The sequence below is a fragment of the Cyprinus carpio genome, unplaced genomic scaffold (genome assembly GCF_018340385.1).
Source record: "Cyprinus carpio isolate SPL01 unplaced genomic scaffold, ASM1834038v1 S000006624, whole genome shotgun sequence".
In the NCBI taxonomy this organism is placed as follows: domain Eukaryota; kingdom Metazoa; phylum Chordata; class Actinopteri; order Cypriniformes; family Cyprinidae; genus Cyprinus; species Cyprinus carpio.
Genome location: NW_024879256.1, coordinates 353602 through 425690, shown reverse-complemented (window position 1 = coordinate 425690; position 72089 = coordinate 353602). Strand labels below are relative to the sequence as shown.

The following is a 72089-nucleotide window of genomic DNA, read 5'->3' as shown; positions in this document are numbered from 1 at the left end:
TCTTTCTTTTAGAAATATGATAAAACTAAAGACACCCTAAAAATATGCATGGATATTCGTTTTACAAGTGTTTAGGGACAATAATGTCCATTGTCAGTGAAATCATATTGCATCACGTCTGTTTAGGACACTGTGTTCATATCAACAAGTGATCTTTGTGGAATGTGCCATAACAGGGTTTTTCCTACATTGAAAATTTTTTGGCGGCCGCGCCAAAAACGATTTTTTTTGTCCCGCCAAAGCCTTATTTGATCTGTAATTGGGTTTTTGTGAGTGAAGCAGGCTACAGACGGAGTGACGGAGAGAACGAGCACAGCGCCCCACCCCCGCGCGCGCACTCTCCGTCTTCAGTTCTGTCTTTGCTCTCTCCCTCGCGTCAAAATCAACTGATCCTAAAGGTCGGAAGACCGAATCCATGTTTCACGTGGTGCATTCGGAGAATATTTTTGCTAAAATTACCGCTGGGTGTGAATTGCAGTCAAAAAAAGTCGCCTTATCTTCTCTTACAACTTGTGACAAGCATTCCGCACATGCAGCTGACATAACTTTAAATAAACGCAAAAAAATCTATCCAGTTAAGAAGTGTTGTGTGTGTGTGTGTGTGTGTGTGTGTGTGTGTGTGTGTGTGTGTGTGTGTGTGTGTGTGTGTGTTGACCAAATCTTTCGCGATGTCCTAACCAGGATCCCCACACAACACGTCCGCTAAAGTCCGATTCGCGACCAAATGACTCCTTTGAGCCGATTCATTATAATGAATGGTTAAAGCAGTCGGTCTGCCCGTCAGTGTCGATGTATAACAAATCATTACTTCTTAGAAGAACATACACATCTGAAATGAGAAAGTAAGTGTGCTTACCCCCATTTAGCAAGAGTGGTTAGTAAAATTTAGCCTTAATAATCCACAGTATGTATAGGCCTATGACAATGTGTAGTAAATTACCTATAAAATCATTTAATTTAAAGTTAGACTGGAGTGAGATGAAACTAGATCAAAGCACAAAGCAAGCTGTTGCTAGCTAGCTGCTAATTGTATTAAATTTTATATGGTAAAAAATTACACTATTACACCTTTTAACGCTATGTTTTAATGCTACTTTTTAATTGATATGATTATACTAAAATAATTATCAGGTCTATCAAAAAAGGGTTTTATCTTTCAAAACTATGGAAAAAAATCACAGCTTTTTTTGCAAAGAGGGCAAGAAAGGATGACAGCGAGAGTGACAGGTAATATCTGTGTCTGATAATTGCATAATTTGTAAATAGATAAATTGTGATACCTTTGACATTTCAAATATACTTTGGTATCGATGATGTTTACATGTAAAATAAGTTGTAATCGCTTTATTTTACTATCTAGCATGAAAGTGATAGTTTTATTCATGAATAAATAGGATAAGAAAAAAAATCACAAACTGTTTCTTTGTATTTATTTTAAATTTAACATTTATTGTCAATATTGGGCTTGCGGATCATGTGGGTATAGGGTACTCTTTGCTGTGTGTGGATGACCATCTAAGTAAACCAACACCTATCACGATATTTCACCAAAGAAATAAAAACCATAAGTATTGAGTTCTGAAAGTTACAGAATGTTTTCATAGTACAATGAGCTCTATTAATCTAGGAAAGATCAAGGAAAGTTTTATTCATCATGATATGACCCCTTTTAAAAACCACCTCTGTTCTTTCTATAAAAATCAAAACCTCCCAAACATTCTGTACAGAAAAACAGTTTGACAAACATAAGCTTTTTTTATTTAATATTAATGTACCGCAGTGAGTTTTACCTCCAGTCCAGATGGCAGTCTGACAGAATATTTTAATTAAACTACATCTGTACACAGCTATGAAGTTTAGGTCTTGAAAAAAATATATGTTACTGGCATTTCCTAACAAATTATTACTTTCATAAACGCCATCAAGACTAAAGTTAAAAATCAGAGCCTGTGCAAATGTGCACTAACTTACCCCAGGGTTCCTTTGCCCGGGCCGGGAGGGCTGGGTGGTTTCTGGGTAGGGGCGGCTGTGCGTGGAGTTGTACCCGCTTTCATATTCTGGGCGTTGACCTGAAGGGCAAGTGTCAAATATCATTATTCTGAGTCAGAACAAATGTAAAGTCACTGACATTGGACCGCATAAAAAAACACGCATCAACAAAAAACCCGACTGAATCCTTACCTTAAACCTTAGTAACCACTACACTCAGAAATGAAGGCAATAAGAAAGGTGAGGAGAGAAAAGATGCAAACCGTTAGTGTGCAAACACACAAAGAGCAGCTAGTTAGGTAGGCAGAGTCTATATGATCCAAAGCAAAATACATTCATATAAATTAGTAATGCACAGTATTTGGCAATATTACCATTATTAAAAGATGCAAAGTATTTTGTGTTTATGTTGTGCAGACTGATATAGCAGCAATGTTAAATCAAACTTTTTAAGTCATTTAAAACAGGACAAAAGTTATTCACAGGCAGCCATGATTAATTTAACAAGGCAACGTGTACAATAAATGAAATAAAGTGAGTAGCATTGAGCTGGACATGTGATCTTAACATGGCTGCCCCCAAATCAGAAAGAAAAAAAAATTACTTATTTTATATGAATTTACTTAATTTTGCATTTTACAAAAACATATATTTTTAATAAATACTAACTCCTTTATGTAACACATAAAATTATAGCTCTTGAAGATATTTGAAGCAAATAATATCAGGACTTTGTTTGTTATTTATTTAAGTTTTTTTGTACACCAAACTATTTTAGTATACCTCTCCCCAACAATTTTTTTTTTTTTTTTTTTTTTTTTTTTTTTTTACAGCAAATCAGTATTGAAATACGCAAGCCTCTAAAGGTGTGGTCAAACCTACTGTTTTCTGCTAAATTTTCATGGTCAAAACAGTCATTTGGGAATTTCATGTGATGGAGAAAAACTTTCCCATGCAGGTTTAGTATTGGTTGGTCACACAAATTTGTTGACCATCAGAAAACTGCTTGGTTTGAACGTGACTTCTGTGTGAGCTCTACATCATACATCATTACACTATTGACAATGGACCTTTTTTGTCCACGAAATGTTGCTAACGTGATCACACCTTAAGTAATACTATTTTAATACCAATTTATAATTACACCCTATTCAGTGCTCTTACAAATGTAAGAAGTAAACTACACAAACACAAACACACAGACTGGCTTCAACCCTACCTTTACGCCATGGCCCAAGTCATCCAGCATACTGTAGTCAATGGGCTTGCGGATGTAGCGTACAGGCCTCTCAGGATTGGCTGGTGCAATGATCTTATGTGTGCGGGAAGTGTTCTTATTGGTGGTGAGGATGCCAATTTCTCGCCTGGCCACCTTCTCTTTATGGATGTCCACCGTCTGTGGAGGAATGATGACATGTGATCCGATGTAGGCAGAAATGTACACAGAAACACATCAAAATACAGGTCTGAAAGTCAAGACGAGCCTAAAGTAGGACATGAATCGTGCAAGCAGTCTGTAGAAGAGAATTCAACCATAAAATATAAAATCTAATTTCATTAATATAAAAGTAGCGCTATGTGTCAAAGTAAAGTACTCAAGGTTATTGATTTGAGTTAACGTTTTACTTTAAGTATGAACAATATTAATAGTGATGCTTGCCTTAGAAATTTAAGTGAAAGAAGCAAAATTGCAATGTACAACGTATCCACATTATTAGATATTTGTTATAGCAGTAAAAAGCACCTGTGAGATGTGATTGATGGACGACTCCATGCGGCGTAGCTGAGACGCTTGTATATCCAGCATCTGAAGCACATTGTTGGCGAGAGTGTTGATCAGATACGCTACGCTGGCCAAAGACTGAGTAGTGTAGCTTTTGGTTTCTTCTAGAGCTCTGTGCTTATCTGGAGACTAGACGGAGGGAGAAGGAAAAGGAGAGAGAGTGTGTGTTAATCTCAGCACAGAAGGATGAATAGAGGTGAAAGAGAACATGATATTAACTCGTGGCCTAATTTCTGTTCCCTCATTTACACTCCCCTTTAGGAGTGTGCGATACGCATCATCTACTATAATATTATTGTTTTAACAGTGTGTGAGCTGACATTTTTGAGTATGCCTTGAGAATGCATGCTTGCATTTGGTTATGTAACCTATTAGAACGCCCCCAAAATTCAAACTATGTAGACGAAAAAGCCCAGCTTCTGTCTTTATCTATATAATATGATATAGTTAAGCAATATCACATGCAAGAGTGCTGTTTTCCCAATATCAGCTTCATTGCAAACGTGACTGATTTTATCCAACAGCTGAATATTGAATAAACTTAAAGGAATAGTTCACCCAAATTTGATCTGATGTTGATCCAAACCTATATGAGTTTTTCTCTTATGTTGAACACAAAAGAAGATATTCTGAAGAATGCTGGTAATTAAACAGTTGATGGTCCCCATTGACTTCCATAGTTTTTCCTTCCTTACTATGGAATTCAATGGGGACCAACAAAAAATCTTTAAAACATCTTTTGTCTTCAACATAAGAAAGAGACTTATACAGGTTTGAAAGGACATGAGAGTGAGTAAATGACATTTTTTTATAAACTTTTGGGTAGGGCTGGACAATAATTCAATATCAATATGTATCGCAATATGATTTTGTTCAATAACGGTCATATGATTTTTAAACATTTCCGATATTTTGATATACATTACCAGTGTTTCGCATACATTGATTTATTTGTAGTATTTGACTTCGTTGAATAAGCATGAGCACTGCAGGTTTCAAAATCAAAACGTGGCGCGGGTGTTTTATATGAATGTATCTCTGAAGGGAACAGAAATTTGTCTTCAGAAAAGTTTCGAATCCATTTTTATTTTATCTGATAAAGTAGCGTTCACTAGCGGAGCTGCTTTGATTACAGCCATTACTGGGGAAACTGCTGTTTCTGCCGCTCTTAAAGCGCCTCCTGCAAAAATAAAACCATCTCCAACAACCATTTTTTTTTTCTTTGTCCTGGCTGAAGCACATTTGTTTCAATCTATAAGAATAATCAGCCTACACTACCAGTCAAAAGTCTTTTAACAGTAAGATTTTTTTTTTTTTAAAGAAATCTCTTCTGCTCACCAAGCCTGTATTTATTTGATCCAAAGTACAGAAAAAAAACAGTAAAATTTTGAAATATTTTTACTATTTAAAATAACTGCTTTCTATTTGAATAGATTTTAAAATGTAATTTATTCCTGTGATATCAAAGCTGAATTTTCAGCATCATTACTCCAGTCTTCAGTGTCACATGATCCTTCAGAAATCATTCTAATATTCTGATTTGCGGATTATCAATATTTAAAACAGTTGAGTACATTTTTCCTGGGATTCTTTGATGAAAGATACACTATTATACACTATACACATTATACACTATACATTCAAAAGCTTGGAGTCAGTATCATTTTTGTTTGGGGGGAAGGTTATAGAAATTAATACTTTTATTTAGCAAGGATGCTTTAAATTGATCAAAAGTTATGATAAAGACATTTATAAATGTTACAAAAGATTTCTATTTCAGATAAATGTTGTTCTTTTGAACTTTCTATTTATCAAAGAAACCTGAAAAAAGTCTGCGCTATTTTCAACTTAATAATAAATGTTTCTTGAGCAGCAAATCAGAATATCAGAAGGATTTCAGAAGGATCATGTGACTGGTGTAATGATGCTAAAAATTGAGCTTTGAAATCACAGGAATAAATTACATTTTAAAATATTTCCAAATAGAAAAGTTATTTTGCATAGTAAAAATATTTCAAAATGTTACTGTTTTTGATGTATTTTGGATCAAATAAATGCAGGCTAAAAAACAATAAAAAAATTACTTAAAAAACAACAAAAAACTTACATACAAAAAATTTTTTGACTGGTCTGTTAGCCTATTGTTTGAGTTAAAGATATTAATAATTAATAAGGTGAGTCTGAGTCTGAGATGTTTATTTGACAGTGATTTCACATTTCTTGTTTGTATGAAGGCTAAATACAAATAAAAGGTGAACATTACTTTATTTGTCCTGTTTTTTGTTTTTTTCAAAAAAATTAAATCGTTTTATAGGAAGAGGTTTCATAGACTTGGCAAACTGATTTCTCATAGGTTTGCAGGTACAGAGTACAGACTTATGTTGTGGGTGCTCTTGGCAGTTTTTATGAGGGATTTTTTTTTTTTTTTTAATAATGTTCATATTGAAATAAGAATTATATCATATCGAACGAAATTAAGAAATATTTTGTGATATAAATTTTGGCCATATCGCCCAGCCCTATTTTTGGGTGAAATATTGTTTAATATTAGGTGATATAGATTTTACACACAATATTGTCTTTCATCAATGAAAACAGTTTCAAAATAAGCCAGAGAAGAACTGTTGCATGTCTCCGAAGTCCGAACGAATCTGTTTTTTTTTTTAATTAAACTAGTGAGTCAATGATTCAATGACCAATTCATAAATGCTTAATTTTGTTCCTGAATGAATGAATCAGTCATTTGAACAAATCTGTTAAATAAACGACTAAATGACTCGCTTAAGACAGTGACTTGCCATCACTTACTTCAGGTTTTAGTTACATGCTTAAAGAACTAGGCCTATTTCATTCAAAAAATAAATAAAAAAATAAACAATTCAATATTCACTGAAAAAACTGCCAAGGCACCAACACAAAAATACACTCAAAAAAAAAAATTATTATATATATATGTGTGTATGTATATATATATATATATATATATATATATATATATATATATATATATATATATATATATAATATATATATATATACACACACACACACACACATTCCAGAAAATTTTGATATTTCTTTTTTTTGTCAATATCACACAACCATACTCCCCTTCATGATTAATTTCCAATACATGTACAAGCAAAACAGACACTGCAGCAACCAATCAGAGCAAAGCACTGGAACGGGAAAAACGCCTCGAGTCACTGGCTGCCTACAACCATCATTCATTCCCTTCCGGTGTATCCATGGTGATGCTGTCAAATATATGGGAAGGCCCAGTGATGAACGGAACAGTGAGTGAGGATAGTGGGGGAGGAGGGTAGTGTGTGAGAGAAACACACCTGATAGCATTCAAAACACATGAAAAGCCAAAGAAAATTCATATCAAAACCAACTAAAACAGTAATTCCCCAAAACATCAGCTGGCTGAGTTAACATACTGACCATTAATTATTAGTTCACCCATAGGTCAACCTCATGTTGCTCCAATTATTTTGTTTCTTCAGTGAAATACAAAAGGAGACATCTGAATGTCTGAGCTGCTCTTTTCCATTTAACAACAGTATATGATGATTTATTCGGCCAGAGCCAAGTTTCAAAAAAACATCTTAAATGTGTTCCACTTGGTTTGTACGCTATATTTCAAGTCTTCAACTGCCATACTACAGCTTCATGTAAGCACTGGCCTCAAAATGGCTGTTGCTTATGTAAGGGATAATGTACACCCAGCTGGTTGTTCTCGCAGAATAAACCCCAACAGGGGGGTCTTGATCAGCCTGAAGGGGTTTATTCTGCGAGAACAACCGGCTGGATGTACATTATCCTGCTTATTACACGGCTACTTGCCACATAAGTAAATAATTCGACGTGAAATATTGATTTGAGTTTAAATATTTGAACGCAAAGCTTCCATGAACTAAACAGACATTTAAGGGAAACGGTGCAGTCAAACCACGTATTACACAACATTTCACCACAAAATAATTAAGGCAATAAAATAATTAAGACGAAAATGTTTTAAAACCTTACCAGTATGTTAGTTCTCTTAAAATCCATTGCAGCGTACAAAACAATCGAAGCAAAATGGCAGCAGCTGGGTTTGTATGAAACGAGAGCGAGTCCGCGATACCAGGATGACATAATTAAACAATTGTACACCATTTTGAATTGAGTTTTAATATTTTATTAGCTTAACAAACGGAAAGCTTCCACCAAGAACAAAAATAGTTCAAGCAAGAGTACAGCGCAGACTGCTGTTACCCGGATGAGCCTGTGTTATCCAGGGATAACATACCTCGGAATGACCAATCAGAATCAAGTATTCCACAGAGCAGTGTAATAAATACTGATAATAAATAATGACACACACTTACACACTAATAATAAATATGCAGTACCTCTTCAATCTAATTTACAGTCATGATTTTAGATGTAATGTGACTGATTACAATGCAAAACATGCAAGAACCAAGGGTGCTTTGGAGTCAATAATAATAGTATGTACCTTTCATCACAGATATGACATTATAATTGACTCCAAAGCACCCTTGGTTCTTCTTGGTTAAATCTAATTCCAAGAAGAACCAAGCAAAAGAGATTTGTGAGCTCCAGCTCAGATTTTCAGGGAATAACAGTTTACTTTTTTTTTCTTTGTGCAAAACTGCCATACAGCTTTCGAAGACTTGGAATTCTCACAAGCCCTAGTTCTACTTTCATGATAGTTTTATCTACTCCATTTTCAAAATATGGATATTATTTAGCCATTTGGTGTGTTACTGAAGAAAGACAATCATGCAGGGTTTGAATGTCAAGATGAGGTGATAAACTATAGGAGAACAGTCATTGCACTGTCAGCTCGAGATAAAAACCTTCTTTTGTCATTGACACTTTGAGGAAAACATCAGACCCCATTTTATTCAAAACACCAGAAATCCAAAACACTTCTATCTATGACACGTGCAAAATAATGCGACAATAAGGCTATCTATTAACATGGCCTTCCCAAAACAAACAACAAATGTGTTCAGGCTTATTTAATCAAAAAAACATCATGACATTCACTAACATATCTGTATGCAATATGCATGAACTGAGGAAGAGGAAAATATTGGGTTACATGCTAAACTAAAACCAGACCACATGCTAGCAAAGACTCATATCAACCCGAGCTACAAGCTGCCATGGAAAGAAATCCAAGCCCGGTCACATGAAGCTATTACGGTATTTCTGAACCTGCTATAACAAAGCCATAAAGTGAGGAAAATACTATGATCGCTCACAACCAGCAGACTTTATTTACAGATAACATAACAAAACTCTCTGTGTGCTCTGCATGATTCATGAGGGCCTGAATCAGGTACAATATGAACTGAGACCCCCGAGTCAAATCACAAAGCAAACCCTTTATCATCATCTACAAAACTGAGATCTCACACTCAAAAACTAAAACCCCGATTATTGTTGCATCAACAACAGGCCGCAAAACCCAACAAAAACACAAAATATATCATCAACGCATCACCACGACTCAAAAGTACTGGAATCAGCATCCACAGAGAACAAACTCATATCCAGTGACATCCAGTCACTGATCTGCCGGGGCCCATGTGACACACTCTACATTCTCTGAACAATAAAAGCAAAAAATTTCAATATCTTTAATCACTAAACATGATGCATGACAAACACTAAACAGAAGTGCAGATCCTTACACACCCACTTCTGTGGATCCCCCAGGAATGCTGAAAATAACATGAATTTAGTCATTCATTTTTTTCGTTCCAGAAGCACTTCACAGATTCCAGAGTGAATCATCAAACTCATGTTAGCAGGGGGAAAAACTGCATTTATCATAGCTCTTGAATAGTAGCTGTGGTATTTGTGTAATACCATAGTAAGCAAGCACTGCTTTACATGGCCAAAACAAAACATAACCAAAAAAAAAAACAAATTTACTACAACAAAAATACCATACATAAAATAAAATAAAATCAAACACAAAATAAAATAAATCAAACAAAAATAAAATCTCGCGATTTCGAAAACGCAAATGATTAAACGCGATGGCACCAAAAATACTAAAACAGAAAACTATCACTTATACACGTATTCCCTCTAGACCATAAACTAATACAAACAACACCCTAATAATATCAAACTAGTAGAAACACTAACATTAATAGATAACTACACTACAAAGCAGATTTATCAAATAATAACAGTCCCCATAAGCCCCCAGCATTTAGCAGCGGAGCTAACTTCAAAAACACTGCGCTGCTTTGATTAAAAGATCTTCACAAACACTATTACTCATTAACACACCACTTTAAATCATAGCACTCTGTTTTAATTAAGCATATAAAACGAATAAATTCTTACTTGATTTAAAAAAAACAAAAATAAACAGTCTTTTGATGTGATAATATTGAGGTTTACATTGGTTTCGCTTCGGCTAGCGCGTTAGCCTAACGTTACTAGCTCAGCGTTTGAGGCTCCATTTATGTACAAAACCACTGAAAATATGCAACAGACCAATTATAAAGTGTGTTAAGTGTTGAATTAGTGCAATAGAAACTAGTATGAATTACAAGCAATAATAATATGCCGTGAATTAAATCCGCTCGACGGCATTGTCACTCGACAACACAAGCAGTCGGATCATTTATCTCCCGTGTCATTTCTCATCTTGTATCTGGCCGTGTCTCGGAATTTTTTGGGTTTTGTAATGTCACCTGAATGTAGTTGCTCTCGCAGTACTCGGCGACTCTCTCTAGGTTGGCGTAGCTGTCCAGCAGAGCTCCTCGACCAGCAGGAATCTCCTCTTCCAACAGCATCTGCAGCTCCGCCATCTTCACATCTTACTGATGCATGCGGGAGGAAAACACCACCATCACACTCCCCTCTGCCTCACTGATGCACGCAAGAGGAAAACACCACCACATTACCCCCCTCTCTCTCTGTTTCACATTCACAATTCTCTTTCCTCCTCCCCAATATGTTTCTACTTGTCACTCTTTCTGTATCTCTGTAATGCTCTATTCAACAGAATGGTTTCATTATTTGGCCAAGATGGAAGGAGGATGAATGCATAGATAGATAGATAGATAGATAGATAGATAGATAGATAGATAGATAGATAGATAGATAGATAGATAGATAGATAGATGCACACTTCATCACATTCTTTTATTAGTATAGAAAAACTGCAGTTTAAAGATTATGATTCAACATTAATCACTGTTTATACAATGTATGTGATATTCAAAGGGAATGAAGGTGTAAAAACAATGGCATACAGTTTTAATAACCTGAACCAGTTCTAAATGACATTGCCTTGATCTTATCAATTGCTGCCCCACACATTATAGAGCCAATGGCCATGCATAATTTCCCAAGCGGCTAATTCAGGGACATGAGCTGTGAGTCCTTCAGTTCCTCTTGCTGACTGTGATCCAGGTGTCATCTTTGGGTGTGGACACCAGCTCATACCTGGCCTCAACCACCTGCCCTTCCACTCTGTGCAGTTTCAACCTGCGCACCAGCGTGCTGAGCAGCACTGCGGCCACAGTATATGCAAATCTAAAAAGAGGAAGAGAAGGACAGAGCGAGAAGATTTGTGAACTATTTGTCATTGAATGTTTCTTAAAAGAATAGTTTACCCAATAATGAACAATCTGGTCATTATTTACTATATAAAATATTTTTATTTGACAAAACAGTAATAGTAAAAAAGGTATTCCTATATGTTTATAGTAGTGGTTCTCAATCAGGGGCCAGAGCCCACTAGGGGGCAATAGCACACTTCAAAGGGGGCTGTATGATGGCTTAAAATAATTTCAATTAAAGGGATACTCCACCCCAAAATGAAAATTTTGTCATTAATCTCTTACCCCCATGTTGTTCCAAACCTGCAAAAGCTCAGTTCGTCTTCGGAACAGAATTTAAGATATTTTGGTTGAAAACCTGGAGGCCTGTGACTGTCCCATAGACTGCCAAGTAAATAACAGTCAAGGTCCATAAAAGGTACTAAAGTCATCGTCAGAATACTCCATCTGCTATCAGAAGTGCAATCTGGGTTATATGAAGCGACAGGAATTTCTTCTGTCATCCGTGCCACAAGGATGCACTGTTTCTTCGTGAATTTAGCTTTGATTTGAAATAAAACAGGTGATACAGAAGAGCATACGCAGCATACGGTGATATGGAGAGACACAGAGGAGACTGTTGACAAAGGAATTATTGAAAAAAGTCGTTATTTTTGTTTTCTTCACTTACAAAAAGTGTTCCTATCGCTTCATATAACACAGATTGCACGTCTGATGGTAGATGGAGTATTCTGACGATGACTTTCATACCTTTTATAAACCTTGACACTGTTATTTACTTGGAAGTCCATGACACAGTCACAGGCCTCCTGGTTTTCATCCAAAATATCTTAAATTGTGTTCCCAAAGACGAACTGAGCTTTTGCAGGTTTGGAACAGCATGGGGGTAAGTGATTAATGACAAAATTTTCCTTTTGGGGTGGAGTATCCAATAACAGAGATTAAAAAAATCAAGCTAATATTTCTTCTTTGAATTCCTTTAACAACTATCTTTTTTAGGTTTCCATGGTCTTGGAAAACCTGAATATATAAAGGAATTTTAAAAGTTATTGAAGTTTCTATACTGATAATAAATTTGTCAAGTCATGTTGAGATTTTTCATATTTTATCATATAGAAATTGATTAAAAATCTAATTTGTGAGTAAAACTTGTAATCATAAACGACTGAAAAAGTCTTGTAAATTAATCGGTCATTAAGAGTGTGAACTCTTAATATATAGCCAATCCTAGTTTGTGTAAATTAAGAGTTTGAAAGCAAGCAGCTTTTTCACTACACCAGAAATATCTTCACCTATACAGGGGCCTATAAATATTGTCAAAGTCCCTTACGATCAATAGAAAGATCACTCAGCAGACATATTTGCAACACCTCCAAATTTATTTTGGGCATTGAAGGCCAACTCCTATCTACTTAAATGAAGAAAAATCTGACATTACCTGTCCCATAAATGTTGCATCTTTTTTTTGTGATCTTTGTTATGGTTATTTATTAAAGATAATAACTGAATTTCTCTGCTTGTACCTTAGTTCAGGGCAGGCCTGGCTCCCGGAAAACCCAAGCAGCGAGAAGCTCTTCATTACAGACTCATCAGCAAATCTGTCAGGATTAAATCTGACAAAGAAGACAGACAAGTGAGAATACTAGCAAACCATGGACCTTACACAACCTTATATAAAATGAACGTACACAAACACACCTGTATGGAAGTGACCAAGTATCTGCATCTTGAAGGACGACGCCCAGGGCATAGATAACCAATGTCTACAAACATAAAACCAGTATTATTTTGAACATTAAAGGCAAGTCACAGCACTCTCTACACAGCACTCTACATACTGACTAGACTAGATATATTTAGAAGTATATGAAGGCATAATTTGCAAAAAACATACAAGTGGCTAAGGATATTTTAGAAGTCTGGGAATGACTGAATTTTTTCTTTTTAGGTCTTTATGTGGGCCTAGTAATGAAAAAGACTAGTTCTTACTTCTTTGGGAATGACATGTTGGTCCACCTTCCCCTCCACCTCCTGTAATCTGGCAGCCATGGGGGTCAGTTTGGCTGTGCGGACGGTTTCATTCAGCACCTGCTGGCAGTATCTGGGGAAAAAACATGAACCAGAATGATGATTTCCAGACAAAGTAATGGCCGTGTGGATTAAAGTTTAACTCAAGGTATTTTATTGAAATCACAGAATTGCCACACATATGCCCTCTGGTGGCCAGGAGCACATACATATTAAAAAACAAGAATATTGTATCTCTGGACCAAATCAGCTCTTTTTTGGAGCTTTAAAATGTTACTACTATACTACAAGTAATTTTAATTTCTTCATGTTTAAACCTTTTTCACATAGGGGTCGCTTAATTTATCATCTTGTAAATCAATAAATGTGAATACCATGTGGATAATATTACCAGAATCATATCAGAAGCTATGACAGTTGCTCACCTAAGTTGTGGAATCTTCTCCAAGGTAACAGGCTCCTCACCAAGCACTTCAACAAGTTCATGATAGAGCCGTTCCTGCACTGCTTCTGAGACTGAGAGGAAGTGAACTGCCCAGATGCACACTGGGAAATAATACAGGCATAAATTATGTATAAGAATAACAGGAATACAGACATGAAGGTAAAAAAGAAAAGCTCCACAGTGTTATTATCATTAACTAAAACTATTAAAAATTGTTTTGTTAATTGAAGCTTAAATAAAATATTGTATTAAATACGTAAATTAAATTAAATTTAGAAAAGTTTAAGTTAAAGCTCTAAAGTTAATAACTGAAAAATGTATTAATAAATAATAAATAAATTACACCTAAATACTAAAACACACACATAAATTGCTGAAAATATTAAACTATACCTAAATTATAAATTTAAAAATAAAAGCTAATGTTAAAATATCAGTAAAAACTATAATACTATACATTACTAAAATAACACTGAAGCTACAACAAACAACTAGAGAGGAGAAATTGAAACTTACAGTTAGCAGTGATCACACAGCCAGCTAGAGTAAAAACCATACCATCTTCCATCACCTGAGGACAAAACATATTTAATAATGGTTTAGAATTTTTGCATAAATATAAGTCAGTTTGAAAATGAACCACACTGTGTTGAGATGATGCTACCTGTCGCTCTGTCAGATTGGCTTGTAGTAAATAGTTAACGAAAGATGACTGACTGGATCCTTGTCCACTCCTCTGCTTTGCCACAGACTTCAGCACCGACTCCATCTCAGCCAGAGCTGAAAATAACAAAACCACATGATCAACTGACATCAAACAATGAGGCCAACACTATCAAGCGCATCTCAGCTGCCTTCTTACCGCTCTCATAATGGGTCTTTCTGCTGGAACTCTTCTCTAGGGATCCATCCAGATAACCTTTACCAATCTCTGACCAGATCTATTCAAATCCAGATATATATGCATTTACATGTAAAATACCACATTTTTTAATAATAATAATAATCATTTTCATAAGCATGACACTAAATATACCTAGTGAAGAATGCTCACCGCTTCATGGTTCTTACGGAACCGGATGACCTCAGCATCATCCTGAAAACGACTCCCCATGGCAAGCTGAGTGACAGCCTTCATAGCCAATCCAAGCAGATGAGCACAAAGAGGTGTGTGCTGTGATTTAGGATAAGATGCCCACTTATCAACTAGCTCCTCCACCAGCTAAAAAAAAACAGAGTAGTAAGAGAGGGATAACATGTTTAAAAATACGGACTGTTCAGAATATTCAGTACTGTTAATTGTATGAACAAAGACGTATCATCTATGGTTTACTATCAAAAAGAACTTTAGTTTAAGGTAGATATCACTGGGTTAGTTACATTAATGCAATGTTAGTCCTAATACTGAAATCCTGAACTAATATAATATATATATATATATATATATATACAGTAAAGACCAAAAGTTTGGAAACATTACTATTTTTAATGTTTTTGAAAGAAGTCTCTTCTGCTCATCAAGCCTGCATTTATTTGATCAAAAATACAGAAAAAACAGTAATATTGTGAAATATTATTACAACTTAAAATAATAGTTTTCTATTTGAATATACTTTAGCTTCTTTCTTTTTTTTTTACTTTTTATTCATCAAACTACCCTAAAAAAGTATCACATGTTCTGAAAAAATATTAAGCAGCAGAACTGTTTCCAACTTTGATAATGAATCATCATATTAGAATGATTTCTAAAGGATCATGTGATAATGATCCTAAAAATTCAGCTTTGCATCACAGAAATAAATGACAATTTAAAGTATAATAAATTTAAAAACAATTATTTTAAATTGTAATAATATATCACAATATTACATTTTTTTTTCTGTATTTTTGATCAAATAAATGCAGGCTTGTTGAGCAGAAGAAACTTCTTTCAAAAACATTAAAAATAGTAATATTTCCAAACTTTTGACCTTTACTGTATATATATATATATATATATATATATATATATATATATATAAACACTTGTGAACAGACCTGAAGCAATAGAGGGAAGTTGTTCTCCAGGGTTTTATCGATAGCTCCCTCATACACTTTTTTTCTTATCATTGACTCCGTCACTCCCACTCCTGATCCTGACTGGTAACTTAGCAATGACTTGAGCATTGTCTCAAAGGAATCCGCTGAGAAAAGGGTACAAACATATGTGTTAGAAAAAGCATGCATAATAATATGCATTAAAGGGAACTTGCATTTTTTCGTGATGGTTAAAATATAGCAAAACATTTGGTATGGTGATAAATAAGATACTTTATACACTACCATCCAAATGTTTGGGAAAGAAATTTTTTCTTTTTAAATTATCAAAAATAACAGAAATGACATGTATAGTGTTACATAAAAAAAGTTTTTACAACATATTCTTGAGCACCGAATCAACATATTACAATCATTTCTGAAGGGACTTGTGACAGAGAAATGACTGCTGAAAATTCAGCTTGGCCTTCACAGAAAAAAAAAAATTGAAATATATTAAAACAGAAAAGAGTTGTTTTAAATTGAAAAAAAAAATATATTTCACACTATTACTCTTTAAGTGAGCAAATAAATACAGCCTGGGTGAGAAAAGACACATCTTTCAAAAATCTTACTGACCCCACACCTTTTGAAATGTAGTAAATAACAAATGAATCATAATATCATATGTAATGTTATGATAAAATATTAATGTAATTTATTAAGAGGAGCTTTTTCAAAACACTTCTTCTCTCTCTTCACTCACTGGTCCAGTTGGGGTTGATGTGTTGTCGTAGTTGGTCCACAGCACCAAGACTGACCACTGGTCTCCGCCCGAACCAGAACGACGCCACAGACCCGAACTCATCGTGAAGACCCACCAGGAACTCATGCAGGCTTCCTTTGTTCACTATATCTGGCAGATTCCCATCTCTGGAAAAGTAAAGCAAGACGTTTGTTGGAGAAACTGACGAAAGGCCGAAAGGAAATAAAGAGAGGACAATGTCTCAAACTCTTACTTCTCTTCTGTGGGGTTTAGTCCTGGCACACCGGAGGCACTTCTAGATGACTGACATCAACATAAAAATGCATCGGGTTAATATACACATATTTGAAATATTAAAGTCCCTTGACAGCAAATTATAGCAGTTTTAATGGCTGACTTTCCTTTACATATATCCAACGTTTAATCAGGACAGAAAATGCATTCTCAAAAATAAGAAAACTCCAGAGTAGTCCAGTGATGACCTTCTAAATGCAGCAGGTCAGAATTTAAACCAAACATATTTAATAGCGATTCAAACATATACTTCATTCATATAAAACATGATCACAACACCTAACGTTACAAAACAGTCTGCAAAACAGTTAAGATCATATTTATATTTTTCACCGGATACAAATACAGGACGGCACCGATCAGGATAATGACAAATGTCACCGCAAATATAGCAAAATCCAACATATCTGCTTTTCAGAAACGTCTGAGGACCGTCATAAATGTAATTAAACTGTTCACTGAACTAGTAGCTAACAATCCACGTCTACAGTGACCATCAGAGACCTGCGCCCCTGTAGATCGGTACTCAACTACACATCCTGTAAATGAGGCTACACCAATCAATCGCAGAGAATCGTTGTTTAGGGATATTTATCTGAAGTCAGTCTGGATGTTATTTTATCCAAAACATCTTCCATGATTGATGATTTTTTTTTTTTTTTTTTTTTCACTCACATATACCTAATAAAGTTAATATAAGTATATAATTCTTTATTGTCCGTCCTTTATGTAATATTTGTTTAATTATAAATAGTCGTTTTGTAAAATTGTGTGACTAATTCGTTTTTTACCACATTACGAGTTTGTTTATAATCAAGGGGGCGGAGCTAAAGATAATTAGGCTCGTTGTGAACTCTTTAAATGTGACACACAGGAAAAAAGTAGTTACTTAGCGAAAGTAAGCCGCGAAAATGTTAGTAATTGCAGCATTAATTGCGTTTAAGCTTAGTGTATATTTGAGCAGTGCTCAGGATCCGCAGTATCAGGCCGGTGGTTTATTATTCTCTCCGGTTCTGAAAGAGTTTCCCCAGCAGCAGAGGGTTCGGTTTTTCGCCGGAGTTTGAGTCACGTGAGCTCGTCTTTTCCGGCTCTCAGCGCTGTGTGCATCACTGCAGATGGATGTGAGGTTATCAGCTGCTGTTATGATGCGCAGGGCTGTTACTATGCCAAGACAGGTGAGCGTGAAAAATAAACCATATTTAGGCTAGTACTTTTAATCTCTCCCAATATGTATGAAAGAAGTTTCATTCAGAAATCATTCTAATATGCTCTATTTGGTGCTCAATTAACATTTCTTGTTATTATCAATGTTGAAAACAGTTGCTGCTTAATATTTTGTGGGAACTGTGATACACTACCATTCAAGCTTGGAGTATAAGAAAATAATGCATAATAGTATCCACAAAAATATAAATAAAAAATAATAGTAATTAAGAAATATAAATAAAAAATAATAGTAATTATTAACACATGTATTATTAGTAGTTAGTAAGTAGTTTTTGTTGTTGTTATTTTTAAGAGATATGTATTAGTAGTAGTAAAATAATATAAATAATAAAAATTATAGTAATTATTAACAAATGTATTATTATTAGTAGTAGTAGTAGTAGTAATATTATTATTAATTATATGTATTAATACATTAGTTGTGTATAAATATTATTTTTAACAACATTATTAATATTATTATTATTATGATTATTTAAATAAACACAAATGTAATGAATTTCACATTTAATAATAAATATTTATGATGACAAGGATAATAAAAAAATAATGTTAAATTATTGTTTAATTAAAATAAATCTACATACAATATCATATCAATATCACAATCATCATTATTTATTATTATTATTATTATTATTATTATTATTATTATTATTATTAAGATTTTTTTTTTGTAATTTAGGAAGGGCCATTTCAGAAGACTTGAAGGATCCTGAGGAAAAGGTTGTAGTTTCAGGTGGGGAGGTCATACTTGAATCCCCAAAATCTAAACAACCCATTCAAACTATCCTTAAAAATGTAAATATTCATGCAGTGAACAACCCATGCAAACTAGCCTTAACCTGGAAATGTATGCTCTTCTAGTTCCACAGATATTGGATTATGGATTATGGGCGGCAGGAGCTCTCACTGTGTTTGGTGTCTGTGGGCTTTAATTCAGCGGGCCAAACCTCGCCCTCAACTCGCTCCAGTGTGACATTAATAAAATGTCAAAAGAATGTGGCCTCTTGTGAAATCACTTGTATAACGATCAGAGAAAGAATGGTTTATTTAAAATTTTTATTGCTGAGACCCTACAATAGGCAAGTGTTTGACATTTCTAATATATACAGTGACAAATCAACCATGTATCAAAACACAGTAGAAAAAAGGCCTTCAGGTGCCTTATGCAGTGATGTTTCCCTTCTCTTCTGCTTTTGGATATTCCAATTCCATCGACATTAAAAACTCTACAGAGGGGAAAAAAACAACATGCATGTAATATGTAATATTCATGCAAGTTTAAGTTCTAACTTTAACATTTCAGTTTGAACACCAAGATATGTTCAGAATGAATACTTTGTCATGTACCTACTAATGTGCAATATATTCAGTACACTACCATTTAAACCACTGGGTAAGATGTTGGTGTGGGAAAAGAACATCCTGTAGCGGTTACCTTCTGTGTGGTCGATATCTGGACTTGTTGACATCAGAACCCAGGCCAGCCCGACCAGCAAAGTGACCACCAGGTTTACTATGATCCAGGGGTGAAGGATGCTGTGCTCTGAGCCCGGCTGCCTGTGAGGAGACACCGCAACCGCTCAGCTCTTATTACTGTACAGCATTTACCCAGCATGCTCTAATGAGAGGGTCTTACCAGAGTGTCACATTATAGCTAGAGTACTGATTATAGAGATTGATGCGATCACTCGTCATCTGCTGGCTTAACGATAAAACAAGTGCAGAAAAGTACACTGAAAAAGAAAATGTTTACATTAAAACATTGCTGTTTCAGAGTACATAAATCCATTTTTGGACAGAAATGTGATAAACTCACAGAAGGAAGCAAGCGCCACAGGACTGAGGGTCAGTAAACTCCTCATGGCCGTAGCGGCTTTGGCAAGATTCAGCCTGTTTGGAGAGAGATCAGAATAGTTAAGTTTAGTTCACATCTCAAGGGCTCAGGCATCTACAAATATTTATGGCAACAGCGTACTGGATCTTTGTTCGTGTTAGTTCACGTGAAATGTCATTATGGTTTGGTGATTCACCTGTCGAAGGCAGAAACAGTGCTGAGGGCCAGCAGCAGGTAGAGCAGGGACTGTGCAGGGTAGGCCAGGGTATTGTACTGCTGGAGTAGGTTGGAAAGAGTGCTCATCTGTTCCCCAGCCAAAACATAGACCACAATGATATTCCATACAGCATAACCAGCCAGGAAACCATGAGAAAACAGGCCAATCACCCTGTGTAGTAACAACAGTCAAGGTTTAGAAAGGTCTTTCAGCATTCAAAAGTTTGGGGGTCAGTGAGATTTTTCTTCTTTTGCTCAGAAAGTATGCAATAAATTGAATAAAGGTGACAGTAAAAACATTTATATTGTTACAAAAACATTCTGTTTTAATACCATCTGAGCAGTATGCAGGCGTCGTATGTTCTTCTGTGTCAGCCGCGCCACAAGGATACATTTTCTACGTATATTTACGATTTGGTTTGAAAGAAAACAGAGCATCAGCGTATCAGCACAGTGCGGCTGACACAGAAGAGCGTACACCGTCTGCGTACTGCTCAGATTCGCCAAAATGGTGCTACGCTGATTTAGAGAGAGACAGAGGAAAGGAATTATTGAATAAAGTCGTTATTTTTGGGTTTTTTTTCGTGTACGAAAAGTATTCTCATCGCTTCATACTGTTATGGTTGAATCACTGATGGCAGATGGACTATTCTGGCGATGCTTTTTATACTTTTCTGGACCTTGACAGTGTATTTTACTTGGCAGTCTATGGGACAGTCACAGGCCTCCTGGGCCCGTATTCATAAAGAATCTTAATGCAAAGAGTAGCTCCTAGTGACAAAATTCTAAGAAAATTCTTAGAAATGTGGGCGTTTACTCTTAAAATTAAAGAAAAAATCCCAGTAAAGAAAAAAGTAATTCAGAAAGCATCTTAACCCTTAAAAGAGGTCTTAAGATCAAACTTGTTAGGAGCACACGACGAGGACTTTTAAGAGCTTAAGAGTTTCTTTAGCAGAGGAGAAAATGGCAGAAAGACGAAGAGGGAGAAGAAATGTGTTGCAGACGATGGATGACAGGGAGTTAATAAGACGCTATAGATTAGATCGTGCAGGGATCATGTTTGTGACTGATCTTATTAGAGACGTGCTAACATCTCCGACACAACGCAGAAATGCCATAGCACCAGAAATTAAAGTTATCACTACATTACAATATTTGGCAACTGGGAAAATGCAACAATGCAATAGTGATGATTTGGGTCTGTCACAGCCTTCTCTAAGCAGCGTGATCACACAAACAATTACAGCACTTTCAGAACCTCTTATTGTGTCGCAGTTCATTTCGTTTCCACTGGACATTCCCACCTTGCAGCCTCAAAAAACTGCATTTATGAATATAGCAGGCTTCCCTGGTCCGCACAAGCAGGGGGAATGAACCGTTAATAGTTTGTGCTATACGCTCCCATGTCTGCTTCTTGTCCCGTGCTGTGACACCCGGCCCGGAATTTTCCCTTTAAGAATGGCCTTGTGTTCATCCACTAACTGGGCTAACAGTAAACACTGCTCCTCTGTCCAGTTGGGCTTTCTCGCCCTTCTTGGTTTTGATTCCATGTTTGATACATTAAAACCAACATTCAAACCACCACTTAAATAGACAGCAATCAGTGTAAATTGGAATGAGTGGAACAATTTTTATCATTCTAAGCCAATCAAATACCTTATAGGAAATTAAAAGCATGGTCAATAAAAAAAGGATTTATATACACACATATAATGTATGTGTGTGTGTGAGAGAGAACGGTCAAATAGGAAAAATTACGCATGTAAATACAAAGTGAAGGATTAGAATAGACCCTATACTTAAAATCACTCTTTTTTTCCTTCTTGGACAACCAACCAATCACAGTCTTCAAAAGATTGTGTCATACATAGCAACGGGGTCAACCCCGCCTCCTCACTAAGATAAAAGTTTTTTGTCTTTTCCTTGCTCAGAGTTGTTCTCAGATTGGTCCCGAATTGATCTTAAGCTAAGACTCCTACGTAAAAGTTTTTAAGCTAAATTAAGAGTTTTCTGAGAGGATTCTTAGAATCTTTATGAATACGGGCCCTGGTTTTTATCTAAAATATCTTAAATTGTGTTCCAAAGACCAACTAAGCTTTTATGGGTTTGGAACTACATGGGGGTAAGTGATTAATGACAAAATTTTCATTTTGGGGTGGAGTATCCCTTTAAGTTGAAGTCTAAAGCAACCGCACAGATCTAAACAAATTGGAAAATAAAGTGTCATTTAAAACCAGATGTTGAAAGCAAACCTAAAGCCGCTGTGCAGTCTCAAGGAGACATCTCTAGTGGTCCACACTGAGCGGCTGTCCATAAAGCTCTGCTCCATCGGGCCACTGGCCTTCCACTGGTCCACTCGCTCGGCTGCTTGAAAACGACCTGACACCAAAGATACAAGGTCACTCGACCTTAATTTCATGATGTAAAGAGTACCTTGCATACAAACAGCTTCACCTTAGAAATACTGAAATGTTTAGATGTCAAAAGTTGCAATGTATAAACAAGCAAACTGTCTTAAGCAAACACCTGCGCACCATATCCACATTATTCTGCTTGAAACTTACGGCTCCTCTCCACAAACACCTTCCCCACAGGCTGGCTCTGTCCTTGGGGAGCGGAGAACAAGGAATGCTGGGGGACAGGCACCTGGGGGTCTGTGATGATATCATCATCCTCTATGTCCAATTCATTGTTGGACTGTGTTTCTGTGACTTTAGGTTTCACTCTGGAGAAATGACAAATTAAATCCATTAGAGCTTTCATAAAAAAAAAACTCACATCAGTGGTGCATAAAATATACCTGGAAACTTTCTATAACCTGTTTACTTGTTACTTACTTCCTCTTTTTTGGTTTGCGCATCACCTCTTCTTCGACATTCTGATCCACCATATCTCCATTTGACACCAGGTCTGTCTGATCTCCCTCCACATCTGACCAGTAAGAGCAAATCAGCATTATTTCTGGGGTGTCTATGTTAGTAAAAATCCCACCTCTACAGGTATCAGATGAGTTGTAGTGAACAGGACATGGTTTTGAACAGTGTTCCTACCAATTGCTTGTGCTTTCTTCTTCTTTTTCCTCCTTTGTGGCGGATTGTCCACAGGTTCTGTGGTCAAAGGTTCCTGGCATTCAGAAGGTCTGCGACTGGTAAGCCCTCCCATTTCCATTCCACCATCTACAAAGGTCAAGGGGACACAAACTCATCACATGCACACCATGCTTGTACAGGTGATACCAAGCAGTCAAGTTTGTCTGGTTGCAAGGTCTAGTATCCAGACTCTGCTGGAAGATGTTGTCACTATAACATCTGGTTCCAAAAAAGCATCTTTCTCCATCTTTTTCTCTCTTTTGAAAAGCCATTCAAAAGTAGCTATGTGTTCTACTATGTCAAATGTGTACACAATTCCAACACAGATTGGAAAAGCAATGGCAACACAACTTTAATCTGCTGATTTAGTGCACTGCACCACTTTAAACCACTACTTTAAGACCTAATAGCTTAGAAGCACTTTTGCACCAACATGCCAAATTGGAAACCTACCAATGAATTAGCAGTTTGGAGACAAAAAACAAAATAAAGTTAAATATTTTTAATAATTATGCACATTTCAATGAAACCGTAATAATCTAAAAGACTAAATACAAAACTATCAAACCATTTGCCATCAAATCATATACACATTTATTATCTTCAATTGTTTCCCAACAGTTTAGCACAAATTACAAAAAAAAAAAATGGTTTGAAGGATATGACAAAAGCATCCTAATTTATGATAGTTTTAAATGGTGTTTGAAAAATATAGTTGACTAAAACCCTAAAAAGTAGTTTAACTTGAAGTACTGAAATAATAAAATTAAATGAACTGAAATTGATAAATAAAAAAACATATAAAAACTAATTAAAATGACAAAAACGAACAAAAAGTTCCCCAGTTAAATTATTACAATTGTAAGTAAAATTATTATTTAAATAAAATCTCATTCAAAATATTAACAAAAACTATAAAAATACCATATATCAATGATACTAAAATAACACTGGCTTGAAACAAGTCATTGGACTTTTGACTTTATGACAACTTCCCCCCCGCGTGACAACTAGCCCCACTCTCTCCTATCATGTGTGTTGCTTACTGTATATCACCTTAACTCACCATCATGTTCATCCACACTCTCCACATCCCTCTTGACCTTCTTTTTCCTACTCTTTGGAGCAGGAATCTCCTCTTTGAAGGACAAAGAAGAGCTTCATTATATAATCTAATGTTAACCAACCAATAAACAGCAATTTTACCTTGAAACATAAGGCAAAACTGCCTCGTCATAAAATTTTAAACATTATTACCTACTCAGAAACATAATAAGATTGGACCAAGAGATGTCAAATGTGAAAAGCATTTCTCACCTGCTGTGTCCTGACTGTGCGTTTGAAGGTATAATGAAGAAAGAGGAAGGAAACGAAGAGCATATGACTTCCCAGTATAAAACAATTACAATTTAAACAACATCTGATCTGCTAGGTGATCTTACCTTGGCATAGATGGCAATGCTCGTGCTCGCTAACTAAAATGTTCAAAAGTAATATTAGGTTAGCAATAAACAGTTCCAATGAAACTCAAGCATCAGATGCTGAACCTGTTGAGGGCTCTACATTTGTATATTGTGTCTAACAAAGCTTACTGTCGCCTTTTTGGCCATTCCACTCAAGAGTACAGGGGGAACACAAGGGACATGTACAAACAAACATCTCTGAGCACTTAAAGCAAGGATTAATGCGAGTCTAAATCTGAGACGAGCATCTGCCAAGCAGCAGGATTATGTAAAGGAGGAGCTACTCAGGAGTCACCATCAGATACTGTTACTCAACCTTCTGACATTAACACACACACCAACCACCACTTAGTTACTTATGTATTTATTTTGACAGTATTTTGAACAAATAAATGCAGCCTTGATGAGTATTCAATTGAAAAGGACAGCATTTATTTTAAATAGAAACATTTTTGTAACATTTTTATCATGCCTTTACTTTTGAGCAACTTGAAGCATTACATTAATGAAAATCTAAATGAGAATTATGCTTGAATGTCATTAGAATAATGTAAGAATACCCAAATTAGGATTCATTATCTTATGATTTAGGGGTCAAATATGATCTAGGCAATTCTCAACAATTTTTGTGAGATTTACCCTTTCCCCAATATATAATTTTGATGTATCCTCCAATTCATACTATATATTCTATAGTCTTTGGTTTTAAGCATAATAAAAGACTATAAAAAATACTGCAATCAATTGCATCAATATGCTTAAGTATAAGAAACAAACACACAGGATATGTTATGAATATCCCAGACTTACCCTCTGTCCTTGAGGAATGGGAGGGAGATCTCTTCTCCTTGTGCTGGGAACCTATGTACAATCATATAATATAATAATAATATGTGAACAACAGCCTCTGAACATGCACACTAAAGGATGAAGTAGTTTAATTAGCGTCTGTCAGTAACTGTTTGCCAAACAGAACACGATGCTTCTCATTCAAGCACGTGACAAACCTTTGCTTCAGTGTCCATTCTTGGGAGTTGAAATAACGAAAGCTTTATCGAGTTAATTACTGAGCAAAAATTATCTTTGTATTTTCATGTCGTTTGTGGTCTGAGATTTTGTTTTGCACGTTGTCTATTGTTGATGTTGGAGACGGGTGGGCGTGTCTAACTTCCCTGACGTACTGTACGTACTAGAGGCGCGCGGCGATTCAGAACGTAATTATGAGTATAAAAGGGCAAGACAGATGGCTCATACTACAGTGTACAGAAAAGACAGATTACACCTACGTTTTAAAATAATTGTTTTTCTAGAAAGACTATATGATCCTATTATATCTTATTCTTTTTATTTAAATTTTTTTTAAGAAAGTGTCAAGAGCTGGAAAATATGCATGTCAAATAAGTTTTAAAAAGGTGTTTGCTAAATATTTATAACTGAATTTATGACTGAAATGAGTAAAACTTTCAGTTATTAAACTAATTTACATTAAAAAAATGATGCTAGTGGTGTTACCTTAATATAGAAGCACTTGTTTTTTATGAATATACTTCAATGGAAAACATTGAAAGGACATGTGCATAGCATTAGGTGTGAAAAGAATTTGAATTTCTTCCATTTCAGATGGAAATAGCACTGTTCCATAAACACATCAACTCAAGTGACGTTAGTTCTGTTTCTTCTGATTAACGCCTCGTCACTCCAGACCTGAAAATCCTCACAATCAAATACAGTTTAAAAAGGATTAAGAGTGCTCAAAAATACCAAATCTCTTTTGCAGAGCTTAATAATTGTTTAGGTTTTATTTAATTTTTTCACAAGGGCGAACAAAAGATTGACATCTGAACAAATGTAAACATATTTTGCATTCAGACTACCATTTTACAGACAAAACACATTATTCTCACCCAAAAAAAGTGAAAAGAAAGTTTATTTTGCATATTCATGCCCATCCGCTGTCCTATATTATCCCTGAGCTCTTCATATTAAGACTGGTGAGTTGGTCTGATCCATGCAGCTGGTACCCACTGCGGTTCGTCCTGAGCTCTCCTCACTCACGGTCCAGTCAGCTGCACACATGCGGCCTGCAGGCCGTCGTTTACTATCACATGATCAAGTACTGACAGTAATGCTGTTCCATATTGCGCGTCCTGAATTTTCTATCTCCTGAAAATCTTCATCCTGTCTCAAAAGAGAGAAAATACAGAGATTAATTAAGACACTAACCGTATATTGAAAGGTAAAAATAAATTGAGTGGACATAGGTAAAGATGCTAGCTCACCTTAAAAGGTCGGCTGGTGCAGTAATTTGTGATGATATGGGAATTCATTCGTGTGCATTTCATCTGCTCTACAGTGGGAGGTTTTATAAAGATGACATACGCCCTCAGCTCCGCAGTCCTCACTGACTCTCTAATGGCCTGGAGATCAACAACATAAAGCAAAGTAAAGCATCAGAACAAGTCAGGTGTAATCCAGAAGAGATGACATTTATTCTTATTAAACACTTATTGTTTATAATTGTTTTATAATAGCATAATAATAGCACAATTCTCTTCCAGGGTTATTATTGTTTACTAAAATTATAATGGTTAAAGTATAAATATTAGATGAAAAATTCAATGTGAAGTTTCCTTGGAAATGTGAAGTTTCCTTGGAAGAAATGAACTTTGAAGCACTAAAATTACTAACTGGAATTAAAAACTAAATCTGAAATAAAAAATAATTAAACCAAAATAGTCATATTTAAATATGTAACATGATAAGAAAATTATGAAAAATGGCAAAAGCACACAAAAATTACAGAAATGTAACTGAAATTAAAAGTTTATTTTTTTCAGCTTTAGTTTTTATTAATTTAGTCATTTTTAGCATTTTTCATCTACTGTAATATTTGACATTTTATTTTAGCTTTATTTCAAGTAACAACATTTTTTTTAATAGTTTAATTTTTAGTTAACAATAACTAAAAATAGTATATAGTAGTATAGTTAGTATATTAATAACACTAAAATAACACTCTTCTCTTCAACGGATCTGAACATGAGTTAAGAGGTTGTTCCTAACCCAAAAAAATAGCAATAAACCTTAGCAAACACCACTAATAACAACAACAGTTGAATATATTCCCAAGAGAAACTCACATATGGCTCAATGTCAATCACACAGATCTTCCCACTCGCCAAAACATCTTTAACCGCATCCACGCTAGTGCCATAGAGATGACCTCTCAACTCCCCAAACTCAATAACCTGAGGAAGAAAGAAAGAAAAGGGACACAGGCCTACTTAAGATTACAAAACAATAGAAAGATTATACAGTCCCCCCAAAAACATAGTAAATCTGGAAACATTATCTGTTTATGCACAGCTGAGTATATTTAGACCACCTGTGATTGCAGACCATGGTGTCAAACTGCTCTCGGCTGATAAAGTGATATTCTTTGCCAGATTCCTCATGGCATTTGGGTGGCCTTGTTGTATCTAAATGGAAATGAAAGTCAACTTCAAAATCAGCACGCATGTACACTTTTACATATGTACAGTTATATTACACAGTCATATTTGTAGAATGAAACTCACGGGGAACGGCTCCTTGGTAGACCTTGGGATTGATCTCAATTAGCCTCCTGCGCTAACTCATTTATCCCCGACCCCAGACGGACCTGACGGTTTCAGAACATACAGCTACAGTAAGCTGTACAACTCACAAGGTAATATGTATATTTTGCTGGCTGATTTTAGACACACTCACCCAGCAGAGCTATGAGGCGGTGTGGGTGCTCTGGATGGTGCTGGTACCGCACCACCTCCTCATACGGGTTTGCCAGTGAACTGTAACAGCTCGTGGGACAGCGTAGGGTGCAGAACTGGGACGTTCCAAATGCCTGACCTCTCCGTTGGCGACAGAGACGCAGACTTCTTCGAAAAACCAGCTGGCATACACACAATAATGTGTACACAGAATAAAAGCACAATCATAAATGCAAAGAATCATATGATGCAACAGAATCAGAAACGTTAATAAGTGTGTAATGTAATATGTAATAATGATTTTATAACCAAACTAACATTTAGCTAAACCAAAACCAACCAAAGTTGCCTTTATCTAGTCAGTGTTAGTATGCTGTAAACCATTTGTGACCCTGGACCACAAAACCAGTCATAAGGGTCAATTTTTCGAAATTGAGATTTAAACATCATCTGAAAGCTGAATAAATAAGCTACATTGATGTATGGTTTGTTATAGGATAGGGCAATATTTGGCTGAGATAAAACTATTTGAAAATCTGGAATCTGAGGGTGCAAAAAAATCTAAATATTAAGAAAATTGCCTTTAAAATTGTGCTTAGCAATGCATATTACTTATCAAAAATTAAGTTTTAATATATTTACAGTAGGAAATGTACAAAATATTGTCACGAAAACATGATCTTTACTTAATATCCTAATGATTTTTGGCATAAAATAAAAAATCAATAATTTTACATACAGTACATACAGAGGCAGAATTGAGAGATATGAACTATGAATTGCAAGAATTCTTTCTTAAAATTAAGGTGAAAGATTGTGAGATGTACAAAAGTTGTTATTAGCTTTTGCCATTTTTTTTATGGTCCATGGCAGAAATACCCTTCCGTAAATCTGCTGTAGTGAATATAATAAACCAGTAAATTCTGTAATATCTGAGAGTCACTCACTCAGGTAAATCCCTTCAATATTGGTGCTGAATTCACTCTCCTCTGAAACACAACACCAGACACAGTTGATGCATCAATTAACAAACACAGAATAATTAGCAATGACTCAATGAAATAAAAATCTAATCAAATCAGCAACAGCAAATAATATTAACCTTTATGATTTCTACAGTAATGATTTATATACACTCACCATCCTTTAGCTCTTCTGATGAATCATCATGAAGGAAACAGGAACAAAAGTTATCAGAGGCAATTTATTTAAAGTTTTTACAGCTGCACTCAAAAATCAGTCAACATACTTCATCTTTAACACCATAATATTTTTTTAACAAATCTAGTTGTTTCTATAGTTCAGATCAGGGGGCAGTTCTGTTAATGATGGAAACACTGACCCTAAATCTGAATTCAGTACATGTTTCTCCTGATATCTTCAGGACTTACCTACCAGATTCAAATGCCTCCTCATCTGCACATTAGGAAAAAAAAAACACATATTTATAAGTATAACAAGAACTATACAGCAGAGGTTTTAATACTCATTTAAATCAGGCAAGAAAATACCTGCTTCTACACATTTTTCATCAATGGCAATCATGTCATCTTCTGTAAGAATAAAAAAGTGGGGGAAAAGAAAGATATCAGAGACTAAGGTCTGTTTTACAATGCATGCACAAACAGTGTTTGCACAACAATATTAAGCAGCACTACTTTTTTATCATTGATAATAAGAAATGTTTCTTGAGCAGCAAATCAGTATATTAAAATGATTTCTGAAGGATCATGTGACACTGAAGACTGGTGTAATGATGCTGAAAATTCAGCTTTGCCATCATAGGAACGAATCACATATAAAAATATAAATTAAAAAAGCACTTATTTTAATTTTAATAATATTTCACAATATATCTGTTACTTTTTACTGTATTTTGATGATACAATAAAATAAATGCAGCCATGGTAAGCATAACAGACATTTTTCAAATACATTACTTCTTTCAAAATCAAATCTTACCAACTCCAAACATTTGGAACACTAGTGTAGTAAATCAACTGGATTTACTGAATATAAAGTGCTGTTTATGTTCATGTTACTGTGTATAGAACCTGCATTAACCACAAAAGATGTATTGGGTGGCTAGATCACACCAACATTTTCCAAGATTCATAAAAGCCTTTAATGTAAAATACTTTGTCGATAAATATTTACAATGTTAGAAACTATGATAATTATTTTTAAAAAGGGGTTTGCAGTGCGTTTTTACCATATTTTCTGCACCCACACTTCTGCTAAACTCCTTGTAAGTCTATTTTGGTGGGCAGTGTGAACATTGTAACTTACAGGTCTGTGTATTTCTAGACTGGACTAAATGCTCACCTTCATCCACTGTGCTCACTGCAGGTTGGCATGGAAACAAAAGATATCCAATACAAAACAGTTAAATTAAAAAACATATGGAGTAAACGCAAATATAAAAACAATAACAGCATATACTGTTTACTCACAGGTTTTGACACAAGTGTGAGGATGATAAGGCTGAGACCACCATAACTCTTTTTGCTTCCTACAAATGCACACACACTCACATTTGGGTTTTAAAATTGGGGCCGGGAGTGATTATCAGCATAATCTCACATCACATTCAAGTCAGCTGCCAAATCTCATCACATCATCACACAGCCTATGCAGATGTGTAATTATTCTGTCACCAACCTTTAACCCCCCTGACTTCTTAGAACTGACCTTTTCAGCAAGCTGGTGGATGGAATGAGGCCAGCGCAGGCAGAGATACTGGGTAGTTTTACAGCCTGCCACCAGAGAGTGTCTGACTGATCCACAATCTCCAGGATATCTCCCTTCCTGAACGCCATGCCAGCATCTGCGCAGGGAATGGAAGGGTCCAAGTGGGGATTGTAGTCCACCATGGCACGCACATAATACAGCTTGTGAGGAGAGCAAAGCCATTAACAACATCAGTAGTATGCCAGTGACATGACCTCACTGCATGCATGATTCCATCCGTGGAATCTAATAATGTTTTTGGACATAAAAACTGTTATGTATTTTTTTTCCAAGTTTGTATAAAATGTTTTTATTCTTGTTAGTCTAATCAAATAATTATTAAAGATAAAGATGTTAAGGTGATTTTACGTCTGGAACATTCGTCATACTGCAAATTGAAGGTCAAAGCAAATGCATTTTGAAATGTTGTGTGCTGCACATTTGGGGAAAATAAAGGCAGTGTGTGTCATTGTTTTCAATAGTTGGTTCTGCTGCTTTTTTGAAAACTCCCAGTGAGCCAAATATACTGTTTAAATCCAGGGAACTGGATGCACAATATATATATTTTTTTTTCAGACAGATCTAGACACGTGTATATTGACTAATGTAGCTCTAGTGTTGATGTTTGTTAACTCACCATGGTTTGGGTTGTTGACTGGCCTGTCAGTGATGGGACCACCTTAAACATTATGGTTCCATGGAGTGAGCCTTTGGGTAAGAAATAAGACACAAAAATTAATGAATATTGTTGATTTATCATTATTTACTTGTTGATCACAGATTCCTCATTAATGAAATGGGAATAGTTTGTGTTTGGCACAAGAGATCCTTGGGTTTAGAATACATTTGCTGTACCTTGATAGTTGCTCTAGCACGTAATGACAGATTAAGAAGAAGAGAGGGAAGAGGAACATGAAGGACAAATGAAAAAAAAGCGAGAGGATTAGGCAATAACTGGACTGATGGGAATATAGTGTTCTTTATTATAGTTTTTCTGTGTGGTACCAGCAGATCCTTGGTTTGGGATCACTTGCTGTAAAAAAAAACTATGGCCCACTATTTTTCTGTAGAGGTACTTTAAAGCTAAATAACATATTGCAACAATGACATTGGTATTGAACTGAATTCAATCAACACTGAACTGGCTAATGACATTTCTGCCTTTTGTAGAACTGCTTATAGCTGAATTGAATTTGTTTTTTTGTTTGTTTTTTTGGTTTTTGACAATCAATACAGATCAATCTAAAGCTATAAAGGCAACTTGACTTGATACTGGTGCCGTGACCCGGATGGGAATGAAGCACAACAGTGTAACAGAATACCATTCTGTGGACCAGCATGTTATAGGAGAGTATACTGTATGTGTACTAACCAGAATTTGTATAATCTGTTTTCTGGTTCCAGTCCAAATACAGGATGGCCATTTACCTCCACCAATCTGTCTCCAGCATGCAAGAGACCTTCAAGAACAAGCACAGAGAAGAAACAGGACTCCATGAGAAATTTAATACTAATATACAAAAAATAGAGAGTAGGGATTCAGAAAAAAAGTACAGCCAGGCAACCCTCACCACTGCGGTCAGCCAGTCCTCCATGTATAACACGAGCAATGTATATTTCTCCTGTCACATCATCTCTCCTGATTGTTGCTCCCTATATGTTAGAAGAAAGCAGACATCAATCCAAAATATCTCCAAGGCTTCATTTGATATGAATCAAGCACAAAAAATGAATTTATCAAACATGATGGAAGCATCATGCCAGGAACAATATTCAATGACAAGCTGAACTGCAATGTTACATGAAAAAAAATCTAAAGAATAAGCAAATAATTAAGAGATATGATGATGTGAGAATGAACAGTCATGGAGATATTAAAACAACGAGATCTGACCAATTTAAAAAAACAAACAAAACACTCAAAATATCACTTCCAAAATGGTTGGACATGCACTATGTGACAATGGTAAAATCAATGACCAGTGTGGTGACATATCAGATGAATACACACATATTAAAGATCAGAAAGACCTGCAATGCTTGAGACAGCAAGAATATGAAAGGATGTTCATAACCGTGGAAACATGGAAGTGGCCTTATTCCTTTTTCTTGTTTCTCTTGTTCTTCTGGCTAAAGAAACATCTAAATGTGCTGCTATTCACTTTGCGGTTTTGGGCAGGACTGGATGTCAAGGAGCCATTGGTCATCCTGTGTTGTACATCAACCTGTCTCCTTTGAGAAGATGGTGATGGATTTGTTTTTGGCATTAAAGATTTCCCCTTTGACAGCACTGTCTTTTCTAGCAAAGTGATTGCAGATGAAGAAGAAGAGGAGGAAGAGGAGCCAGAAGGACAATGAGAAAAGCGAGAGGATGAAACAATAGCTGGACTGTTAGGAACACTGAGCGATCTGCTACCCATCCGGTTAACTACTCTACTTGCAGTCTCTGTGTCATGTGGCGATTCTGAAGTTGTGTTGCTTGTGGATACTAGCTCCTGGAGCTTCTCCACAACATGCGTTAGCATCGCCAAAGCCTGAGAATTCTCCTGCACGCTCTCAGAGATGCGTTCGGTAGCTGCAGCCATCCTCTCACCAAGCAGGTGGACGTTTTCAGAACTGCGCTCCATGCAGCTGGTGGCCTGCTGCAATGTATTCCGCAATTCATTCAGACCTTCCTCTTTTGCCGGCCTTGTATGGGAACATGTGATGGTCTCCCTTACCCGATGACAGTGCATTGGGCTTGGCGGAGCGGTTCGAGCGTGAGGGGTGGTCCTAGAAGGTTGTGGAGAAAGATTTGCAGTGTGAAAGCAGGAAGATGATGAGGAAATCCATGGGGACGGTTGGGAAAATGTATGTAGCACAGAACTGCAATCACTCTCATCCCCACTGTCTAAATTGTCAATCAAATTGTCTTCAGAGAAAGAATGAGAAATGAATAGTGAAATGGATGAAGACAAGAAGACAAAAGAACACTAATTAGATAATGCTTTCAGCAGAGGCATACAAGTCGCAAATCTTGATGAATGTAATAATGGGAACCTCTAATACAGGGTTTTGGTCCTTACCAATCACAAAAGAGCTACAGGCACAAGGGGTGGAGGAACTGAGGCTCTGTTTCCATAATGTTTTGTTCTGGTGGCAACTGCCCAAAGTGTTGCAGTGGTGTGCAGTGGTGGGAGCAACAACGCTTGGGGACGCAGGAGTCTTGGTGGATGTGGAACCATCCAACACGGTATTTAGGCCTCCACCCAGACGTCTCCCAGCTGAGAAGAGTCCACAGTGGGTTGCATGCCTTAAAGTGTCCCAGTGGCTTTGAAACTCTCTACCAGCTCCGGTCTATCCATGACAACACACAGCTCAGAGTTACCAGAAACACTTTTACTAGAACACTTGATCAGATCAGCTATTAGTGAACCTAAAAAATCTAAAACATAGGAGGAAAAGCCTCATGTCTAAAACTCTTCCTAAGCAACAAGGTTTTTAACCATTCTTTATAACTGAACCTTGTTGCTATGCTGATCTGAAAGACAGGCTTCAGTAACGTACATTGAAAGAGTCAAAATAAATCACAGGTTAGTAAAAGCAAGCCTTAGATTTGCCTGCCACTCTTTTTACTGGTAATGCTCACCAGAGTTTGATTGTTTTTGACCAAGCAAACAATCCTCATGGCTTCCTCATCTTCAGGCAGGTCTTTAGGCAGCGGTGGCAGATCTGGCTCATAGTCCCTCAAACTTACTGTGTCATGAGCAGAGAGAAGAGCCTGAAAAATACATGTGGTTTCTGGTATTTCTGTGGTCGACAACACATTCCAAACAACTAATAGAATACTGGAAGTATTTCTTTAAAACCTTGTAATTGAAAGGCACAACAACAGTATCTATCAGCATTTACTGCCCCATAAAGTCTGCCCTGAAACACTACAAAAATGTCTGGCCTTAGACTTTAGAAAGGTTCTTTAATGAAGAGGTTGATGGCTAAGAAAATGACTTTGCCCCTCAAAACACCATGTATTTATTGAAAGAATGCTCACCTGTAGGTGGGGATGACTAAGGAGGGCATACAGTTCTCGAGCGTCATTTGAGGGATTTTGGACTGCTAGCAAATCAGACATAATCTAGAGTGCACAAAACACGAGTCAAAAAACTTATTAGGAAATGAAAATGCATGGGTACAAAAATTTGGAGAAAAGACCAAGACCTCTAAGACAGGGGTGGACAAATCTGCCCCTTGAGATTTATTGTCCTGCAGTTTAGCTCCAACCCTAATCGATCACACCTGCATGTAAATTTCAAATCATCCTGAGACTTTAGTTAGATTATATTGACAATGGATCTTGAGGGTCGAAGTTGCTCACACCCTTTTCTAAGACTTAGATCCAAACCAGACCAAGGCCAACACTAGAGCTCATAAACCCAAGATTCAGGCTAAAACCTAAACCCAAAGTCACAGAGCAAGAACGTCATGTTCATGTGGTGTCAAGAGGTTGTAAGTCCAAGACTATGATTGGTATAATCTGCAAAGTCCTCAGGCACTCCAAGAGATCAAGCTTTAGAGGTCATATTTTAAACTCCAACAAGGAGATATGAACTGATACTACAAGGTACGAGTGGCAAAAACTATGGCAAAAATTAAGGACTGTGAGAATGAAGCTGACCTGTAGAGAGAGTCCAGATGAATAGGAAAGATACGGCCTAGCTGGACCCTGTAGGTGCCTCTGTAGACATTCATACACCTGCAGAGAAAAAAAGATGATGAACCCTTACTGGAGGAGTTGAACCCTGAATGTTACTAAGTAGGTGTATGTAGGAGGGACTCTACCTTTAGTAGGGACTGCAACCAGGGGGCATTGAGGAGACTGTACAACAATTCAGCTCCATTTATATCTTTATTGACAGAGCTCCTCACTTCAGCAATTACATGAGCCAAGATCTGTGTCAGGCCTGAAACATAATGCAAGCACCTTCAGAACTCCTTTTGGTTATATGTGATGCTCATTGACTTCTTCAGCAGCTAAACATTCTGTTAAATTTCAGAGCTAAACTAAAATTAAGCTATCAGCTTCCAAATTAGCCACATGCAGCATCATCATACCTTTGTCTCCCATCTCCAGTGGAGCTGACCCAGGATCAGTCTCCACGTCTGGTCTCATTGTCAATCCTGGAGTGTTTTGGGATTCAGGGAACGAAAAAATGATGCACCGACCCTCCTCATATACAGCTGCAGGAATAAGCATATGAATTAAATAATTGCTTATCAGTTGTGCCTGCTAAATTCATATGCTTTGTGCTGTTACATCCTCTTACGGTGTGTATAAGATGTTCTAACAAGAGCTGCGTTTCACAAAACCACCATAAGCCTAAGTACCGTTGAACCATTGGCACTGATGATCTCTATGATCTACTTAGCCTTACGATGCCTTTGGGAAATGCATTCTAAATACAATTCATGTTTCCAGGCTTACCTTACTTTAGTGGTTAATATATGAGACATTATGATTTGGATATGCACTTAAAACCTTTACAGACAAATAACACTGGTAGAGATCAAGGCTAGTAACCAAAAGCTTGTAGGTCAAAACTCTAAGGATCATTGGTTCATAGGGACTGTCATTGTTCTTAGTGTATAATACGTTATTTTGGATAAACATTTGAATGATATATTTGCAAATTAAAGAACATTAACTGGTTAAGGTGTAAGGGCCGATATCCCAGAGGTCTTAAGTTAAATCCAGAAATCCCAGAATAGAGGTGGTCCACGAATGCCCTTGTCAAAGTTTTGACCTTGAGGAAAACACTTAAGTACAGGTTACTTCAAGGGTCCTGTCCTAGTAATAACTGCAGCCTGAGTGGCTTTGGATTTAAAAAATGCTACTTAAATAACAATAACAGATGAAAAAGCATGTTTCTAAACATGATTTGTTATGATCCCTGCAGGTGAGTATTGGATATTGGAATACTGGAGAATACAGGTGAATACTGGATATTAGATTTGCATATCTTTTGAACAAGACAGGCGCACCTAATTTCAGAATTTATGACTAAATGAGTGTGAAATAAAACTCTTCACGTCATATTTTCAAATATCCTTTGAGAGTTACTGTCCTTTTAAAAATGGTTTTACCTCAGAGTCCATTTGCATAACCAAATCTGATAGTTGACTGCAGGTTCTGTCTAGAATTTACATGTGGCAATGCTGAATCCAACTGGAGAATCCCAGGAACTTACACAAGGAAGGATTAATAATTAGTGTAAATAAACAGCATACTACATTTGTCGCACAGGGAGCTTCCTCGTAGATAAGTCTGGGAAGCAAGAACCACAAACCTACATCCAGACAGTTACTTAAGTAGCAAATCCTGTTCACTCACCTCCCTCTTCCCTCACGTTCCGTTTGTCTTCTCTGTTTAGATCCCAGTTTAGAATTTAACACACTGAGGAGCTTCTAAAGAGGGTTTGCATGATGATGACCAGTTTTAAACTTACTCAGATATGATGGTATAAACAGAGAAATAACGTGAATAGTATTCCATAGCAGAGCACGGAAAAGTCCTCTTGGAAAAAAGAAGTGTAATCCCTCTCTATCCTCTTTAATCCCTTGCAAGCACATGAGTCAACAAGGGAGAGAGAGTGTGTAGGAACGTGAAGGAGGAAATTAGGAAGGGAGGGACTGGAGAGTGAGTTAGGATGTGTCTGTGAGTGAATGTCCTTTCACATTCTTTCAAACGTCATTCTATCACAAAACTCCTTTAGGCTTTCAGTTATTGATTCATCATAACACGTAATCACACACAACACATGAAATCAGTGATTCTCACTGATCACACTCACTCTGTGATTAAGATTCAGTCATTCCTCACTGTACATTGTTCACTGAACACCTCTCTCTCTGACCCACTCACACACATTAAACATCTGATGATCCCACACTGAATACATTCTGCATCACATACGCACACATACATGGGATGTAATCCTCTTGATTAAAACAGCAGAGCGAATGACACAGTCACACTTGTTTTTTTTTTTTTTTACACTGCTCATGAGAGGACAGGATAATGCAGAGACTCCCAGAAAGCAAACTCTTCAGCAATCAAACAAGAAGGACTTAAAACACAATCTCCAAACATCAATAGGATCTGTCTCGGCCTGTTCAAGAGAAGTCGGAGTGAAATCGCACTCTGCAGTGACCAAGACCCTCATCAGCAGAAAGATTCAAAAGGCTAAGCTCACCTTTGCGGAGAAGCATGTTGTGTGGAGAGAGGAGAACTGCTCCAAAGTTCACTAAGAGCAAGTTTCATTTGAGTCTGATGGGAAACATTTTATATGGCGACAAAGTTATGGCTAGGAAACATACTGCACTTTCCACAAAATACAGTTTTTGCCTTGTATATTTTGTCAAACATGTTAGTAGAAAAGATGTATATGCAGCTAATATTCCATTTAAATACTGAGCGATGAAGATTAACAATATAACAAGTATTTATAGATTGTTCTCTAATTTAATCTCCACTGTACTATTGTGTTTTGCAGGTGAGAGGAATTTAGTTTGGATGAACTATCCGTTTAATTGGCACCTAATCATTGATATGGTCTCCCATATTTCTTTTACTAACTCTACCTTTTATTATTATAAAGCGGTTTGAAACACTTTATATTGTTTAAAAGTCCAAATAAAATGAAACTCTGTTTAACACAACATGATCCAGAGCATTTTTATTTGGATGCCCCTTGAGCTCCATGATTTGGATTTTTTTTTTTAATTTTCATAATTTGAAAACTTAATCTCTTCGCTCTCTTTACTATCCAAAAATCAGTTTAACAAAAAAAGTACAAAGATATTTATCCTTTAAGGCCAAAGCAGTTGTTCAAAAATGTGTCACAGATTTTTCCATTCTGACAAGCCTGCAAACAATAAACGCAAATATTAAAATGCTACAAACCATTTAATCAGGCATAAGATGGCAAATAAATAGATTTGCACTTTTATAAGAAAGAAGAAACACTTGTTGTTGTTGACATCACTGGTCAAGAGTCCAATCAAAATATGTGCTAATTTGTAACTAGAAGCTATTATACATTTTCTATTATGCAAATACCAGCATGAATGTAATTATTTTTGCAAAAATGGAAGGTTCAACAGTCGCGCTGGTGAACATGTTTTTTGCCACCTTGACAGTGGAAATAGACCAATATAAATGCCACTTAGATGCGACCTAAAACTCATTGACCCCATCACCAAATGATTTGCAAAAATATTTTCCTCATAAACTTTTTGACTTGTTCAACCAATAAAGTTTTGGAAAACAGTTTTTGTTATTGTAATAAAGGCCTAATAAAATACTGAGGATGACAATTTCATTTCCCAATCATTGTTTTATTGCCATCCATATGAATTACGAATCAGTAAACAATTGGAACAAACAATTTTCTTCAAAAATGATCTAAACTTCATACATACTTGCACACACATACATTCATACACTGGTTAATATGCACACCTTGGCTCAGCATAGAAAAACTGCACCTTCCTGAACCCAAAGTACAACATGAACTATGGTATCCGTGCAACATCTCAAGTGTTAATGGTTGTAAATATCAACAGTCTTTTCGTCATTACAGTTTTAATGATTACAGTCACACGCAAGCATCAAAATCCTGATCTCTGATCCTTGGAAATGGATTTTGTGACCATTTATTCAAACCCACCGTCCTTCTGGTGCTCTGAACGTGAAATACCCTGCAGATTATCTACATCACTCAGATTATCTGTGCTTTAGCCAGATCTAACCATCAAATAAATAAAACAATGTCAATAAAAGAAATAATGTATTAGGCTGTTGAGCTTTAAAATGGGAGACTGAACTCAAAGCTATTACTGGGTACAGAGATGTAATGAGACAAGTCCATAACACTGTCAGAGGCACTTTTGAGAATACTTCACAAGAAAGAACTGATTTTAACATTGGATACCACAGTGCTTGTGTATGCCGAGTGAACTTTCTGCAATAACTGCTTAATTTAACAACAGCAAAATGCAGAAAAACATCTCAAGACCGAATTAGCTCAGCATGCAAATCTTGAGTCACCAAAAACATAAAATAACAAAACATACAAATACTCAAACCAGTGTGCAAAAAAAATTGATGACGGATACTCAAATATGCAGAGGAAAGCTGAAACTATTCCAACCGTTTTCTCAAATAAAGACTTGAACAGTTTCAGAAAACTGACCAAAAAATACTTCACTATCCCAGAAAGAAGAGTGCATCAAAAAAAAAACTGCTGTGCGATTGCATAGAGAAAGAACAAAAAAATGTGTTGACCTCATCTTAGTGTCAACCATTTCAATCCTAAGTACAATTTGACTGAACAAAGAGCTTGTGAACGAAGATTTGCACATAAAGAAGCAGGTCACCGCCCCGACGCAGTTGGTTCCGAAAGCTCCAAATGGATCAGAAGTCAGCATTAAAAGTTAAAGTCTGCATTTTGTGTTTTTTTCTTGGACATTCATTAATAAGGCGTACATCTTTTTTTTGATTTATGTGAACAGATTCATGATTTAGGTCCAAGGCAGTTTGCACTGAATGTTATAATAAGATCAGGAAAATTAACGTAGTAGTTTACGTCAAAGACAGAGGTAGATGACCATTATTTCGGATGTCTTACAGTACACTTATGAACTTCATACGTCATCAGTTGACAGTTGACACTGGATCGACCAGTGTGTGTTTGGAGGGAAAGGTGATCATGACATGCTGTTCTTGAATGTCATTCATTCTGAGCCAACAAAGCATGGGCTCTTTAAAAAAAGAACACTGAGCTGGAGCACATAAATACCTTTAACATGATGGAATGGCAGCAGTTCAAAGCCTCGATAATGGCTTTCTGAGTGAGGAAGACGCAAAAATGTAAAGAATAAATGTTAATAATTGCAAAACTAAAGACGGATTTGCACATAAACTGGACTGTTTTGAGTGTGAGAGCTCAGATTCCAATGGAATCACCCTCCTCTGCCATGTGATCCAGGCATGGAACATGATTGGCTCCTCCCACTTTTGTGTCTTGAAGACTTTGATTGGCTGGTCTGTTTGTCAGTCATTCCACTGCCTTACCAGATGGGTTTGGAGAGATGTGTTCATTACGTGATCTTCTCATGCTGGATTTGATAGTAGCATGCCTGAGTGAAGAACAGGAGGGTTTCAGAACAGCAATTGGTACACACACGGATTTCACACTGTATATTTGTATGCCCTGAGATAACATGCTTGTTTGCATATTTATGAGGATAATTACTTTAAATGATAGATGACAACACATGTTTGTAGCATTTTTAAGATGTTTAAGTAATTTTGGTATTTTTGACAGGGATCCATGTAATCTGGAATTTTGTGTGAGGGGGAATATTTCCAGTGCAGGTTTCGCAACGGGGTCAAATTGGCCACATAGATTTTACTGTGTTTACCAACAGAAAGCTTCTTAGTTTAAAAATATATTCTGTGTGAGCTGTGCTTCATACTTCACTACACTATTGGCAATCTATATACTGTATATACGCTTGTCAACATTTGAAGTGGATCAAAACCTTTCATCAAAGTTGTCCTAAAACCTAAAACCAAAATTGCGTTCTTGTTTTAGGACAACTTTGATTCTATGTTTTTTTTTTTTTATTAATAAAACTTGTTAAGTGTGTATTTTATATATACTATAATATACACATATAAAAATATACACAGTGCACACACACATGGTACTATGTAAACAAAAACTTTTTTGTGAAAAACCCTTATACATTATACCTTGAGTGTGGTAAACATGATGCCATGCTCTCCATGCTGTACACATGGATCCATTAGATCCTCGATGAGGCTGACCTCTGACCCCAGATTCCTTATCCTGTAGAGAACAACAGCTATGTCAACCAAAGCATTCCTTTTTTTAAACAATGTTATTTTCTGTGCTAAAGCATATGCATTTGAAAAGAAATGTATTCTAAATGGGGGCCTTAGAAACCTTGCGATCTCATCCTTACCGTGCACGCAGAACAACAAAAAGAAAGACAGGAAACAGGTCATCCATAGACCACAAGAAATCCTGTTTCAGAAGTGCATGTACTTCCTGGGTTATCTCCTCGAAGGTCAGTTGGATGACCTGAAGCTTGTCTGAGGGGGTGAAAGTTGTGCTGTCGAAAGAAAAAGAGAACAACCTTAAAACAATTTACCAGAGAAAAATGACAAATGTTATTAGCCAGAAATTGTTGTAAATCTCCAACCTTATTTGCTGTAAAGTCTCAACTGCTGAGGCAAAACAGGCATCCTTAGTGCTTGAGAGAACCTACACACCCACAAAATACTTCCATGAATACTGCTTCAAGATACACATGAGACTTTTAGAGTCTCTCTTATATTTAACTACCTGTTGTTCTCTCTTATATTTATCTACCTGGTGTTTTTTTCTCCATGTACTGTAACAGTCACAGGCCAGAATTTCCTATGAAAACAGGTATTAGTGGCAATAGGATGGATCACTAGAGGATAATGAAATCTACTGTATGTATTTCTCAGTGTAGCTGTGGGTCTGACTCACTGTTGCACCCCCGGAAGGCGAGCAGCGCCAGGTCTGGTTGTTTGTTGAGTCGGAGCACACACTCCCAGTACACATCATCCTCCTTCTCTTTCTCTAGAGCATAGAGAGTGAAGAGAGGAGGATAGAGACGGGGCCAACAGCACCGGCAGGAGGAGAGCAGAGCTGCTGACCACACACCTGCCATAAACACATGCCCATGCACAAAGACAATACATCAGACATTAAAGACAACAGATGATAAAAACACAGACAAATCAGTCTGGAAAAAAATATGAGATAAAAACAACAACAAAAATGGCAGATAATGGCTTTTTTGTCAATTTAAACGTTTTATCTCATAATTATGATTTAGTATGTCAATTTCAGTTTGTCTCAAAATTGTGACAATCTCATAATTTTTTGTCAATTGTAACTTTTTCTCATAATCATGACTTTGTATGTCATAATTTCAATTCATCTCATAATTATGACTTAATCTCATAAATTTGTTCGTCAATTTCAAGTTTTTATCTCATAATTGCCATAAAGTCAAATTACTTCATTATGATTTAGTATCTCATAACTTTGTACATTTGAACCTGATCTCATAATTATGCTGTCATAATATCAATTTATCTCATAATTAATACTTAATATGTCAGAATTTTGTCAATTCAAAACTTTTATCACATAATTTTGCTTTTTTATGTCCTAATTATGATTTACCAAAGCATGAAAGAACATTTTTTTCTTACGTGGTGGAAACTGGCTTTCATGGGTTCCGAGTAATTTTCAAAATAATCAAGTAATTTTAATTTATAAATTCACTAGATTATCAAAAATAGGTACTATCTTGTGGTGTTTTAATGTATAAACAATTTTTGTTTAATTTCACTCTAACTGTGATATAAAACATAGATAGAAATTGTATAAAATAAAATTACTCTTACTGTAATATCAACATTTGGTCAATCCACACAACCCTTAGTATGCCATGTATTATTGTTCTCATACTGTAAGTGAGCCATCTTACGTACCCAGGTTTAGGAGACTCCAGCTGCTTCCCAGCAGGGTCTGAACCACCTTTCTCTTTTGGAGGGTCAGCCAGTGAACCTCCTTCCTCTGGCAGATCAGGAAAGAGGAATCTAAACACAAACACATACATAAATATTCATGGGAACAATGTATAAAACAGACTTTGCTGTCAGTCTGACTGACACACTTACCTGACAAGCTGAAAGATGCGGCTGAGATAGGACTTGATCTCATTAACAGCCTGGGGCAGTAATCTACGGTTGGCCCCAACACCAACATACGTCATACGGTACACCGAAACCAGTGTCTCCACCAGCTGACCCAGAGGATGCAGTGGGGTATCACATGCCTGGGGTCAAAAATCAGGAGTAAGTGACATATTATAGGGACAAAATACACTGGAATGACTGGTTGGCAGTGTTAGTTCATTGATGACTGTCCTAAAGCAATGCATACCTTAGCAAGGTACAGACGGATTGTGTGATACACCTCTAACGTCACAGGACCAACATGCTGAGGAATGAACTCGAGACTCTCCAGCGTTTTGTGATGAGAGCGACTCAGTAACTCTGGACTAAAATACACACACACACATTCAGCTATACATTTTAACATTACACATTTAATATTTATGTTCCAAAACTTTGGGAGATTCCTAGATAAAACCTTTAAAGCACATCTAAAAAAGTAGATCAAAGGTAGAACTGCAGAACTGCAAAAGGCAATCCCAAAATGCACTGCGACAAGGTTTTCATCCAAGATGGTAAAGATGAGGAAATAACTGTTTATAAATATATTTTACATTTTACATTTACATTCATTTGTCAGAAATAATTTGGTTTGTGTGGAACCTCGTTTCCGCCAAATAAGACAAAAATGCCTTGGTAAATCATAATTATGACAATAAATGTGATAATTGTAAGAATACAAAGTCAGAATTATGATACAAAAAGTCTAAATTATGACATAAAATGCTGAATTCTTACTTTTTATATTTCATAACTGACAAAAAGCTGAAATTGTAACAAAAAAGTTATTTATTTTTGTGTCACAATTTTGACTCATAATTATAAATTAGAATCTCATAATTTCCACTGTGTCATAATTAATTTAAAGAATCTTCTTATGTGGCAGAAATGGGTTTCCATATGTTTGCATCCACCAAAAAAAAAAAAAAAAAAAATCTGATTAGGTATTCTTCATTTATCAGTTCACTACTTTATCAAAAACAGGCATTGCCTTATTGTGATTAATGACATAAATTATGTTTTGTTGTATAACATTACTTCTACTGTAATTTCATAATTCGGTCAAACCACCCACCCCTAGTATGATGTGTATTATTTTTCTGCTTATTAGAGTACTGATTTGTTAGCTTAGCATCATGTTAACATCAGACTCTGCTGTAATACTCTGTGAGTGTCAGGGGAGCTTCTCATGCACTAGTAAACAATGAGGCAATGAGGTACAGTAAGGTTTTGGAACTGGTCTACTCTGTGTACCTGTCTCTCTGCTGTCTCCTGTTAGCAGTGAGCGCTATGGCGATGTTGTCCCACGCTGTAGTGGTTTGTCCCTGTTCGGGAGAATCACAACCTAGCCTGTTCCAGCACTCCAAAAACACAGCCTTCCACTTTTCTTCGGACTGAACTGCTAACCTGCCCAGTTTACTGTAATCGCACAAACACATCGGTTCCCAATCAACATTGATAATGCAGCTTAAAATTGAATTGTGCTACAGAGATCAACACACACTCTTACAGTGCATGAGCCTTCTCCTTGTCTGAGTCGTAGAGGCTGGGTTTGTAGTAGGAACCTGACATCTTTAGTCCAGTTCCCCAAACCCCATTAAAAGAGCCTTCAATGTAGTCTCCATTCGGCATGGTCAACACACCCTGCAGAAAGATATGATAACAGGCTTGTCTGTGTGAACATACTCTACCATTTAAAAAAAAACTGCTGTTAATGTCACTTGTAATATTAGACATTTGCCATATTATTTGTAATAATATTAATAGTTATTTTTAATACCATTATATTAATATAATATTATTATCATCATCATATTTTTAATAAATTTTAATGTAATTTTTAATTCTAGTTTAAAATAACTGTTTTCTATTTTAAAACATTTTAAAAAGTGATTTATTTTTGTGATGGTAAAGCTGAATTTTCAGCAGCTATTGCTCCAGTCTTTAGTGTCACATGATAAGAATCATTGCAATATAATGAAAATATAACAAATAACATTTCTTAGTGACAAAGTGGCAACAGTTGTGCACCTTTCCATTTAGAGTCCAGTCTTCTGAAAACTCCCCTTCAAATGTAGTGTCATCTTCAGAGAGTAGCACCCCCGTTCCCTTGGAGAGAAACAAATAACAATTAAAATAACTCATCTGAAGTTTTTCTTTCTTCGTACTTTAAAAGCAAAAAAGATAAGAGTGTGTGCGTCAAGTTTGATCATTTTTGTAGAATCAAAAGCACCTCAAAGACAATAAAACCTAACGTGAGGAAACTACAGGTAAAAAAGGAGCTACATTTTCTTTTGTTCAGTTTGCAAAAAAAATATTATTTGAATTATTTTTAATATGTAGGAAATGTTTTATAAAAGCAATAAGGCACAAGAGGCCATGAGATATTGTGAACATAGTCTTAATACAGCATGGTGTCACACACCTAAAAAAAACCAAATGTGTGCATGTCAATCTCACCATCATTTTGTTGTTGTTGAATGCACCTTCATAGTACAGGCCAAACTGCGTAACAACAACTCCGTTCCCCTGACGCTGATCATCCAGCCACATGCCCATGTACTTCTCCCCTCTGACACGAAACACAGGTAGCACACACACTTGACTTACATTTCAAGGCAAAGAAGTGCTGCGATCATTTTGTGAATTCACTTGTCTATTCGCATACCTGGTGATGTCATCAAAAACTCCATAGCCAGACTTTTTGTCATTCTGCCACTGGCCGATGAAGACACTGGGGGAAGTGGAGTTCAGCTTCCCACTACGCAGCATCCCGTGACCATGACGCATGTTATCTAGAAACGAGCCCTCGTATATCTCCCCAGAGGCGTATCTGAACACGAACACACACACACAGTCAATGAAATCAACTCGCATCAACAAACTGTACCATTCAAAATTTTCAGGTTAGAAAGACTTTTTTCTTTTTATAAATAAATACCCTTATTGAGCACTGATGCATCACAATTGACAGTAATGACATTTCTAATGCTGATTCTAATAAATGCTGATTTTTTTAACTTCCTTTTCATCACAGAATCCTGATAAAAATGTTTCATAGTTTACATAAAACTACTTTCTTCAACTGTAATAATAAACATTGTTACATGAATACCAAATAAAGATTTTTAAGATATTTAAGTGATTTTTGAAGGATCTTGTATTATTAAGACAGGACTACTGAAAATTGCACTGAAATTAAACTGAAAATTCAGATTTGCATCACAAGAATAAATCACATTTTACAAAATATTAAAACAGAATTATTAAAGTTATTTTAAATTGTAATAATATTTCACATTATAACTGTTTTAATGCAACCTTGGTGAGCATATAAGACATCCTACAAAACATTTTCTAAAACATTAAAAAAGTTGACCCCAAAAATTTGAATGGTATTGTACATACACATACAGAAAAATAATACATAAAAATAAAAACACAGCCGCAAACCTGAATGTTCCAAAGCCGTGCATCTTGCCATCCTTCCACTGCCCTTGGTAATGATCACAGCTGTTCAGGTTTTTGTTAGGCACAACGTAATCTCCAAAACTGCAAAGAAAGCAGTAGTTAAAATATCTCCAGAAATAGAAAGTAATAGACATCAGCATAATAATCTGAAAAAAGAAAAAAATTATAATGTTGTCACTAACCCATCTTCAAGGCCGTTCTTGAATGTCCCTGTATACATTCGTCCATCGGGCCATTTGACCACACCCCTAGAACACAGACATCATCAGCCAATCATCATCTTCCAAGTTTTAAGAAGTTTTAAGAAGACCCACAATTCCTCCTCCAGTGGCTTACTGTCCATGGGGTTTCCCTGAGACCCATCGGCCCTCATACGTGGCCTCCTTGAGTCGACTGTCTTTGTAGAATGTGTATGAAGCTGTCCTTGAAATGGGTGGATCTGCTCTCTGCATTACTCCTGCAGAAGGAGGTATCCCATCATGCCCCATTCCACCAAGTGCCTGCTCCACTGCTTGCTTTATAGAACGCAGCCACTTTGCCTAGAAATCAGGACATCTCTGTTTAACTAACTATCTATACAGGTTTCTGTAAATCATCATTTTGAGTCAAGTCAGGTATACCTTCTCAGCTGGGGACGAAGCCAGCAGAGTGAAACTCTCTTCAGGTGAAGTCACCTTTAAAACATATCTGCAGAGAACCACGCAAACTTCATAACTCTTCATAACACTTTATAATTATATAAAGCTAATAAACACGACTGGCACACTCACACGCCTGTGTTCTCCTCAGAAATAGGCTCCACCCACAATGTAGCCAATGGGAAGACGTGATGAGTGGAAAACTAGGAGGGGTTGAGAGAAATGCAAGAACAGCATACAGAAAATAAATTGTACCCAATTCTGTCCACTCTTGATTACTGATGCACAAATCAGTACCATCAATTAAATGTGCATGCATTTCCTTGTTTCGTTTGATTTAGATTACCTTTACCTCACTTAAATCTTTAAAAACGAGTCTTTAAAAACACGAATAACACTGCTAAAATAAAACCTACCTACAAAAGTAAAAACATTGTTACAGTGCTTACAGTAAAAATACAATTATTACTTTTCTCAAGCATAAACCAGCTGTCAATTGGTTTTATAGGTTGTCGACTACTATTTTAAAATATAAAATGTTGAACATATGGAGCACATTTTTGCTCTTTTCGAACGGAAAGAGATAATGCTGATGAAACTAAAAACAGACAAATACACGCACTGTGAAAGGTATGAAGGAAAAACAACAGGGAGGAAAATAATGGATTATCATCTCAAATACTCACTGGCACATTCACTAAGACGAGACTCAGCATTGAACAGAATCACTACTGTTCAACATAAAACCATCCAGCACAACATGCCCCAATCAGGTACATATCTTTTACAAAGGGTTTGCAAGCAGAAAGCCTTGGAATGTACCCAACCAGATGTACTGTCATCTTTCTATGCTTATAGGCTATACCACACAGGACCGAGACATTCTGGACAAGGCAGAGTCTAAAACTGAGGTTCAAACTGAGCTATTACAGATACTATGTAATTGTAATCGATTAGATTCTTTAAAGGAATATTCAGAGTTAAATACAACTTAAAATTCTTTTGACAGCATCTGTGGCCACAGAAAATGATTCTGACACATCCATCAGTTTGTCCAGCAATGCATTTCAAATGTTAGCCTATAGAGAGATTGCACAGTACAACAAAAAGATTCAAATATGAAACAGTCGCACTGATGCAAAAGAGTAATAACATGATTTAACTGACGTAACTATGAGTAAAGTACTTTTTAGCGGAGAATATCTTCACCCAGAAGAATTAAGTAAGGAGCATATAACCAAAAATAAATCCACTTTTAAATGTAGTCTCATTTTAAAGTGACTTGCAAAAGGGTTATTATACTGTAGTTAACTAAAACTTGCCATGGCAACATTTCCCAATTTATTTTAGTTTAACTTGATGTAGTAAAATAGCTAAAACTGAAATAAAAATTAATAAAGCAATGTAGTAAAAATACTAAAAAGGATAACTCAAAAAACAATGTTACTAAAACTTTGTCGAAAATTAAAATGAAAACAGAAAAATAAAAAACTAATACAAAATATTAATAAAAACTACTAAAATGTCACTGATTAACGTACACATTTCTTTTTGTTTTTTATTGTAAGATGTGTCAAAATTATTTTCTGAATTAATCAGATACCCCAAGCTTTAGCTAAAAGTTTTATTTAGTGCTGTCAAACGATTAATCATGATTATTTGCATAATAAATGTGTGTGTTCTGTGTATATTATATATATATATATATATATATATATATATATATATATATATATATATATATATATATATATATATATCTATATATATATATATATATATATATAAAAATTAAAGCTGGGCGATATATCTAACGATATGATCATGCGCATCTAGTCAGTAAATCTGGTTCCGTGATTACCGCTAAATCGCCATCACCTGCTTTCAAATGGAGTGGCATTTAATAGACAGAGCCGTAGTTCACTGACAAGGTACGCAATATCGCGTTGATTATCGAAGGCGATTCATCTGTGATAATGAACACGATATTGCGTACCTTGTCAGTGATCTACGGCTCTGTCTATTAAATGCCGCTCCATTTGAAAGCAGGTGATGGCGATTTAGCGGTAATCAAGGAACCAGATTTACTGACTAGATGCGCATGATCATATCGTTAGATATATCGCCCAGCCCTAATATAAATACACACACATACAGTATATATATTGAAAATGTTTACATTTATATTCATATAATTTATATTATAAATAAATATATTTAATATATAAACATAACATATTTTTCTGAAATATATTCATCCATGTGTATTTATATACACAGTACACATACATATATTATGTAAACAAAAACTTTTATTTTGAATGCGATTAATCATTTGACAGCACTAGTTTTATTTAATCTCAGAATATCCCCTTAACAACAGCACTGGACGAACACTACAGCTGTAGGGTGCATCCCTGGGCTCTAGGGGACAGTATGCTATGGAGGAAACTCTTCATTCATACAGCCCATACTTACAAGACTCTTATAGGGAACCATGCCCTACCAAAACAAAGATAAACATCACTAAAACACCAGTCATTGGAAACAGATTGTTAGTTTGGCCCTGTAAGCGAATAAAAAACTGAAGTGAAAGCACTGTGTAAGGACAGAAGGATGAGATTAACAGAAAAGGCAGAGATAAAGCAGAAATGACACTGAAATGGTGTTAAAGTTAAAGTATAAAAAGAAGCGCAAACCTGTGCATGAACCAGGGCATCGTTGAAAAGGATGAACCAGTTGACAGAAAAACGGCCAGCGTTCTGAAGAGTCAAAGCCTTATTACTGCTCTCACAGATCAGCCGCCGAGACGGTTTACGAAGAGAGTCCTGAAAGAAAAGGAGAACTCTTGGTTACCAGACCAACTTTATCCACGTTCTAGCTGTCCTCCACAAGTGCTCCGAAATAAAACAATTTGCTCAGCAGGAAGAGCACCTGGCTGTCTGCTGCGCATTAAACTGACTGGCATTTGACAGGTAAAGTGCTTCTAAGGGCCTGAGAGCAGCAGAGTGACTCACGCTCATCTTTCCAGGAAAAGTCTTCCAGAAGTGGAGCGTGAACTCGGCATCCTTCCTCCTCCTCTTCAGATGAAGAGTCATGGATTCATATTTTGAGCAGGCATCTTGCAGCTTCTGATAATCCACAGAACTCTGTCACACACAGATAGCAGTGAGATTTTATGTAGCGATGGTGTATTGAGTGAAAATCAGTGGACAATACAGCCAGTCCTGTTATTATAGAATACATTTACTAGTTTACTAAACACACATACACACGAAAAGTGAATAACGCAAAATAAGCAATAAATAATTATGAAAATAAATAAAATAAGCAATAAATATATAAGCAATAAGCATCATATGAATAAGCAAAAAAAATATATATAAAAAACAAATAATTAACCAAAGCAATAAGCAATATACACAAAATAAGCCAAAAATTAATAAATAAATATATATATAAAAAAAATAATAAATACATTAAAAGATTATTTTGAATTTAATCGGGTTAAACATTTTGTATGTACAAACCCGATTCCAAAAGAGTTGGGACACTGTACAAATTGTGAATAAAAACAGAATGCAATGATGTAGAAATTTCAAATTTCAATATTTTATTCAGAATACGACATAAATGACATATCAAATGTTTAAACTGACAAAAATGTATCATTTTAAGGGAAAAATAAGTTTATTTTAAATTTCATGGCATCAAAACATCTCAAAAAAGTTGGGACAAGGGCCATGTTTACCACTGTGTGGCATCCCCTCTTCTTTTTACAACAGTCTGCAAAACGTCTGGGGACTGAGGAGACAAGTTGCTCAAGTTTAGGAACAGGAATGTTGTCCCATTCTTGTCTAATACAGGCTTCTAGTTGCTCAACGGACTTAGGTCTTCTTTGTCGCATCTTCGTCTTTATGATGCGCCAAATGTTTTCTATGGGTGAAAGATCTGGACTGCAGGCTGGACATTTCAGTACCCGGATCCTTCTTCTACGCAGTCATGATGTTGAAATTGATGCAGTATGTGGTCTGGCATTGTCATGTTGGAAAATGCAAGGTCTTCCCTGAAAGAGACGAACGTCTGGATGGGAGCATATGTTGTTCAAGAACTCGGATATACCTTTCAGCATTGATGGTGCCTTTCCAGATGTGTAAGCTGCCCATGCCACACGCACTCATGCAACCCCATACCATCAGAGATGCAGGCTTCTGAACTGAGCGCTGATAACAACTTGGGTTGTCCTTGTCCTGTTTAGTCCAGATGACATGGCGTCCAAGGTTTCCAAAAAGAACTTCAAATTTTGATTCGTCTGCCACCACAGAACAGTTTTTCCACTTTGCCACAGTCCATTTTAAATGAGCCTTGGCCCAGAGCAAACACCTGAACTTCTGGATCATGTTTAGATATGGCTTCTTTTTTGACCTACAGAGTTTTAGCCGGCAACGGCGAATGGCACGGTGGATTGTGTACACCGACAATGTTTTCTGGAAAGAATTCCTGAGCCCATGTTGTGATTTCCATTACAGTACCATTCCTGTATGTGATGCAGTGCCGACTAAGGGCCCGAAGATCACAGGCATCCAGTATGGTTTTTCCGGCCTTGACCCTTACGCACAGAGATTGTTCCAGATTCTCTGAATCTTTGGATGATATTATGCACTGTAGATGATGATAACTTCAAACTCTTTGCAATTTTTCTCTGAGAAAACTCCTTTCTGATATTGCTCCACTATTTTTTCGCCGCAGCATTGGGGGAATAGGTGATCCTCTGCCCATCTTGACTTCTGAGAGACACTGCCACTCTGATAGGCTCTTTTTATAACCAATCATGATGCCAATTGACCTAATAAGTTAAAAAATGGTCCTCCAGCTGTTCCTTATATGTACATTTAACTTTTCCGGCCTCTTATTGCTACCTGTCCCAACTTTTTGGAATGCTCTCATGAAATCCAAAATGAGCCAATATTTGGCATGACATATCAAATGTCTCACTTTCAACATTTGATATGTTTATCTATATTCTATTGTGAATAAAATATAAGTTTATGAGATTTGTAAATTATTCCATTCCTTTTTACTCACAATTTGTACAGTGTCCCAACTTTTTTCGAATCGGGTTTATACAAACTAATTTTTATATATGTGAATAACGAAAAAATAAATCATTCCTTAAAAAAAAAATTACAAAAAAAACATGGTAACACTTTAGTATAGGGACCAATTCTTAATATTAACTAGTTGCTTATTAGCATGCCTATTATTAACATATTGATATTGCATGACCATATTCTATATTCCTAATCCTACCCAGTACCTAAACTTAACAACTACCTTACTAACTATTAATGAGCAACAGATTAGCCATTTATTGAGGCAAAAGTAGTAGTTAATGGTTTGTTAATGAAGAGAATTTGACCTTAAAATAAAGTGACCAAAAAAAAAATGATATTAAAGGGATACTCCACCCCAAAATGAAAATTTTGTCATTAATCACTTACCCTCATGTTGTTCCAAACCAGTAAAATCGTTCGTCTTCAGAACACAATTTAAGATATTTTGGATGAAAACCTGGAGGCTTGTGACTGTCCCATAGACTGCCAAGTAAATAACAGTGTCAAGGTTCATAAAAATGTATTAAAGTTGTTGTCAGAATGCTCCATCTGCCATCAGACGTGCAAATCTGTGTTATATGAAGCAACGGGAACCACTTTTTGTAAGCAAACAAAACAAAAATAACAACTTTATTCAATAATTCCTTTGTTTAGCGGTCTCCTCTGTGTCATCTCGCCATATCACCGTATGCTGTGTATGCTCTTCTGTGTCATCCGCACAACAAGGATTTGCTGATTCTGCGTGGTATATAGCTTTGATTTGAAATAAAACAGTGCATCCTTGTGGCGAGACACAGAGGGAGACTGTGACAAAGGAATTATTGTATATAAAGTCATTTTTTTTGTATTCTTCGCTTACAAAAAAAGGTTGTTCCCGTTGCTTCATATAACCCAGATTGCACATCTGATGGCAGGATGGAGTATTCTGAAGACAACTTTCATACCTTTATGGACCTTGACACTGTTATTTACTTGGCAGTCTATGTGGGACAGTCACAAGCCTCCAGGTTTTCATCCAAAAAATCTTAAATTGTGTTCTGAAGACGAACTGAGCTTTTACAGGTTTGGAACGACCATGGGGGGTAAGTGATTAATGACAAAATTTTCATTTTGGGGTGGAGTATCCCTTTAAAGGTACCTTCTGTGTTATGAAAAATCATTAAGTGTTTCTAGTGAGTACCCACCACTTCGTAGCAGGTAGCCAGTTTGAGCAGCAGTCGTCCATAATCATGCAGGTGTTTTATGGGCAGGTAAAAGGCAGAGCACCAGAATATCCGCTAAGGGCAAACCCTCTTCAGAACATTTAGATAACTTCTGAACAACCTCGGCCCCTTTGCCAAACACATCACTTCAAATAGAGTCAGACAGAGAGATTTATATTAATATAAGTCGATCTGTATATATGGAAAGATGAACATTTCATGAGCAATAGCAAATAATTCCCTTGCAATATTTCATATGTTATTACTCTGGAATCCTAGGACAGCAAAGGCTTAGGAAAGCACTTTGAGACAGGGTATAATACACACATATACTACTTACTAACAAGGTTTGACAAGGGCTTTGAAATCCTCCCATGACTAAGAGACACACAACTGCAGAACAGTACCTGTACAACACAATTACAAAAATAAGGACATTATTACAACTAGGAAAATGAGCTGAGAAGCTGAGATGAGATGGAGGGTACATAAATAAGTAAATTCCCATGACTTTTACAATAATTCTTTATTATTTAAACAATACAGGTGCATGGAAAAGTTCATTTATTTCAGTAATTCAACAAACTTGTCTCAAATTGTGAAACTCATGTATTAAATAAATTCCAATGCACACAGACTGAAAGTAGTTTAAGTCTTTGGTTTCTTTTCTAATTGGGTGTGATGAATTTTGGCTCACATTTAACAAAAACCCACCAATTCACTCTCAACAAATTAGAATATGGTGACATGCCAATCAGCTTATCAACTCAAAACACCTGCAAAGGTTTTTTTTTTGACTGTGGAAACTTAACATATAATGACTGTGTAGAGACTGCAGCCACTAAGAGAAATTTCTGGTTAATGAAATGAATGTATTGACAACACAGATTTCCATTAACTTTAAGCTTCTCATTTTAATTACTCCAAAAAATCTCCAGGTTTTCCAGGACATTACACACTCTGAACTTTGTCCCACTAAGAAAACTGCCTGAAAGGAATCAGATTCTGAATCAAAGTCTCTGACTTTTAAAAATGAGACAACACTTTAAAAGAAATCTCAAGGCTACAGTTGAACGTACACTATGTTTATTTTGAACAACTTAAAGAACCAACTGAGGTTCTGATTAAATACATTTGAAGATTTTCAATTATTCATCAGATTAGAAGTATAAAAATTATTTGATGTTTTTAATATATTACTTTTGATTTAGAAGTTAATTCAGTCCAGCCCTGTAGAGAATATAACTTAGAACTAAAAACATCTTGAAATTCAGGACCACAGCAAGTTACAATAATCTGATTTAACTTTGTTCATCTAGTTGGGTCTTAACTAGCTCTTGGCTGAACACTTAATAAACATTTATATTCAAACATGGCTAAATATTAAATTGTGACATCACAACCATGACAGTTACTAAATGAATCGTTTTTGCAGCTATGTTCCAGTAAATGGATAGGAAAGAAGTTTTGCACTGTGAAACTTTAGAGCATGGTCTATACTGTACACTTAAGATAATTTAAATTCTGTTTTGCATGACATGTTTCCTTTAATCAGTATGGAGTAAGAAACGACAACCAACATCTCTTATTCCATCTGCTGAGGTCATCACCAAAGGAACCACTTCATGCCTTCCCTTTTTTGTAATTGTGTGTGCTGAATGCTTACTCTGAATATGTGGTCCAGGAACAGATGTGCATCATCAATAATAACAAGATCACGGATATCACGTGAAACGCCGCAGGAAGGAGGTTAGAGAGGCCGGTTTTTGACCCGTGAGCTGAGACAGCGGCCGCAATCGTCAATCAGATTCTGCAGAAGCCCCTGCAGAGGACTGACCGAGGGAGGAGGCTCAGGGAATATAAGAGTAAAAAAAAAATAAAATAAGTAATAATTATGTGAGAACTAAAAATCACAAATAATTGCACACAATTATGTGTGTTGTGTGACACATAGACACACAATCATTTTGTTGAATCGTTCTTGATTCTGTATAACAGGACAAACTTTCTAATAATTCTGAACACAATTACATATATGTATATAATATATATTATATTATATATGTATGCTTAGGTATGTTTATGTTATGTTATGTTATGTTATGTTATGTTATGTCATATTATATTATATTATATTATTTTATATTATACGTATAGTATAGCCTTAACAGTGTTAGTTAGTATCACATATATATTATTTATATTGATGATATTTTTGAATTAAATTTTATTTTATACTTACACTTTAATTTTATTTAAAACATTTAGTTGTGGGTTTTGACATTTTTTTTATTTCCTATATTATTACTTTATCTGATACTATTTAATGAGATGAATTTTACTTAGTTATTTTCAGATATGTATTTATCAAAATTATAATTATAATATTTTAGTTTAACTTTTTTTTTTTTTACTATTTTAGTATCAGTTTCAGTTAACAATAAACAACCCTGTTGTATACATTAGGAACTCTAAATGATTCGGCTGTTTCACTTCCACTAGTCTTGCCACTCGAATTACACTGTACAGCTCGTTTCAGGGCTGTAATGGAAATATGCTAATGACAGTCTAAGGTCAGAGTACAAAAGCACAAGTTATCATCACACACTGTACATCACCCAGCTTAAGCAGGGCTGGAAGCAGAAGACTAACCCTTGATATTGTTGACGTTTACAGTAATATTTCCTCTCTGCGGCCGCAGCTCATGCAGACTGGCAATAAAAAACCATTACATTACGATCCGTCAGTGCCAGCACATGTCCGGCCTCCTGCGCACACACATGCTTAGCATAAGCACAAGCTTACCACAAACACACACACACACACCACAGCACAAGAAAAGTGTTGTTAACAAAGTCAGATAAATTAATACAGAACAACATGTAACAGGATTCAGAGCACCATAAGATTCAACATTATCTAGTAATGAATGAGTAATGTTTATTATACAAACAGAAATGTGAAATAATGAGTGATGTGAGGTTATATTCAAACAGGCTTGCTCCATGCATTATCTGTAAAGGGCAGCACACCGTTGCTGTGTGTACTCTCCTGTCGGCTCCATCTTCCTCAGTTTGCTCCATCACTTCTTTCACCACCTGCCTGCTGCCACTGTAGTAACAGAATTGGCTGGATACAATCTCCATCAGCCAATAAAGGAGTGTGCTGTTGCCCCCCCCAATATCCCACACACGAATCCCATCTGACAGCTGCGCACGAGACCAAAAGAGGACAAAGTAAACCACTCAGGAATCAGAATGTTGTCAACGCTAATTTTGGCAATAGCAGGACTTAAAGGGATAGTTCACCCAAAAATAAACATTCTGTCATTAATTACACACCCTCATGTTGTTCCAAACCCATGTAAGAACATTTGTTCATCTTCAGAATACAAATCAAGATATTTTTTGAGAAATCCAAGAGCTTTCTGACCCTCCACAGACAGCAAGGTGTACTAACCTCGCTCAAGGCTCAGAAAACTCAGTAAATAGCATAAATCGTCTTTAATTTGTTTCCTACGCCTGAACGAAGGTCTCTCTTACTTACGGGTTTGGAACACATGAGGGTGAGTAATTAATGAACATAATTTTTTATTTTTGGGTGACTATCCCTTTAATCCACTAAACAGTGGAAGACTGACGACTAATGTATTTACTTAACATGATTATGATGCGATTGCACATTAAAATGTCATTGGTACTGTATATCAATAACATCACAAACAATATCCTTTCGGTATGAATTGTTTTTTGTTTTATTATTATTATTCTTCCTTGTCGATATTTTTTATTGGCATCATGTAAATATGTAATTGTCCTCCATTTTTACCAGCGTTACGACACCTGACAGAAAAATGTGAGCTGATGCTCACGGATCTTAGATGTATCAGTGCACTATAATGAGTTTGAGTCAAACGGGACAGCTAAAAAAAACCCAACTCAAGCATCAAATGGGTAAAATAAAAATTAGATAAGCTACTAGTGTTTTTTTTCTTAATTCTAAATACCTGCCTATTGATGCACAAATGGTATAAACGTGGTTAATCCCGTTATATATTAAAATAGGCTATAGTTAATAAGCAACCTGAAAAACTTAATTATATACATTCATGTAAGTAAAAATATGTTGTTATAGTGTTATATAGAATTGTTAGCATTACAACATGTATACAAAATTCAATGAATAAACTGTATGGGAAAAATGTGGTTAATAATAAGAAATCAATTTTGAACTACACTACTGCTCGAGGGGTTTTTGGTAAAACTTAATGTTCGACTAAAACCCGGTTGCATTTATTTGCTCAAAAATACAAGTACAACACACAACAATAATGTGAACGATTTTTTATTAACAAATTAAAGAACTGATTTCTATTTTAATATGAACATGAATATCTAAACTGAAATGTATTACTGTAATGACAAACCTGCCCTTTTCAGCAGCCATTACTCCAGTATCAGTGTCATATTATAATCATCTGAAATCATAAAATGACTGTTGTATGATTTTTGTATAACCCTGTACATATTTTTTCAGGATTTCTTGATGAATGAAAAAAGTTCAAAAAGTAACAACATTTTATGCTAAAAATATAAATCTTTTGTAAATTCTAATTTTGTTTTTAACTTTTTTATATTTGTAATTGACAACATTGCTAATAACAATTGTATTAGTTACTCTTCAACTCTTAGAATGGTAGTGTAGAAATATATATTTATACATAGAAATATAAACATGGAAAAGAAATATTAGTAAGTTAATTATTATTATTATTATTTTTAAATTATATTTTTTTTTTTTTTTTTTTTTTAAATATTAGTTTTTCGTTCTTTTTCCAGAGCATTTTTAAAACACCTTCCAACCCCTTTAAACCAATTTCAAAATAGGCGCACGGGTAATCTTCGGTTTTATTAGGGTATATTCACCGAAGGCATCATGGATAATTTTTCCTGTTTTCACATGCACACTATGTGTATATACTGTACCTTGGTTAAGTGAAGGAAGGGGTGGTGGGGGATTCCAATTTGTCCCAGCTGTGGAGGTTCCCAAAGTGTTGCAAGCCCCCATGCGATACCACCTGCACCATACACACACACACACAGCATTACAGGCAGGATATTATACGGCCTTACCATACAGCGAACTCACCCGTGCTCATCAGAAGAACAGCCACGGATTGGTGCAGGTGAAGGGCCTCTGTTATCACCCGTGTGATTGGTGCAGGAGATTCCGAGCGAGAGAGTGCGATTGAGCACCTGGCAGACCACCGCTCTTAGATCAGGACCCTGCCGTCAACACCAATCGAGTTTACCATTCAGAGGACTCTTATTACCGAGACATGTCTGCGAGAGGCCCGAGCGGTCCTGAAAAAGAAGTAGAGAATGAACATCACCAACACAATGCAGTATGTTCGGCTCTGCTGTGTGATGCGGGGGCAGGCCCTGTACTGATTCTGGTCCTCATTTTGCGCAAGACCTACGACGTTATAAAATTTAAGCCCTTGAATCTTATGTAAGCAAGTGTCCATGAGCGGCCGGGAGGCAGCGCTTATGTGAAGGAAGAGAGTCCCTTGGAGCCACACTGTCGCAGTGGCAGCATGGTCCACTCGACGCGGGGAACGGGCCCACTACTGTTGAAGGCAGGATGAGCAGTGCATCCCGAGTCGTCGTGGATCCGTCACGGAGTCTCCATGCACTCCGGCGCTCCATGCCGTGCCCAAGTTGTCCCGTTACCTGTCGCCAGTCGGTGGTCCCCATGCTTCCACAACTTCTTCGCTACCTGCAACTGAGGGACCAGTGTGTGCAGCGCACGGCCCGGGCGGCGCAGCCTCGAGGAATGCAGGGCTGCCGAGGTGGCGACGGGGGCGGCTCGTTTCGCCGCAAAAGACGTCGGAGGACACGTGCTGAGAGAACGGGACAACAAGAGAAATAAACACGAGAAACACATTTCAAAGGAAATTTGTAGGCATCAAATAACTAGAGGCAGACACAGTCCACATCCAAACTAGACAAAAATTGGACAGATCATAAGAAACTGCAACTCAAGGCAGTTTTCTCCCTCATTGGAATATGCATTATTTCACAGTTCTGCCATATACACACAAACAAACAGCAATAGGAAAAAATTCGCATGAATCATTGCAAACAGCACAGACGCAGACCAAACAGACTTGGCCACACTACAATTTCAAACTCTCGTGCACAAAACACACACACAGCACACACATCATATACACAGTAAATGGCCAGGTGTATACACACACAAACACACAGACCTGTTTGCCGTGCTGAGATTTATGTTCCAGCCCCACTTGGGTCAATCTGTCACACTGGTGAGGGTGAGGCGATGAGCAAAGGTGTGTGTGTTGCAGTAGCTGGCAACCATAGTCGATTCTCTAGCCTGTGCATTTTTTTTAAGCTTCAGGCTGATTTATGAACTTAGACAAACACACCAGGCTCAAACAGAGCGACCTTCAAAACCTCACACACATCGCTAACTCAACTCAGCAAACTAAATGTAAATCATTTTGAATTGCATGCCAAATCACTGGGAGCAGAGAGTTTTGTCTGACACACTGGAGACTGTGTGATGACTGTTTTGAATACGTATATTACCAGAGGGGAAATATATTCATTGCATCTAAAACCTGTTTGTGTCCCCCCCCCAACTAGAAAACCAGGACTACTTTTCACTAAAGTTGAAGTCCCAACAAGCATTTCAAAACATGAACTTATAATCGTATTTCTCCCCAAACACAAGCAAAACATTACGAAATTGTATATTTTAACTATTAAAATGAAAAAAAAATTTTAGTTTTTTTTTGTGTTTTTTTTTACAATTTTGTTCTTGACATTTATACACATTTTCACCCAAAATCAATGATTACTGTCATGGTGAACAAAAACAAAAACACAATACATATACACACACATTAGTACAGTTATATAATATATTATAGTTCTTAAGATATCCGGGTTTGGTAAGATTTTTGTATTCTTTCTCTCATGGAAGGTCTCACTCATGCATTAATTGTTCAGGAAATACAGTAAATACAGTAATATTGTAAAATGTTTATTACAATTACCTTTAGTAGTTGAATATATTTTTTAATATAATTTATTAACTGCGATGGCAAAAGCCATTATTACAGTGTTCAGTGGTGCACATTATCCTTCATAAATCATTATAATATGCTGATTTTTGGTTCTCAGGAAACATTTCTTAATTATTATCACTATTTAAAAAAACAGTGAGCGCTTAATATTTTTGTGGAAACCTGTGAATAACACATTTTACAGGATGTTGTGATGACTAGAAATTTCAAAACAGGATTAATTTAAAATAGGAAAATAACAAATTTGGTAACTTTTTAGTAACAGTTAGATGTGTCATAAAATCTACCTCTAAATCTAAAACTTTTTACAACTGGCAACTACAAAAAATAAACCATTTCAAGTTGTTGCCACTGGATGCCCGACAGTCCTTCACCTCAAACTCTGCAATGTCTGTAAACCAGGGCAACAGCAATCTATAGGAAACCTGCCCATAAGTGCCATAGGCAAAAAGTTTGAAGAGCAGTGGCAATACCAAACCATTACCATTAACAAACACATCTCAGTAAGCAAACAATTGTCCAGGCAGTGATTTGCAGGGGTTTTTACTTTGAACTGAAGGGCACTAAGTCTTCACACTACTGTTACAGGATTTATGATTAACCGGCACATATTACAGCTAAAAAAAAGACTAGATTCATAGCCATCATTTCCTCTGGTTCATTATATGCGTATAAACGGGCATTACAGACCACTCATACACCTCAAAATGATTAAAAAAGCAGACCATTGTCTTGAAATATTATGAAAATTTGTCAGCAAAAAAGGAATGGAGTCCGTTTAGTTTATTCATATAGCCTCTGCAGCAGAAACACCCAAGCTTGCAATGAGCTGACAGGATGAGAGAGGCAAAACTTGCAAACTTGCAAGAATGCTCATCAACTAAGGCCATGCCTAATGAAAAACGCAAGCTTAAGAACACTACATTGCCCATGTGGACTGAACGGAGATGGTGCACACTAGGTTTAAGAGAATGGAGAACGGGGTTTTAAACCGCTGAGAGAGCAGGCCAGGCCAGGCGACAGAACGGACGGCTGATCTCCGCTTCCTCCTCTCGGATGTCCACCAGGGCTGGAGCTTTTCTTCTTCCCCTTCATGGGCTCCTCCTGACGTAGTCCTCCGTCCTCTACTCGCCTCACATGGCCCTCTCCTGGAACGGGACTGGAGCCCAAAATCATATTTTCGGTTAAACAACTCACAGCCTGGAATCCTTATTCTTCCCAATTAAAAGTGCTAAGAGTGAAATGACATACGTATATATCAAATCTACTGGTTTGCTTGCTTAAGCAGATAGTAAAAACCCCTGTAAATCAAATTGGATACAAAATGAAAATTAATTTACCCAGTAAACCAATCACCTTTTTCAGAGAGAGAGCTTCGAATGTGGACACTACAAACTTCCCCTGCCCCACCACCGCAGAGGCAACAGGACACCACCAAGTTGTTTAACGCGGTGTCCCATTGGAGTCACACAGACTGGGCAACCCGTGATCAAGGGGTCCAGAGGTGCAAACGATCAGCATGGTCACTGGACAGCTATTGATAAGAAAGATTGAGGGGACTAGCACCTTGTTCCATTTGAAGCAATTAAACAGTTTGATTCATGATGCTTGGAATAGTCAACTAGTTGGTTAGTGATGGCAGGGATATGATTTTAACTAAATAAACAAAACTCTAAAACTATTATATTGTGTTTACAGTTTAATATTGTCAACCTTCTCAAAACATGGTTTTTAGCATGTCAACGAGCTAACAGTTAACTGTTTTACATTCCAGTTGGATACAGATATACAAATATATACACTTCGGTTCAAAAACGTGGGATCATTAATTTTTTTTTTTAAAGAATTATACATTTAATTCTGTGAAGATGCAGTAAATATTTAAACTTAAATAAAAAATAAAAAAACAAAAAAAATAAAATAAAAAAAAAAACTAAATTCAGTCCTTTAAATGCTAAAAAAAAAATTGATGATTTTTTAGTGCATCAATAGCTATAACACTGCTGTGTCCAGTCTTTGGGGTCAGTAAGATTTGTTTTTTAAGGCAAAAATGCATTAAATTGATTCAAAATGAAGAGTAACGGTGTTTAAACTTGTTACAAAACCTGTGTTTTGATCGTTTCTATTCATTAAGGTAGTGAGGGAATACTGAAAAAATGTATAATTGTTTTTTCAAAACAAATTAAGCAGCGCAAAAGCATTTTTTTAACTGGGACAATACTTTTAAGCCACGAACTAAATATTGTAGAAACGTAATTTTCTAGTAAAGTTGCGGTGCAAACGATTTGTATCATAAAACGCGCGATACAAATCAAACTTGACAGTGAATTGAACAATAATAATATTAGAAGAAATGTGTTTCAGAACCAAAACCGCATATTAGAAAGGTTCTTAAGATCACGTGGGAAATTACATTAAACTACAAAATAGATTAACACATATCAATGTTTACGTGAAAATTTCCATTGGACTGTAATTTTTTTTTCAAAAATATTCGACTATAATTGTTGATCTTAGTTTTTGGTGTTTGATTATTAATATATTTAGGACTAAACTTTTCAAAACGGCTGCCACTATTTTGTATAAGGGAAAAAAAGTGCCAATTAAATATATAGAAAAGTTACAATCAATGGTCATATAAATCAACCAAAAACTTGGTGTTCATTTATCAGCTTACTGCTTGCTGGACAGTGTGTGTTTCATGACTAACCTGAGCAGAAGGAAGCGTGCGGTTAGTCTTGGTTGGTGTGCGCTGGCCAGGGCATGATCAGAAATTCTCTTACGGTAGCCATTCACTGCCTGCTCATCCGGGTGAATGGGGAGGACTTCCCCCCCTGTTGTTCTACAGACAGCGTCCGACTCAGGGGGGTTGTCGTCTCTAAGGCTTTCGACTCAAAACCTCTCCAGTTGTGGTCTGGAGCTTCAGGCTCTGATGAGTCTTTCTAGGTCTGTGTGTTCTACAAGTTCTTGTCTAGGAAACCGGATTTTGGGGTCAATAGGCCGGTGTGCCATATCAGGGAGAAGAGTAAATTCATGGTTGGGTGGACTGGAAGGGTGGGATTTTGGGATCTATTCTAGGCATGGATGGGCAAGTTCTTTAGGAGAGCTCTGAGCTGGGTCTGCCCTCAAAGCAGAATTGGCCTCAACTCTGTCTAGCGCAGCTCAGGACAGTGATGTCCGTCATAGATAATAACGTGATCCTCCTTTGTCTGTCCATAGTGTATAGCAGCCTGATGCAACTGACCGCACCGTTTCTTGTTCCCGGCGGCTCTTGTGGATGGGTGAAGGACAGCGCACCAGAACCAGGGGCCTGTGAGCAGCTCCACAGGCCAACTGCAACACATGCCTTCCAGCAAGGCGCTCTACCTTCTGGGGCTTTCCGACAGGAACAAGGTTAAGTGTTCAGGCCCAGCTGGGCACCCCACCGCTTCCCCAAGCCCAGACTTCAATGCTTGGCTGGAAAGAGCCCAGAGTTTGCTGATACCCCACACGCCAAATCCAGGATCTGCACCGTCCTGCAGGGGGTGTGGCCACTGAGTCCGAGCACAACCCACAGGGGTGGGGTTAGGGATAACAGAGAGTCCTGATATTCCACACTGCCCTTGAGCAATTTTCCCGACCTCCCCACAGGTGCACACTCCGCCATTCGTCTGTCACTACTCCACTGTGGGGCGTAGCCAGACAGCCACAAAAAAAAACACGTTGTTTCTCTACGAACAGCCTCCAAAACATGCTCAGTCACTTATGCTTATGTCTGGTTTCTGTTTTCCACGCCAGATCCCTAAAGACTATAAACTTGGCCCCCCCCCTAAATATTGTATATAAATTGTGACCATTTCTGGATTGCAATAAAACTGACAAAGGTATGATATAGCATAGTCAATAGTCCCTTTTTCACAACCTTTGGTTTTAAAGCAATGGTTTTCCAACCAAGGGGCCGGATGCCACACTAGGGGCGATGAGTTACACTTCCCATTGTGCCACGGGATGACCTTAATTCTTTCAATTAAAATAATCTATAACTAACCGCAAAATAAAGATGTTGTTCTGAAAGCATATTTCTTTTATCCTTTTCCCCTCTCAATAAATAAGAGTTTTTTCATTCAAGAATGACCAAACTCTTGCACTTATTTAGTTAATTAAATATTTCTAACTACTCTATTTAGAACAAGCTGTCATAACTTGCAGAAGAAATACCTTGGAAGGGATAGTTCACCCAAAGATGACACTTTCTGTCATTAAGTACGCACCATCAGTCATTCCCAAACCTTTTAAACCGTTGTTCCATCTTTGGAACAAAAACAAAGTATACTTTGATGAAATCCTAGTGCTGTTCTAACCCTGCCACAGACAGTCAACACAAATGATCGTTACGTTCAAGGGCCCAGACAAGATAGCAAGGACATCCGGTTTTTAAATAATTTTGCCATCTCATAGTTCAACTGTTAGGGTTCCCTTTTCTTGAAGCTACCGAGACTTACTTTTGGCTGCACCAAATAAAAAATAAAAAACTTTTATTCAACAATATCTTTCTTGAACCAACAAAACAACAAAAATTCTGCAGTATGTTCGCGAAATGTCCTATCATTTCATGGTAGTGAGTCCATCACTGGTGCTTCAGTTGGTGCACTCATAATGGATTGGGTTTATTTAGGACGATCATGTGCAGCAGTTTCGCGTTCTGAGTCTAATCAGTTAATTACCTGCTTGCGTGTTTTAAAGTCAGAGGTGGATTCTGATAGGGCTGTCAAAACTTTTATCATGCACAAACTAAAAATAATCCATTCTGGAAACACTGGCAACAAAATAGTTCCTCGCTGTATTCCTCCAGTTATAGTTGTGATTGTTGACTTACATATCTCACAGAATAAGAACACATTAATTAAAAATTTAGGTTTAGTTATCATTATAGTTTATACCATCAGACCGGTTGATTTTGTAAATCACCCTTTGTAGCCCACTATGGAAAGCAGTCTTATTTACGAGCCCAATATACGTTCGGAAACTCAATGTTGATCATGAAACATATTTATCAGCAGTTTTCTCGTGAAAAAAATATCCAACAACACAAAGAAAAACGTTTTTTTATCATGGAGGCTAACGGGTCACATTCACCTTTAGAGCACTTCCATGTATCCAAATGTGAAATGCATCCCATCCTCAATCTTTGTTTTTTATTTTAGCGGATATTTTGACAAAAATACAAAATGCAAAAAAAAAAATTTTTATTTTAACAGTTTTGGGAAGAACTATTGAGGGTGATGTAATCGATGAGTATTTATTTATGGGGTGGACTATCCATATCTAAAATCCTTGTGCCTACTTTCTAAAGAACATAATCACAGCTGATGATGTCAGCTTGGCAAGGCAAGATCACGTTGTACCATTTTGATGAAAAACATTTTTTCTTTGCAACCAATAGCTTAATTTGCACAATCAAGACCAAGTAACCAGCATCCACTTTGATGTGGACTTTAAACTGTTAACAAAGGCCGTCATTCGAATACTAGTTTTTTTTTTTTTTTGTTGCCTTCTAACAGAGTTGACCCAGCCAAATGGTGGATGTGGGGACTAATAAATGGATTACCCTCTACTAGCAAGACGCCATGTCCTAGCTCCCAGCGCATCCTGGAGCACTGGCCCGGGAGAAGCAGCACCCTCTCTTGGTGTGTTGCTGTAAGAATATCCCCTCCAGGTGTGGAGAAGTACCCCTATCGCCAAACCGTTCTCCTCACAACAACTACAAACACAGTGATGAATACACTCTTAGAAAAAGTCATGAGACCACAAAAAAATCTAACTAAGAAATGTCCAAATGCTTCATTGTTTCACATTGTGGCAGTCCTGTCTTTTTTGAAACACACTACACTTTAGCCGCTCTTCTCCACCTCCATCTCTAAACGATTCCCAATCACAAAGACGGTTGCATTAGTCACTGTGGGATGCTTGCCCTGTGAGGGGAACAGGGCATGTGTGATTTCAGATTCTCACATGACACCAAAGGCTTTTCATGAGACAATACTTCACAGAACTAGTCATGAAGCGGATGGTGAGGTATATCTGAGCATTTCTGTCCTTCTAGGCTACATTTCTTTTTAAGTTGTAAAATAAGTAAATGAAAATGTTTTTGAGAGTCTTGAGTTTGTGTCAAAGCTAAGCGTCCTGACAGAGACTGACAGTGTAAACACACATGATACACACACGCGTGATCAGGGCCAAAAGGGTGACGCAGAGCTGTTATGAAATCATCAGCTGAACTGATAAGCAAACAGATCTGGAATACTGTCTAATAAATTTCCTTAATAAATAAGGGAAAAACTACTTTTTGTGAGCTGTTAATTAAAATGCAAAGATGACAAGCAGGTTTAGTTGTTCATAAATAAATGGCTACATTTAAGCAAAAGGAAAAACACATTATACTTCACGTATTCTGATACAATATTCTGATTGATTACATTATCGATCTATATATGAAACTACACGTCTGTTAAAACGCAAACAAAATTTAGAATTTCATTATCACGTCGACAGGTGGGGATCTTGTGTTAAATAGCTGATGAATGAAAAATACCACTGTAAAGCCATAATACAGTCTCTAGAAGACAGAAATATTTCACATTTTCATTCTATTCGCTGCTTTAATATCCCTCAAGCTAATAAATATGGGTGCTTAGTTCAATCTTTACCTCGATTTATCAGATTAAAGATATCAGACCCAGACAGGGGAAAGCGGATGTCTCTTGGCCTAATATATCTTGTCCGCTTTTGAAACACCTGATCTGAAATGTTAAAATAAGCCGGTAGGTAGAACATACATACAGCAGAGCGAAGCTCATGATGATTATCGATTGATGATAATCGGATGTGTTGTTTGCTGGTGTTGTTGTGAGCGCCTTCAAAGGACGGAGATCAGGAGGGACAAACACGAAAGAGTATTTACCGCTTTCGCTTTCGCTTTTTTACTAGGGCAGGTAGAAGAGGACGAGAAGAGTTTGGTTGGGTAGAAATGTTGAGCTGGTAAGCTAAATATATTAGCTTACTAGTCCCCACACACATATATATATCTATATAGATATATATAATAATATATATATATCTCTGATATATATTATATCTCTATATATATATATATTATATATAAACATTAATTTAGAATTAAAAGGTATCTGTATAGTAGTATGGAATAAGTTTTATGAGATTTGTTTAGATGCGATAAAGTAAATTGTATTCAACTAATACATTCTACTTGAAAAAAAACCAAAAAAACAAATTGGTTTTATATATATATATATCACTTGGTAGTTATATAGAGTATATGTAGTAGTATGAATAATTTTTATGAGATTATTTTATATGCGAATAAAGGAAATGTTATTCACCTACTACATGTCAACTGTTAAAAAAAAACCACAAAAAAAAAAACACATTACACTTTAAATACAGTCCTGGGCGACTCTTAAGGTAATTTTACACTTTGCGATGATAAAAACAATTTAAACAGTTTTATTTTTTTGTTTTGGTGTTACACTTATATAAGGTGTCCTTGTTATAGTGTAATTATATATTTAAGAACTGAGTCTAATATGAATTAACTACATTGTACTGTAACTATATGGTTAGGGTTTGGCTTAAAGTTACTTGCATGTAATTACACATAATTAATTATTATTTTAATGGTAAAAAGCTACATGTAACCTGTAACAACGTCACCTTAAAATTAAATGTTAACGTGTGTTGCGATGGTTAACAAATGGGTCCATCAGGTCAGAAAAACGCATTTATTCAGTTCATTCATTATTCATTTTTTTAGACGAGAGCGGAGTGGAATTGTAAGCTACCATTTGTTTATCGTAACTGTTTCTTACTCAAGCTCATCTTTCTAACATTCTGCAGAAACACACACTTACACACTATGGGGCTTTTAGATGCCCACCAGAACATTTCAAAAACAAAACCAGCAATCCCTTGCCTCTATCTTATTCTTTCAGCCAATTGGATGGCTGCGTTGTTGCAGAAGAATTCCTGATTGGCCTGTGACCACACAAAGCGGGCAGTTAGTAAGCGGCTGGAAGGAGGCTTGGATGAGCCACCAGAAAGAAGAGAGAGAGTTGTTAAAAGAGAGACAGGAGTGTATGGCCAGAGTAAATCGCTAGCGAAGCACAAGAGAATGCGAAACTTGTGATCAGCGGCGGGTGCTGAAGGGCAGGTGAGAATGGACATGCTGGATAAAGGGGCAGCGATGATGTCCAGTACCACATTCAAAATGTCTGTCAGGCTCACAGTGAAAGCCTCCTGTCATAACAACACTAGTGCGCATCAAGATCCATCAGAAGCAGATCAGCATGCCAGAACGTCCGGGTGCATGCAGCTTCTGAGGCTTTCCAGCCGTCTCGGTAAGCTGCATTTCAGCTTTATCTAAGCATATACAAGCAGTATCCCAACATCTGTCCGGTAATCACGTGTGTTAATGTCTCATCACGTGGAGTAGAACATTAGTAGAAATAGTGCATAATTTAAGAGGATAAAAACAACCATCTTCTTCATCCCCAGCATCTCTCAAACTGTAAATAACTTTGATGCATGTGAGTTCTCTGAGCGATGCATGCAATGGCAACATCTGCATTCTCATTTGTGCCTAAAAAAGAGCATAATTAATTTCAGATAACGATTCTTTGTAGGGTATGGCTAATTAGCATTTCTTGGATCAGCTGTATGTAATTGAACTCGTATGGCTTATAGTAAATTGAATGTGAGAAGGTTACGAGCCTTATAAAACTACCCTTCTCAAAGCTGATGGTTTGATTGTCCGTTGAAACAATTGTGTGACATCTACCTAAATTTCTAAAGAAGACCATACCCGTCCTGAAAAAAAAAAAGAAAAACAACCAACAAAAAAATAAACAGTTTAAGCGTGGTCTGAGCTGGGTTTAAGCTAGTTTATTTGGTTTCCCAGGCGGGGGCAGTCGCAAAGGCAGCGGGGAAAGTTCACTATTAATTGTTATTTCGGATTAACTAAAAAAGGAAAACTATTAAAAGCATGTTTGGGTAAGTGAGTATATAAAGCTGAAATAAACGCAATGTAAATATTAGGGATAAACTAGGTAACTAACTGAAAATCAGTTATTAACTAAATTACTAAAGAAGAGGAAATTAAAACGTAATAAAAAAAAAAAATGAAATGTCAGAAGAACATAATAAAAATAAAATATGAAACTAAAAGCTATGAACTTATTTTTTAAAAAGATAAAGAATATTAAAATACACACCGGAGGTGCAGAAAACCAAAACAGACAAATCTTAGCAAATAATAAAAAAAAGAAAAAAATGTAATGTTCAAAGCACATAACAAAAATAAAATCGGAAAATAAAAAAAGCTAATTCAAATGATTTAAAAATCACCATAAAAAATATAGAAATAATATTAAAATAACACTGGTTAGCAAAAACCAAAAAGACAGACCCATACTTATCCCCTCAATAAGGCTGCATTGAGATATTTTTTCAGCAGGGACTGTACGAAACCAGTAGCAGAGGAAACCAACTGATTGTTGATGTCTAGAGCACATGTCAGGGTCAGTGTGTGCCACTGGAAATACCAATAGCCTGCGTCTCCTTGATAGCAGCAACACTATTTGGAAAAATTTTTTTTTTTTTTCTGCAGCGGACCGGTGGATGCCAAAACCCCCCCCCCTAACAAAGATTTTATCCCTGGTTTACATGCATGGACAGAAGTGAGGTTTTGTTGTGATGGAGGAGGGGAAAGGCAGGGAGTCCTGTAGGATGAGAGGAAGAAAACAGCCTTGCAACGGCATCTGTGGTCCATCTCTTGATGGAGAGCAGGAGGCCTGAGAGAGCGACAAGAAAACTGGTGATGTTATGTGGTTGAAAAAAGCAGGCACTAAGTAAACAGTCATTGACTATAAGGCTATCATATCGTCATCGTAGTGGGAAAATCTGGCACGTGCGACCTATTTCTGGGACACGTGTTTAGCCACATTTTCTCACCATCCGACGAAAAGTAGCCCAGGACTGTCGGTGCAGCAGTCAACAAGGCTGACATTTTTTTAGAACTGACTGCAAAAAAATGCATTGGTGCGGTGATATATATAGCAGATGCTATTAGATGTTTTTAATAGCTTCAATTTCAACTCAATTATAATTATAGAAAAAATTTTTAAATTTTGTGAGGGCATAAATAAAGTTCAAAATTAATATAGAAAGATTTTCTGGCATTTGAGATTATTTTTGGGCATTTCAAAAATTTCTAACAAGCTTAAATCGTAAAAAAAACTTCCTGCGCAAGTTAATAGTTACGGAAAAAAACTTAATGTCCAATTGATATATTGTAAATTTTTAGTTTTTTCTTGTTTAGATTATTTCCTTAATTTTGTTAATCTAAAACCTTCCTGCCATGTGCTTGATCTTCAGTTTTCTTGTGCGTTGTTTTTTATCTTCTCTTTTCTT

The 72089-nt window shown here is 36.4% G+C and overlaps 3 protein-coding genes and 2 pseudogenes across 23 annotated transcripts in view; all 5 read right to left on the bottom strand.

The window, feature by feature from the left end:
• LOC109089015 (abl interactor 2-like) overlaps window positions 1-10796 on the bottom strand; it is a 24000-nt gene extending 13204 nt beyond the window's left edge. For 2 of the 21 annotated variants that reach the window (XM_042754962.1, XM_042754967.1), the window contains exons 1-5: window positions 10507-10786; window positions 3734-3901; window positions 3209-3385; window positions 2182-2199; window positions 1972-2069 (exon numbers count right to left, since the gene is read on the bottom strand). In XM_042754962.1, the coding sequence (XP_042610896.1) occupies window positions 1972-2069; window positions 2182-2199; window positions 3209-3385; window positions 3734-3901; window positions 10507-10623 (578 nt within the window). In that variant the 5' untranslated portion in view covers window positions 10624-10786. Of the gene's footprint in view, window positions 1-1971; window positions 2070-2181; window positions 2200-3208; window positions 3386-3733; window positions 3902-10506 lie in introns of all 21 variants that reach the window. The other 19 variants (XM_042754973.1, XM_042754980.1, XM_042754982.1 and 16 more) reach the window with 18 other exon arrangements.
• A 150-nt stretch (window positions 10797-10946) lies between these two features.
• Window positions 10947-17501, bottom strand: LOC109089005 (cytochrome P450 20A1-like). Its single transcript, XM_042754983.1, has 13 exons — window positions 17262-17501; window positions 16888-16937; window positions 16635-16801; window positions 15890-16035; window positions 14907-15074; window positions 14715-14793; window positions 14517-14632; window positions 14369-14423; window positions 13833-13953; window positions 13369-13480; window positions 13078-13142; window positions 12903-12992; window positions 10947-11353 (listed from the first exon to the last, which is right to left on the bottom strand). Exons 1-13 carry the CDS (start codon window positions 17331-17333, stop codon window positions 11203-11205), a joined length of 1392 nt encoding a protein of 463 aa, XP_042610917.1. The 5' UTR covers window positions 17334-17501; the 3' UTR covers window positions 10947-11202.
• A 1699-nt stretch (window positions 17502-19200) lies between these two features.
• Window positions 19201-25788, bottom strand: tmem237b (transmembrane protein 237b). Its single transcript, XM_042754955.1, has 14 exons — window positions 25771-25788; window positions 25574-25624; window positions 24743-24771; window positions 24618-24631; window positions 24367-24438; window positions 23262-23387; window positions 23049-23142; window positions 22776-22936; window positions 22464-22590; window positions 20192-20383; window positions 19978-20051; window positions 19798-19894; window positions 19597-19718; window positions 19201-19387 (listed from the first exon to the last, which is right to left on the bottom strand). The coding sequence occupies exons 1-14, from the start codon at window positions 25786-25788 to the stop codon at window positions 19323-19325; spliced, it is 1242 nt and encodes a 413-aa protein (XP_042610889.1). The 3' UTR covers window positions 19201-19322.
• A 3601-nt stretch (window positions 25789-29389) lies between these two features.
• Window positions 29390-37182, bottom strand: LOC122144229 (annotated as a pseudogene).
• A 4094-nt stretch (window positions 37183-41276) lies between these two features.
• On the bottom strand, window positions 41277-65357 carry LOC109089004 (annotated as a pseudogene).
• Between the last annotated feature and the right edge of the window lie 6732 nt (window positions 65358-72089).

What these genes read in the sequence shown, in the direction of transcription:
- LOC109089005 (XM_042754983.1), bottom strand. Translation starts at nt 17,333, where the DNA reads ATGTTGGATTTTGCTATATTTGCGGTGACATTTGTCATTATCCTGATC. An exon ending in CTGTGTGATCACTGCTAACT is followed by an intron (nt 13,954 to 14,368) that starts GTAAGTTTCAAT and finishes ATTATTTCCCAG; the next exon opens with TGTGCATCTGGGCAGTTCAC. An exon ending in AACATGTCATTCCCAAAGAA is followed by an intron (nt 13,143 to 13,368) that starts GTAAGAACTAGT and finishes TTATGTTTGTAG; the next exon opens with ACATTGGTTATCTATGCCCT.
- tmem237b (XM_042754955.1), bottom strand. An exon ending in GAAGAAAGCACAAGCAATTG is followed by an intron (nt 23,143 to 23,261) that starts GTAGGAACACTG and finishes CTTACTGGTCAG; the next exon opens with ATGTGGAGGGAGATCAGACA. An exon ending in GGTGTTTGTGGAGAGGAGCC is followed by an intron (nt 22,591 to 22,775) that starts GTAAGTTTCAAG and finishes CTTTGGTGTCAG; the next exon opens with GTCGTTTTCAAGCAGCCGAG.